Raw genomic sequence first — 60948 nt, forward strand, 5'->3', positions numbered from 1 at the left:
AGTAGTTTTAGGGGCCTGCTGTTTTTGGCCAGCAGCCCCTTGAGCCAGCGAGCGCCGTGGGAGGACAGATTGAAAAGCCGCCGACTGTTTGCGTGCCTCTTGATGCCTTTTGTATTAACCACCTCACCGAAAAGGCCAGAGGGCGCCAGTGGGGCATCCATCAGGCACACCCTGTCCTGCAATCTGACATCAGACAGGGTGAGCAGGAGGTGTCTCTCAGCTGCCACCAACGAAGCCATCGAGCGACCGATAGCCCGAGCGGTCTCTCTTGTGGCTCTGAGAGATAAATCAGCCGACATATGCTCGCGCTCGCTGAGCTCTCTCAGCAGGTCAGCCTGGTACGCCTGTAACACCGCAAGGGTGTGCAGACACGCACCAGCCTGCCCTGCTGAGGCATACCCCTTCCCCACCCTTCCCCTGAAGTGACACGCAGCGGCTTGGTGGGTAACGATGGAGCTTTCAGTGAGGATGTCTCCACAGACGACAGATGGCTCGCAAGCGCCTGTTCGACTGGGGGCATCCTCTTGTAACCCTTCTCCGTTAAGCCTGCCACATTCCCGTAATAATCAGAGGCGGGAATGTATAAACGTGCAGAGAAGGGATTTTTCCAGGACCGACACACCTCGGTGTGAAGGTCGGGAAAAAAAGGCAGGCTCCGGCGTGAAGGTGCCGCTTGTGACCGCAAAAAACGCTCATCCAGCCTGCTAGCTGGGAGATCAACCAGATTAGCTTCCGGCCAATCTAAATTGAGCCGTTCTACGGCACGAGTCACCACCTCCAAAAGCTCATCGTAGCGGGGTGATTGTGGCAATGTTTGGCTATCCACACTGACAACATCCACCTCCTCGGAGGAAGATGAATGCCGTGTGGAAGGCTGATCACGGGGGAAAGTGACCACGAGTGGTGCTTCCGTACCCGAGGCGCTCACAGATCTATATTGGGAAGGAGATAGGGGATCGCCCGTCTCCATTCCCTCCATAAGATCTAACTGATCCCCATGAGTGCAGGCGCCGGTCCGCCTCAGCGGCAGCGGGACCTGCACCACGGGGCACAGTAGCAAAAGCTCCATCAACGAAGAGAGCCCTTCTTGAGCGCAGTGTAGCCAAGGAGAGGTGCATGCAGTGTGGGCAAACCCCTTCCCTCGAGAGCGGCCACCGCATGCTCCTCTCCCAAACATGCCACACAGAGAGCGTGCGAATCCTGTGGTGTAACAAATCTGTCACACGGACTCGCACACTTTCTGAACTGAGTTAAAACAATCAAAGAAAGCAGCGACTGACACACAGAGAGCGCGCTGAAAGAATGAAGGCTAGATTGGTGTGTTGGCACATGCCTTTTATCCTGGTCTATGACATCACCCGCGGGTGGTGTCTCGTTTGGACTGATTGCACAGCAGATTCAGAGCGTGGTCACGCTGGAGGCGTTCCCAAAGCGTTTTGACGCAGTGTTGAGTTCCTGAAAAGGAACTGAATTTCAGTCAAAGTTGTGCAATGAATGAGAAATGCCGTAAGATAAATCCCACCTGTTGCAAAATGTCAGTTATAAAACAGCATTTTTTTTTGGTAAAGACTAAAAATAGTTAGATCTAAAAGTATTGTTTAGTGTTAAAGACTATCAGATAGGCTGTCAATTAATTAAATGGTAAGCCCCTTGATAGCACAGGTACATCTCAGAGACGTCTATCTGATGTCTGCATTTACATCTGCAAGACTTATTTTTTAGATTGTTTGTTCATCTGCAATACGTTTCCTATCAGATGCCATATAGACGTCTATTAGATGTCTTAAAGATGTTTATAATATAGAATGTATGTAAAACTAACATCTTACAGACGTCTGCCAAATGTTTGTACACAGCAGATGCTTTCCAGATCAAGTGATCCTTAACAGACATCTTGCAGATGTGTGTGTGTTATCTGGGCCATTTCCTCTAAAAAGCTGTTTATTCAGCATAGTACAGCCTCTCCTCCAAGACATCCATTCTAAAAAAAATGGCCACTGGTCTCCTTTCCCATGTACTGCCAGACTGGAAGCATTGGAAGCAATTTTGAGGAGTGAGGAACTGACTAGTCTCAGCCTCAGATGTACACCCACAGAACATTGGCTAAACGTCTGATGCATAAGGCACACTTGTCTGGAAACAGTTTCAAAGTTGTCATCGGATTGAATAGATTATACAGGATTTCCAGGAGACGTGCGTGTTGCATTCTTTAACGTTCTCCCTGGAAACAACAATGCCGTAGCACCAAACCCCCTCATGAAAGAAGAAAGCCATCATGTTTACAACTGTGACAACGAGCGCTTAGCAGTGTCAACTAAACCCTGGATTTTTAAAAGTATGTGAAAAATGTAAAGTTAACAGAGTCTTTAAAATATGTCAGAGAGTTTTACACACCGGTCTGTTATTGTGGCAACATTTCCATGCCCCTAAACATGACGCAGCACAAAACAAAACGTGATTGGTTGCTGTACCTGTCAGTCATATGTCCTCTTGGGCGCGCTTGGCCATTCAAAACAGCCAAAGTTCCCAGACCTTCTGCCGTCAGTCTGAAGGTCTGGCTACACGAGACTGACAAATGATTATCAGCTCGGAATATACACTAATTTGACTAGAAACACTGGAGACCGGAAATGCAAAGCATTCTTCCGGTTAACAGTCAGGCGTGACTTCCGTGTTTAGAAAAAAGTTAATACATTAAATATTACAATATTATATACACATACTTTATTTATATTTCTCTATATTGTATTTAAAAAAAAGTTCATCATCGGAAATACAGTAAAGCAGTGTCATTTCTCTAAATAGGACGGTGTGTACATTTTTTTATGGCCTGATTAAGCCGCCTCTTCAAGGTGGCGCAAATTCTGTAGCATGACAGTTTTCATAGGAGTAAAATGTTATGCATGCATGATGATTATTAATTTAACCAATAATCAACTTCTTCAAAATGCATGATGTTAATGAAATCATTGTTGAAACCTTTGCAGTTAGCCTACTATATGAATAAATAAACGATATAACAACATAAATAAACAGTGAATAACTATACAAGGCAAATTAAGGTATATGCACATACAAAGCATACATATTTATTCTGATTCCAGAATGACCACTTTGTCATTTGTATTGTATGTGTTAAGGGTCACATTTATTTGATGTTCATCATGTCCATCAGATGTTTGTTACTGTAAGTTTTTATGAATGTTAGGGGAAACTGCAGATATTAATCAAATAATTGTTTACAGGGATACAATGACAATGTCTGGTATCTGATATATTTGTTATCTGAGAGGTTCTGACTGAGGTTCTGACCCATGTCATGAATGCAAACAGTTATCCAGGCTAAATAAGAAATTACATTTTTAATAAATATATAATTTTGCCAAAGATTTCCTGGAAGTAAAATACAAAGTCTCAATTCACAGGTTCATAAAATATAATGTATAATACATTCATACAGACGTTGAATATTGTTAATATTCGGTGTAGCATCTATTACAGCTATTTGGAAGCTTTTATAATCCATAGAATTTTTTTGCGAATTTCAGGAAAATTTAAACCATAAACAAGAGGGTTCAGGATGGGTGGTACAATAAGGAACTCTAGTGAAAGAATGATAGACAGCCCTATAGGGAGCTCTAAAGTCGCAACCCGACTCAAAGTGACCTCGCAAAAAAGAGCAACTGAGAAATTTAAAAGGATCACTATGTGTGGAATACAAGTTTGATATGCTTTTCTCCTGAATTCCAGTGAGCTTCTTTTACAAATGATAAGAATCTTAACATACGAGTATAATATAAAACTTAAAGGCATGATAACAGTTGTGGTTACTATGAAAAAGCCAAACACGTTATTAACAATGGTGTTTGCACAAGAAAGCTTGACAATTTCCCAGTTGTGACAATACACCTTCCACAGTTTGTTACCACACATTGCGAGTCTGGCATTTAATATACCAGCAATACCAACACAAAGCATTGGATAAATCCAGCTTACAGCTATTAAAACAGATAAAATCCTGGGGGTCATTATGCTGTTGTATTGTAATGGTTTACTGATTGCTACATATCTGTCAAATGCCATTAGCATTAATATTGTATTTTCATTTGATGCATATGAATAAATGACAAATGCCTGTATAATACATGCTTCACGGGAGACTGAGTGTGTATTAGACAGCAAATCTGTCAGTAACCTTGGGAAAAAAGCAGCCGTTCCAAATACAGAGTTAACAGATAAACATGAAATCAGAATGTACATGGGCTGGTGCAATGTCTTTTCCAGAAAAATGGCAAGAATAATAAGGGCATTAAACAATACAATAGCACAATAAAGAATAAATCCCAAAGTGAACAAAGCATATCTTATGTAACCAATATTTTCAAACAACATCAAGTAAAAATATGTTCCATTTTCCATTTTCCATTAAGCGAAGAACAGATTCATTGACCTGAGGATGAGAACAGAAAAAGTTCATGTGATCTGTATGTATCTTACAAATAAACAGTTTTCAAAGTACTGTATGAATTATTCAGTCAGTTAAACAATATACATGCAATTGCATTACCAGAAATACCTTCAGTGATATGATCTGAAATGACCCTCACTTCATCTTCAAATAATGCACGCGTATGCAGAGAATTAGCTCTACTTGAGCTGCGGTTTAGAAGAAATAAGAGTCATCAGTACATGCTATTTTTTATAGTATAAATCATGTCTCTGGAGACCTCTCTGCGGTGGCTTCATTTGCATGAACAGCCCAGACTGTTAACAACAAACTAGTGTTGAAAACAGGTTGCTACAAAATATTATTATTAATATTTTTACACTTTTTTTTTTTCTCAATACACTCTAACATAAAAACCTGTGTTGGGTGAAAATGTGCAGTGTGGTGGGCAAACACAATTAATGAGTTTTGTGAGCTTTTAGAAAGTGTCTGAGAAGATGTGGTACTTTTGAGTAGATTTGTAGACAAGGTTGTATTTTTTTTTTTTTTTCTTTCCTCAGTTGTGTTTGTCTTTTAGATGGCAAAGGTCATGTTATGTCATGTCATGTCATGTCATAACATATCCTTCGCCAGCAGGTGGTGATATTGATCTGGGTATAATTTTGCAGTGTGTGACCCATGCACTGCCTAATATTATGGTTATGATTGAAGGTCCAGTTGAATGGGCAGACCTTCTGGTCTGACTCAACCATTGCCACATCAAGAGACATCTTCAGTGCTGCTTCAGTGCCAGTGAGCTGAATTTGACACTACATACTCTAAAAAAGATATTGTGCAAACTATGGTGCTCACTGAATTAAATCAACCACATTCCTGTAAGTCCTTTTTGGTCGGATCCACCAGACAGTCCAGCAGCTTCTTGTAAGTTGTTTGTTGAAGTGGATAGTTCAGGGTTTGACAACCTTTCAACACTTTTTTTTTTTTTTTTTTTTTTTTGGCTCTCTTTCTTGCTCTCTTTCAACAGATTTTCTGTTGCTCTCTTGCTTGAAACTGGCAACTTGATAAATTATGATAAATAATGGTAAACAAATCAGACCAGTCTTGGGACCATGGGCCACATTTAAAATTAATGAATACATAGATATATTTTAAAATGTGTATGCTTTTTTCCACACTAGATATTGTTTTGCAATGTGTAATTTAAACACTTTATAAAACACATTTTAGGTTTACCACAAAGTATTAAAATGTGTACTGTAGGCTATATGTTGTTGAGAGTGTTATAGACACCTATATTCCTTCTGAGTTTAGCTGCAACCCTCAAACATGAGCTTTTTTCTTTGGCTTAGTTAAAGGCTGAGATATTGTAAAATGTCACAGTAGGAAGTAGCACTGTTGGACACTCAACAAATTTAAGCCTTGACTGATCAAGGCCTTTTCTTCTTCTTCTTCTTCTTCTTCTTCTTCTTATGTGTGTGCTGTTTACTTTACAGTCCAAAAAACATCCTAGCTGCTAAAAGGCTTGAAGACACAATAAATTATCCATAGGTTATGAATGTGCGTTTCCCTGCCTTCATGGCTGAGATGCGACTTAGAATCCAGCAAGTGAGACCCTCCAGCTCTGCCTTGGTCTGTCATCGACCATACTGCACCTCAGGACTACACTCCTCCAGCTGCACCTCAACCCATTAACATTTCCTTGTGCATTACCCTGAGCAATGTTTCTTGTGAGTCTTGTGATGGTGATTCTCAATCCATTCCTGCAGGTGCTCCACAAAATACACATTATAACATTTATGTCATTTATGTTTTTTTTTTTTTAAATGGACAGTAAGTGTGTACAAATATATCTGTAAAAAATGAGAAAGAAAAAAATCCTTGAGTGTCGATTTGAAACTTTGATTAGCTGAATTGAGTCAGTAGGATAAGACAAACAGTCATTTGGTTTAAAAAAAAGATAATTGTATTATGTGATGCCTTTGACAATGTCTGTGTACAAGAATGTTTCTCTTTGATTTTCATTACTGGATTACATATGTAGCCCTTGCTACATAATTATACATTTTTACAGAGAAAGTACTAGTGAAATAAACTGAAATAAAAGTTAATGCACTAAAAGTGTTTGTATTGATGAAAGTAATGATGAAAATCTACAATCACACAAAATAATAAAACTGTCTGAAAACTGTAAAACAGATTCAGTTGTGGCTGAACATGAATTTAATTCAATATTGATATACTATACCACATTACATCATTTTATAAAAGCAATAGGCCAGTTAAGAGTGTGCAGTGCAGATTTTACTGTGATTAACTGGGATTTAGGCACTTCATTAAACAACAACCATTTGAAAACACAGAAAGCATTGGGTCTTTCGAATTTCTGAAATTAGTCACTTCAATATTCCTACTTTTTTCTTGAAAAACAGTCGAATAACTTGCTGCCGTACTGTTGTCAAATTTAATCCATAAATAAGCGGATTTAAAATGGGTGGTATGAGTAGGAATTCCAGAGCCATGAAATTCCGCACACCTTGTGGCACATTTTTTGAGCCATAACGACTGTACAGTACATCAAACAAAAATGCAATAGTCACATTGATCAGTGAAAGCAGATGTGGTACACACGTTTGTATGAATTTATGTCTGCCCTCTATTGACTTCAAGCAGTTTCTTATCAACTGAAAATACGAGAAATATATCAGTACGCCATGTCCAATGTAAACAAAAATAACAGTGTAGCCAAACACATTATTTACTGTTGTAGAAAAACAAGAAAGTTTTGCAACTGCCCAAATCTCACAGTATAACTTTTCGATAGTAGAGCCACATAAAGTGAGTCTAGCTGTTAATACAATTAGAACAGAGATGAAAAAAATGGGGGCCAGCCAGCAGAAAAGAATCCATTCAAAAACCCTCTGACTGGTCATTATTGAATGATACTCCAGTGGTCTACATATTGCCACATACCTGTCATATGCCATTACTGTTAATGTTGAAATTTCACACAAGGCAGATGAATAAATGACAAATATCTGAATCATGCATCCAGAATAAGAAATCACATGATCTTCAGATAATAAATCATACATGAATTTAGGGTAGAATCCAGCAGTGCCAAAAAGTGCATTTATACACAAATTGCATATAAACACATACATTGGCTCATGAAGCTTTTTATATGAGATTATAGTGAAAATTACAGTTACATTACAAAACACCATAAGAGGATAAAACAGTGCCGTGAAAGAAAAAAACACATATCTGTTTTCCATTGTTTCATTCAGACCTGAGAGTGTAAATACTAAGACACTGGTCTCATTCTCCAGTGGCGGTTGCACCTGGAATAACATTTGTGGAAATGACATATCAAAATATCTAACAAAACTCATATATTGTTTTTTTTTTTTTGGTTTGTTTTGTTTTGTTTTGTTTTTTGTTTTTTTCATCTACAAACGGTTGAAATCTTACCATGTTCTCCTTTGGTATGTTTCCTGTAGTGTTTTGTAAAGGTTCGATTTGGTTTGATTTATATGGATACTGGTCTCATGCTAATTGCCTTGATCACAAACACTGAAAACAGTTTTAACAAGCTCTCTAAAGGCTTCTTTACTCTTAAAGGAGAACTCCACTTCCAGAACAACAATTTACAAATATTTTACTCACCCCCTTGCCATCCAAGATGTTCATGTCTTTCTGTCTTCAGTCGTAAAGAAATTATGTTTTTTTTTTTGAGGAAAGCATTTCAGGATTTTTCTCCATATGATGGACTTCATTGGTGCCCTGATTTTGAACTTCCAAAATACAGTTTAAATGCAGCTTCAAAGGGCTCTAAATGATCCCAGCCAAGAAAGAAGGGTCTTATCTAGCATAACGATCGGTCATTTGCTTCAAAAAATAAAAATTTGTATACTTTTTAAGCATAAAAGCTTGTGTAGCACAGGCTTTGGGATGTGCGTCCACGATGCTACGAATTAGTAATGTGTCATTCTTGAATGATTGTTTCATTTTGAACGAATCTTCGGTGTGACTCGGGAAGAACAAGTTGTCTCGGGGAGTGATTCGTTCAGTCACGCATGCGCAACATCCTATTAGGTTCTGTACTGGAATTAGTTCACATGTTTCGAGTTTTTGGGTTTTTCGAGTCATTCGTTCATCTTATGGGGCTGTCACGTGATGAACGAATGACTCAAACCCAAAAACTTGTCAGATAAGAAGTGAGGTGAGCAAATTATAGACTAAAGACCCAGATAAACAATGAATTAATCTTTTCTGTTTCTTATAGCATTATAGTTTTGTCTTGTTCGTAGTGTGATCAACGTTCGTGTAAGCAGTAGATGTGTTAGGGAAGTAACACGTAACATTTTAATCATTTTGCTAAAATGAGCGAAATGACTCGAAAAAAGATTCATTCATTTTGCTGAACGAGACTCAAAGGTCAGAATCTGTAAAATGATCTGAACGTCCCATCACTACTACGAATCACGTGTAAGTTCATCGTCTGTGTACTGGATATGGCAAAAAACTCCATCTTATTTTCTCCTACAACTTGAGAGGAGGACATCATTGTATCTTTTGTTTGTAAACAGTGTTTACAAACTTACTCGCACTTTCTTAGTCTTTGCACGTTCGCTTTGTAAACACTGGGTCTGTAGTTCCACCTACATTCCGTGTGACCTTTTGACGTGATTCAATAGTACGTAGTGATGTGAACGCACATCCCAGAGCCTGTGCTACATGAGCTTTTGTGCTTAAAAAGTATAAAAAATTTAATTTTCTGAAAAAAAAAAATTGCAGATCGTTTAGCTAAATAACACCCTTCACCCTTCTTCCTCAGCTGGGATCGTTTAGAGCCCTTTGAAGCTGCATTTAAACTGTATTTTGGAAGTTCAAAATCGGAGCACCAATGAAGTCCATTATATGGAGAAAAATCCTAAAATGCTTTCCTCAATAACCATAATTTCTTCACGACTGAAGACAGAAAGACATGAACATCTTGGATGACACACTGTAAAAAAGTAACTTTCTTTCACTTTCACTTTGAAAGTAATCTTTTTCTAGTTGCATTCAGTCATTTCCCAAAGTCATCTTGAATGTTAAATTGTCAAAACAACTGAAAAATGTGAGAGAACATCACATAAGCTGACTTTATAAATTGATGTTAATTTTCCTAAAATATTTTTTGTTTTATCTCACCATTATAGTGGTTAGTGATCCCTTTGGTTGGGCACTTGGAACTTCAAAAAGTTTTTAATTATTTTTCTATCAATGCATTAATGCATCATGAAAACACAGTTGTTTGATTTCAAATAAAGAGAAATAGTGAATAGATAGCTTTAAAAAAGGTGATCTAACTTTTAATTAAATAGTTAGCTAGTGCACTTTTCATGTTGATTAAAGATCTTTTATGATTTTATTGCTTTTCATAAATACCTTGTGAAACTTTTAATTGGGCTGATATAATCCTGTAACATTTAATAAATCAACCACACCTGAGTCACACACAGATTTCAACATTCAGCGCACTAACCACAACAATGGTAACAATTCAGTAATTTATTTATTTAACAATAACCATTTTTTGCTCTTTTTGTTGTGCTACTACTGACATTAAACAGCAAATAAAAATAATAATAATAATAATAATAAAATAAAAAAAAAAAACAGTAAAACAATGTAATTGCATAATTTATTCATGCCCCAATGCATTCTGGGAATCAGTGATTCTGAGTTACTCTCAGTGTTCCTCAGATCACAGATTCAGTTAAGTTACCAAAACTTAAATGGCTTAAGTAAATTGAACTCAAAATAAGTAAGGAATACTTTTAATGTATTAGTAGATAAGACTTAAATTACACTTAATATAGTTAAGTAAAAATTACTTAATTGAATTAAGGCAACAAGTTTGCACAATTTAATTAAGTAAACTTAACAAATTACTTTTGTTCAGTGCAAGAGGGTGAGTACATTATATGTGAATTGTTGTTCTGGAAGTGGAGTTCTCCTTTAAGTTAAAATAACTGCCTGTCTATGCCAATCTGTGCCCCCAGGTAGAATTTTATTTATGTACAATTTAAGTTGCCATTCATTTTCCTGCTATTAGGTCCAACACTAGATAATTATGGCATCTGTAATACACAATTTAACAACATGATTGCTTTATTTTGTTCAGAAAGAATGTTTACCTGGTTTCCTGCACAAAGAAGTAATAAAATTGCATCTGATGTTTAATCTGAGTGTTGGCACGAAATATGAAATTATATTCCATCAGATTTGTTTATTTTCCTATTTACTTATGTTTTTGGTCATATTTTTTGCAGTTTCATATGTAAATTCCTGCCTGGGTAGATGATAATCAACTCCAACAAAATCTTGTTGTCATGGCCCTTGTCATAGAAACCAGAGCCAGACTCAAGTTCACAATTAGATGAACAACAAATAATTACTTTTAAAAGATAGAAAGAAAAGGTCAAACCTTTATATGTGTAGCCTTACCTAAGAGAAGTAAATAAGATATTAATACTTCTGGACTATCATTTTTATCTGTTGGGTAGACTGGACATTTGTAGTGGTTCAAGTGCTAAGCGCTGAAACCCTATTGTAATTGTTAGAATAGCCAAGGATCAACAATCTCCATGTAAAGCAGATCTTGCGGACCAAACTGTGGAGGGATGGTAGTACTCACACTGCCGACAACGTCACCAAGGCTTGCCCCAACTGGCCTGACGGGGGTGCTACAGCAATCAAAAGTACAAAATCAGTTAGATTATATTATGAGCCGGGAGTGAAATTTTCTGGTATTTTGGCTTTTTTGAAAAACCTACTTTTGCAAACTAATCCTAGGTTGTTGGCCCGATTGGAACCAAGCCAGTGCAGGAAGATTCTCTGGAGAGTGAATATCAATAATTATCAAAAAAAAAAAAAACTGTCACCAAGGGACACCAAAACATTCGAAAAGGGCAGGGCCACTTTTAGTACAATGTCTAAAACTCCTGAATGGAGTGAGATATCTTTGTTGTGTCCAGTGTAGACACGGTGCAAGAGCTCAATCTGAGGTCACAGCACAGAAATCACGGAGCTTGGTGGCGCTATAAGAGGGAAATAACATAAAAATGGCTATACTTACATAACCATTTGTCCTATAATCATGAAAATCACTGTGCACGGTCTAGGTCCAAAGTGCCACAAGGGTCTATAAGGACATTTACGTATCTTAAAAAAAACATGGCCGTCATTGGCCTATGAATTTTGCAAAAAACAATTGTGCATTCAGTGTTTTTTTTTTTTTTACTCAGGACAACTTTGCCTCTAGAACCACTGCTGTCAATCAAATTGTTCTCTCTGCAGTAGAATTACCATGACAAGTTATTTTTTACCAGATGAACCATTTATTGTTTACTAATTATTGTGAGACAAACAAAAAAAGAAAAGAAAAGAAAAGAAAAGAAAAGAAAAGAAAAGAAAAGAAAAGAAAAGAAAAGGGGAAAATAAGGGGGGAAAAATATATATTTTCTATCACATGTTTCCAGCCCTGCTACTGTAGAGTTACCATCTGAAAGATTTTAACTTCAACCCCAAACAAACACACCTGAAGCCACCTGTCAAGGCTTTCAGGGTTACTTGACAATTACAGGCAGGGTTAAAAACTGATTTCTAGAGGACGGTAGCTCCAGGAGCAGGTTGGAGATCCCTGTTTTTTCACCTAACTCTACCCCAAGGCCCTAAACACAACCCTCAAAAACTATGCAAAACACTAGATTTAAATAGAAACATGAATTGGCCAAGTAAAATGTTCTCAGTTGTTAAGTTGTTAACTTATTTATTTATTATTATTTTAGTATATAACTAGTTTCTTGTGACACTGTTTAAGTATCTTGTTCCCAAGCAGTCATTAGTAATTCGAAATGTCACTTTGGAACTAGTAACAGTGTCTTTGGGCATTGCTAAAGGAACATGCTCTGGAAACTGGAACTGGTGTCTTTGCCACCCTCTTTGCCTCCTTGTTTCAGTAGTTTATGATTACATTGTTGTATTTACAGGAAATTTATATATTCGATGACTTGACAATATGGCAGTGAATGGGAAAATGACTGTACACAAAGTATGTGAACTGAACATTATGCTATTGTAGTAATGAAATATTTTTATAAAACTGTTTATAAACACAGACTGCTATTAAAGCACACACAGATATTTTTTAGAGGAGCAAATGTGAATTATATCAGAGCTGTTTATTTGTCATTAACAAACATCGACATTGACAAGTTTGATTGTTGTCTATGAACAATATCCAAAAAGTAAATCTTCAAAAAAAAAGAGTCACGATTATTCTGAAATATATCACTCAGATATTCCCACTTGTTTCTTGAAAAACAGTGTAATAACTTGCTGGCGTACTGTTTTCAAATTTAGACCATATATAAGGGGATTTAAAATAGGTGGTACAAGTAAGAATTCCAAAGCCATGAAATTACGCACACTTTGTGGCAAATTTTTTGAGCCATAACGACTGTACAGTACATCAAATAACAATGCAGTAGTCACGTTGATGAGTGAAAGCAGATGTGGTACACACGTTTGTATGAATTTGTGCCTGCCTTCTATTGACATCCTGCACTTTTTAATCAAGTGAATGTACGAGCAAAATATCAATACTGCATGTCCAAAGTAGGCAAGAATAACAATGTACCCAAACACATTATTTACTGTTGTGGAAAAACATGAAAGTTTTGCAACCGCCCAAATCTCACAGTATAACTTTTCAATAGTAGAGCCACATAAGGTGAGTCTAGCAATTAATATAATTAGAACAGACATGCAAATAAATGGAGTCAGCCAGCAGAAAACGATACATTGAAAAACCTTCTGACTGGTCATTATTGAATGATACTCCAGTGGTCTACATATTGCCACATACCTGTCATATGCCATCACTGTTAATGTTGAAAAATCACACAAAGCAGACGAATAAATGACAAATATCATGAATCATGCATCCAACATAAGAAATCACATGATCATGTGATAATAAATCATACATGAATTTAGGGTAAAATCCAGAGGTTCCAAAAAGTCCATTTACACATAAATTACAGATAAACAAATACATTGGTTCGTGAAGCTTCTTATGTGAGATTATAGTGAAAATTACTGTTACATTACAAAAGACCATCAATGGATAAAACAGTGTGGTGAAAGAAAAAAACACAAATCTGTTTTCCATTGTTTCATTGAGACCAGAGAGTGTAAATACTAGGACACTGGACTCATTCTCCAGTGGTGGCTGCATCTGGAATGATATGTAACCATTATGTAGATTTTGTTGTTGTTGTTGTTGTTGTTGTTATTATTATTATTAGTTATTGGAAAGCTAATTAGACATGGTCTTTAACTAGGAAGTCTGTAGATGGAAAATAATAATAATAATAATAATAATAATAATAATAATAATAAAGAAAGAAAGAAAGAAAATATGAAATCCTTTAAAAGTTTTTTTTTTTTTTTTTTTTTTCAGTTACAAGACAGTTACATGAAATCTTTCCATGTTCTCTGTTGGCATGTTTCCTGTTTTGCAAAGGTTCAATTTGGTTTGCTTATTTGGTCTCATGCTAATTGTCTTGACCACAAACACTGAAAACAGTTTTAACAAGCTCTCTAAAGGCTTCTTATCACTTAAGTCAAAATAGCTGTCTGTCTATGCTGCATGTAGATTTAGAGGAATTATCTCTGTTTAAAGTTGCAATCATATTCTCTGTAATTTATGTTACAAATGACAATTATTATTATTATTATTATTATTATTATTATTATTATTAGCTGCGTTCAACTTGTTGGGTTATTTTATCTGGTTATTTTATATATACATAATTAGAAAGAGAATTAGCACTATTTTAGTAAAAAGTGATTACAGAGAATGGTTGAATACACTAACATTAAAATGCTACCTTTAAATGTTACATATTTTATATCTAAAATGCTTGTTAAACTAGCTTAAATGTATTGTGTTGTGTTCTGTTCCTTTCTGTGTAATCAGTAGTAAATCTCCAGCAGTTCAGATGGAGCACACAGAGCCATAGTTCACTGCAAAGCAACATTACATCGCGTTCATTATCGCAGACGATTTAATTGAGCGATTATGAATTTGAAAGAAATCGTTTGCGATTATGACAACTGTTTGAGTAGCTTCTCAGTGAACTACGGCTTTGTGTAGAAATGCTGCTACATCTGAAAGCATGTGAAAATACCATATTTAATAACATGTTTTTATGCCAAACTAATGTCAGTCAAGTGTTTGAAATAAATCCTTCTGTGAATGATGTGGCTTTTTAGACAGAATAAAGTACAAATAGTATTTATAGTATTCTAAGCAGTGATAAAGGCATTGCATTATTGTATACTTGTATTATAAGGAAAATCATAATAATAAGAAGGATAAACCATACATTGTCTTAATTGGGTGTTTATTAGTTACACTGAATCAAAGAAAGCAGTTAAATCTTCTTTTTATTCAGCTGCAGCGATAGGCATTTCCTGGGTGTTTTCTTTGGGCTATTGGGAGTTTCTGCACTAGAGTGTCCTCTGGCTTTCAGATGGAGATTTACTGCTGATCACAGAACCCTGCTTCACTGAAAGACACGCATGACAATCGTAGCTTTTGATTGATCGTAATTGCGATTTCATTCCGATTTATTGTGCAGCCCTTTTTATAATAAGTAGTATGTACATGTTGAACAGTAAAATAAAGTGCTAACCATTCCATTTTGCAAGTAAAATGCGCAAACTGCAAAAGGACCAGCAAAACTGCCCGCTGTGAGTCAAGAGCAGTAAGAGAAAGTAGTTAGAGAAAACATTCTCGCTTCCTGCACTGAACAATAGTGCTGCATTCAGGCACGTGCTGAGTCCATTCATCAGTGTTATTCTTTATGCAGCGAAAACACATTTTTGGAGCCATAAGTACTATAGCGTTAGAGGTTAAGGTACATATCGTTTACTCGCCAACTCTGTCTTGTAATTTCTGGTTTAATCATTACCTTGACTATGTTAATATTCAAATAACACACATAATACACAAATTATTTATGTCATGGTAAAACAATAACACAATTGCTAAAACCAGATTAAGTCAATGTCCAAAGAAGACATGAACCTTGAATTATGACAACAGCTTATTCAGCTGTTATGCCTTGTAAAAATATCCCTGTCTATCTTTTCATTTTTTTTTTTTCATTAATGTACACACAGCACCCCATATTGACAGAAAAACACAGAATTGTTGACATTTTTGCAGATTTATTAAAAACTGAAATATCACATGGTCCTAAGTATTCAGACCCTTTGCTCAGTATTTAGTAGAAGCACCCTTTTGATCTAATACAGTCATGAGTCTTTTTGGGAAAGATGCAACAAGTTTTTCACACCTGGATTTGGAGATCCTCTGCCATTCCTCCTTGCAGATCCTCTCCAGTTCTGTCAGGTTGGATGGTAAACATTGGTGGACAGCCATTTTTAGGTCTCTCCAGAGATGCTCAATTGGGTTTAAGTCAGGGCTCTGGCTGGGCCATTCAAGAACAGTCACAGAGTTGTTGTGAAGCCACTCCTTTGTTATTTTAGCTGTGTGCTTAGGGTCATTGTCTTGTTGGAAGGTAAACCTTCGGCCCAGTCTGAGGTCCTGAGCACTCTGGACAAGGTTTTCGTCCAGGATATCCCTGTACTTGGCCGCATTCATCTTTCCCTCGATTGCAACCAGTCGTTCTGTCCCTGCAGCTGAAAAACACCCCCACAGCATGATGCTGCCACCACCATGCTTCACTGTTGATGAGCAGTGCCTGGTTTTCTCCACACATACCGCTTAGAATTAAGGCCAAAAAGTTCTATCTTGGTCTCATCAGACCAGAGAATCTTATTTCTCACCATCTTGGAGTCCTTCAGGTGTTTTTTAGCAAACTCCATGCGGGCTTTCATGTGTCTTGCACTGAGGAGAGGCTTCCGTTGGGCCACTCTGCCATAAAGCCCCGACTGGTGGAGGGCTGCAGTGATGGCTGACTTTCTACAACTTTCTCCCATCTCCCGACTGCATCTCTGGAGCTCAGCCACAGTGATCTTTGGGTTCTTCTTTACCTCTCTCACCAAGGCTCTTCTCCCCCGACAGCTCAGTTTGGCCGGACGGCCAGCTCTAGGAAGGGTTCTGGTCGTCCCAAACATCTTCCATTTAAGGATTATGGAGGCCACCGTGCTCTTAGGAACCTTAAGTGCAGCAGAAATTTTTGTGTAACCTTGGCCAGATCTGTGCCTTGCCACAATTCTGTCTCTGAGCTCTTCAGGCAGTTCCTTTGACCTCATGATTCTCATTTGCTCTGACATGCACTGTGAGCTGTAAGGTCTTATATAGACAGGTGTGTGGCTTTCCTAATCAAGTCCAATCAGTATAATCAAATACAGCTGGACTCAAATGAAGGTGTAGAACCATCTCAAGGATAATCAGAAGAAATGGACAGCACCTGAGTTAAATATATGAGTGTCACAGCAAAGGGTCTGAATACTTAGGACCATGTAATATTTCAGTTTTTTTTTTTTAATAAATCTGCAAAAATGTCAACAATTCTGTGTTTTTCTGTCAATATGGGGTGCTGTGTGTACATTAATGAGGAAAAAAATGAACTTAAATGATTTTAGCAAATGGCTGCAATATAACAAAGAGTGAAAAATTTAAGGGGGTCTGAATACTTTCCGTACCCACTGTACATAAACACATGTAAAATACAGTAGTAGAAGAACTATAATACTTGTCTCAACAGAGTTGTTATTGGGAAGGATACTTGGGAGCAATGATAATAAAGAAAGTTGAACTTGAATCAAGTGAATTGTCTTTACATCTTTTTGCCCTCCAGCCATACGCTGTGATGAAGTATGGAGCTGCAGCTGGAGTCATGATCACTGCGTCTAATAACAGAAAAGAGGACAATGGATACAAGGTAAACATTTGCAAATCCTATTTTGTTTTGTTTTTTTGTTTTTTTTCCGCTGCATCATAGTAAGACAATACACTTGGGCAAATGAAAGATAAGTGTACAATAAAGAAATAACAAGCAAAAATGAAAATTCTGTGGTTCCAAACGAACACAAAAGAACATATTTTCAAGAATGACAGTAACCAAAGAGTTTTTGTAAACACTGACTGTTCAGCATTCAGCAGAGTGTTCAGCTTTGCCATCACAGGAAAATATATTATAATAGAAAACAGATATTTTTAAATTGTAATAATATTTTTGCAGTATTTTTGTTTTTACTGTAATATTGATGAACAACAACATAGAATTTTCATTACTTGTTGCAAACGTAATGTTAGTTAGTTTAGTTAATAACAAGCTTATTACTTTTTCTGTAAAAAATATTCTTTAATATCACTGATATTTTATAGTAAAAACAGTAACACAAGCACACTAGTGTAATATATTTGTTATTATTATTATTATTATTATTATTATTATTATTATTATTATTATTATTAATTATTTAATATGTATATGTCTTGTGTATACCTCAGAGCAGCGAGTGTAACATTTTCATTTTATCTGATTCTGATGAATTTTCTGTAGGTTTTTTGGCACAATTGTGCACAGATCTCCTCTCCACATGATAAGGATATCTTGTGCTGCCTTGAGGAGAGTACTGAACCCTGGCCCGAGTCCTGGAATGAGGACCTAGTTGAAAGCAGCTTGGTGTGGCGAGACCCTCTAGAGGACATCTAGTGCTGTTACATGGAAGAGCTAAACACTATCTGCTTCCACAGGTGCAGTCTCTCACCTATACTATGAGAAAATACTGTTAATCTTTTCAAACGGTTCACATAAAAAAAAAAAAAGTACCAGGAAGCAACAGTGACAGACAAACAATTCTTGTTTTCTCAAAAAACTCATAGTGAAGTATTCTTAAAAGAAGCATTTTGGTGTCATTGATAGCATTATATGACATTGAGTATGAAGAGAGATATTTTTTATAATCTAGAGAACCTTTTGTCTATTATAAAGAAGCTTTTGTGCACTGTGAATGTTCTTCATGAAACCATATACCAAAACCAACCAACCAACTAACTGTATATTGGGCTTTTTAAAATAATTCCTAATAGGGGGTGCATGTGTATATTTTTTTTTTACCTCAATATATGACATACTTATTTGTTAATATTTTAAAATATCAAAATTGTATTAAGTGATACCACCAATACCAGTGAAATTTCACATTTATATTTTATCACAATTACAATTCATAATTTTCATGACCACTGCAGATAAATAAATAAATAAATAAATAATAAATTTAAATTAAACTATTGTCAATGAACTAAACAATGCTAAACAGGGTCATTTCTAGGATTTCAAAACATCGGGGTGATGCCAAAACATCAGGGGCTAGTGGTGTTGGGTGGGAGCTCACATCATGCTCACACAAGATTCTGTTAGACACAGGTAGTTGAACCTGGATGGGGTCCGGGGGCATTAAACTGGGGGTTAAAGAGCTTGTCACACTATGAGCAATAGTAAATAGTAATCACTGCAAATCAAACATATCAAAGTATTATAACAAAATTATAACTTCACAAAAATATGTTAATTATATAAATAAAAAATTTTAAGATTTTTTTTTTTTTTTCACCTTACATTTTATTGTTACCAAATATGTTTTAGCATCTCTGTTTATTTGAATGCATAAAAACAACTTTTATTTATTTTTACAATAGCCTTATGGAATTCTGTGTTGTGTATTTTTCTGGTTATCAAATGAAGGTATAAAATATTAATTAAATTGATCTTCTAATGATATTTTTATTTTTGGTAAATAATGGGGATTTACTATTCGAATTTAAAACATGGAAGAAATATTGTGTGAGGAATTTGTATACATTTTTATTAATTAATAGTAGTAGTCGTCGTCGGAGTAGAACTAGTAGTAGGCACGTACATTATACTGAATGGTTAATAAAGTTAAACCGAACTTTTACTTCGACGGGTTGCCGTAAATACCTTTACATTTCTGTGTGTATATTTGACACTTGGTTTACTCAAATGAAACAGTGAAATGCTCATGAAGTGACTCTCAGAGCAGTTCTGGAGATGTTGTTAATGTATTTATGTCCTCATTTAGTGAAACGGCGGGCGCTGAAATCACTGCGAGCGCATGTAAAGAAACCGCGCGTCCGCCCCGTTCGTTCATAAAAAGACACGCAGAACATGCAGGATTCATATTTAAATAGTCTTTTTCAGCATAATATTTACAGATACTAGTCCATATCGCGACTTGATTTAAGTGTAATGACCAATCATAGGCCATACAAAAAAAAAAAAAAAAAAAAAAAAATTCGGGGCTGGAGTAAAAACATTCGGGGCTCCAGCCCCGAATGATTAACCCAAGCGATGCCCCTGCTGCTAAACATTCCCTAAACAATAATCTTAAATCATTTCGTGTGTGGCTGAAGAATTAGGTATTTGTGACCCTGGACCACAAAATCAGTCTTAAGTCGCTGGGGTATATTTATAGCAATAAAATCATTAATATATTAAGTACAGATCATGTTCCATTAAGATATTTTGTAAAATTCCTACTGTAAATATATCAAAACTTAATTTTTGATTAGTAATGTGCATTAATAAGTATTTCATTTGGACAACTTTTAAGGCAATTTTCTCAATATTTAGATTTTTTTTGCACCATCAGATTCCATATATTCAAATAGCTATATCTCGTCCAAATATTGAAATATCCAATCCTAACAAACCATACATCAATAGAAAGCTTATTTCTGCAGGTTTCAGATGATGTATAAATCCCAATTTTGAAAAACGGACCCTTATGACTGGTTTTGTGGTTTTGTGATTTCCTTAAGAAAATCAAACTATCGGTATCAGCCGATATCACTCTGAATATTCGGTATTGGCAGAGAAATGTATATATATATATATATATATATACACACACAACAAGTGTTGTGTTTATAAGGTAATGTAATAAAATATAAAATTATAAACACAACACCTGTTGTGTATATATATATATATATATATATATATTCTCTGCCGATACCGAATATTCAGAATGATATCGGCTGATGCAGATAGTCTGATTTTCTTAAAGGGGTCATCGGATTCTAAGTTCACTTTTTCATGTTGTTTGAACATTAATGTGTGTTGGCAGTGTATGTACAAATCTACCCTATAATGATAAAAATCCATGTAGTGGTTTTTAATTAATATGTAAAAATAATATTCCCTTTTTCAAATCGAGCCGTTCTCAGATGCCTGTCGGTGTGCCGTCACACCGACAGAGGCCGCTCCCACGATAATTGATTGACATGAGCAATTTACCTCGAATCAGCTGTCACAGTCCGCCCTCTTTGTTTCGATGCTGGAGCAGGGATGTAAGTTAGACAAGAGCAATTGCGGTGTTGTGTTGCTGGATGTAATAGTGAACACAGTGGTCGTCATTTACTCCCGACATTTGAGCCGCTGAAGATGCGGTAGATTACATTTGTTTGTGAAGGGAATGCACCTCACGATCTACATATATCGGTCTATGTTCGCGCGAATCATTCATGATCCAGCTTCACTTACAGCAAAAGTTAGTATAAGGGGTTTTTATGAATCTTTGCGAAAATCTGTCCTGTCCACAACACTGAATATACCAAAATTATAAACACAACACTTTCGTTTTGTTTATTTTAACATCCTGCGCAATTTGAAAATTGATACTTTTGAACATTGTTGTCACATATACAGCTTCATATGCATGAGTTTTCTAATGCAGTCAGTTTGCTCAGTAGCTCAAGCGATATGGCATTGCACTTAGGTGATGAAAAGCTCAGTTTCGAACCCCGTGAAACTATGTTTGACAAAACAGCTCAAATCTGCATAAGAAAGTTAAAATAGCACGATGTCATGAATCTGGTCGGTGACCTGCGGTCCGCTCACCACCAGATGCCGCTCTCGCCCTGTCCTTACACACAGACTGTTGCACTACACCCCGGACTACATCTCCCATCATCCAGCGCACTGATTGGGTCAGCACCTGTGACCAGTCAGGCGTGCTATAAAAGCCCCAGTCTTTCCCCATGCTACTCACGGAGTATTGTGATTATCGTTGTGGTTTATTGCATTGTTGTTTCCCTAGTTCCTAGTTCCCTAGATTCTTAGTTCCCGAGTTCCTAGTTCCCTGTGTTTAGCTTTCTCGCCTGGCCATCTCGTCTCGTCTGTCTCGCTGCCTGCCTTCTGGACTCTCGCTCGTTTTATGGACTAGTCCCTTGCCTTTCCCTATCGGATTACATTCGCCACGGATCGACCCACGCCTGCCTCTCAGACTATTCTTGTGTCTCGCCCCATACATACCTGTTTTCTACTGTTCTGACCCTGCCTGTCTGACCATGTCTTTGTCTCATCGTTTGAATAAAAGCTTGCATTTGGATCCGCTCGCCTCTCGCCTCACTCCCCACGTTACAGAATACTCCGTCCCAACAGGATCCAGCAGCTTCACCCACGGACGCTGTACAGGTATGGACACAACCCGGATTTTATTTAGATTAAAACAAGGTCCACGAACTCTCGAACAGCACATCTGCGAATTTCTGGCAATCGCTAATCTCCCGGACTGTATATTAATCAAAATCTTTTGTGATGGCATAAATGAGCCTTTAAAGGTGAGACTGAGATGCGAGGGTCTGCGCTCATCTCTGGCTGCTTTCATGGACTTTGCTTTATTGTCTGTGGGCTCATCTTTTACTGTGAGTGTCGCGGATGAGGAGCGCGACATCGCGGTAACGCTGGCCACCCAACCCACTCGTGAACCGGAGCGCATTCACAAAATGGCGGCCGCGTCGGAGTGCGTTCATGCTATGGCAGCGACAGCAGAGCCCGAGGACAAGATGGCGGCCGCGCCGGTGCGCGCTCACAAAATGGAGCTCTGTCACATCACAGCTGCCATACCAGAGCCATGTAAAGTTGCAGCTGTGTTTCCCAGGTCAAGTCAAGTTAAAGCTGTGTTTTCTGTGTCAAGGCAAGTCAAAGCTGCTCTTCCTAAGTCAAGTCAAGCTACAGCTGTTTCTCCCAAGTCAAGTCAAGATACAGCTGTTGTTCCTGAGTCAAGCAAAGTCACAGCAGTCGTTCCTGAGTCAAGCAAAGTCACAGCAGTCATTCCTGAGTCAAGCAAAGTCAAAGCCGTCCTTCCTGAGTCAAGCAAAGTCACAGCGGTCGTTCCTGAGTCAAGCAGAGTCACAGCCGTCATTCCTGAGTCAAGCAAAGTCAAAGCTGTCGTTCCTGAGCCAAGTCAAGTCAGAGCCGTCGTTCCTGAGCCAAGTCAAGTCTCTGCTGATCTTCACGAGTCAGGTCAAGTTGCTACTGATCTTTACAGGCCAAGTCAAGTCACCGCTGATCTCCATGAACCAAGTCAAGTCACTACAGATCTTCACAAGCCAGGTCAAGCCACAGCTGGTCTCCACGAGCCAAGTCAAGCCTCAGTTGATCTCCATGAACCAAGTCACGTCCCGTCTGACGGCCCAGAGTCAAGTCACGTCCCGTCTGACGGCCCAGAGTCAAGTTACATCCCGTCTGATGGCCCAGAATCAAGTCACGTCCCGCCTGACGGCCCAGAGTCAAGTCATGTCCCGTCTGACTGCCCAGAGCCTCGCCATGTCTCATCTGACACCCCAAGGTCATGGCCTATCATGATGGCCAGCATTCACAAGTCTGCTCCTGAGGTCATGTCTGTTCACAAGTCTGCTCATGAGGGCTCGTCTGATCACAAGTCTGCTCCAGAGATCTTGTCTGTTCTCAAGTCTGCTCCTGAGGTCTCATCTGATCACAAGTCTGCTCCAGAGGTCTCACCTGTTCACAAGTCTGCTCCAGAGGTCTCGCCTGTTCACAAGTCTGCTCCAGAGGTCTCGTCTGACCACGAGTCAGCTCCAGAGGCCTCTCCCGTCGGAGAAGCTGCGCCAATGCCTCCAGAGGTGTCAGCGTTGTCTGTAGAACCTCCTATGGAGGCGGCGTTCCCTTATGAACTCTCTGCTTCTCTTCTTATTCTGTCTGCCTCCTCTGTCCCTGCTCTCCCCAGGTCCCAGTCCATGACGCAGGTGCCTGCTCCGCCCTGGAGGGCCCCTGCACCTCCTGCTCCACCCTGGAGGGTCCCTGCGCCCCCTGCTGGTGGGCTCCTGCCCTGGTGGGCTCCTGCCCTGCCGGTCCTGCGTCAGTCACCTGGTCCTCCGCAAGGATCTGGTCCTCCAACCCTCGCCCTGTTTCGCCCCCGCCCCACTGCTCCCCTGGACTGTTGGTGGGTTGGAGCGTCTGGAAGCCGCTCTTTGGTGGGGGGCTATGTCATGAATCTGGTCGGTGACCTGCAGTCCGCTCACCACCAGATTTCACTCTCGCCCTGTCCTTACACACAGACTGTTACACTACACCCCGGACTACATCTCCCGTCATCCAGTGCACTGATTGGGTCAGCACCTGTGACCAATCAGGTGCTCTATAAAAGCCCCGGTCTTTCCCCATGCTACTCACGGAGTATTGTGATTATCGTTGTGGTTTATTGCATTGTTGTTTCCCTAGTTCCCGTGTTCCCTAGTTCCTAGTTCCTAGTTCCTAGTTCCCTAGTTCCTTAGTTCCCGAGTTCCTAGTTTCCTGTGTTTAGCTTTCTCGCCTGGCCATCTCGTCTCATCTGTCTCGCCGCCTGCCTTCTGGACTCTCGCTTGTTTTACGGACTATTCCCTTGCCTTTCCCTATCGGATTACGTTCGCCACAGATTGACCCATGCCTGCCTCTCGGACTATTCTTGTGTCTCGCCCCATACATACCTGTTTGCTACTGTTCTGACCCTGCCTGTCTGACCATGTCTTTGTCTCGTCGTTTGAATAAAAGTTTGCATTTGGATCTGCTCGCCTCTTGCCTCACTCCCCACGTTACACACGGATGCATCACCAAATATATTTTTAAATCACTTTTGCATTTGTTAACACTATTGGTTAGGTTTAGGGTTGGGTTTGGTGTAGGGGATATTTCCAATACGATAAAGCATTAACCTTTAGCAGCATGCCCTAGATATTTGAATTCTGAACAACTGCAATACGTATCTCAAGCAGCGTAATAAAAACGCAGTAATATGTGCCTGTACCAAAGTAATAAAAATGTGCCATGGTAATGTATTAAATGTGTGTTTTAGTGCCACTCTTTGGACATTCCACTTTGAAACTGCTGCGAAATGTGCAGTGAGGTACATAATTACGGTGTTGCAGAAATGTATGTAGAGGCACGTATTTCCAATGAGCCTGGGTTGACTTCGCTCTAGAACCACTGCTGTCAATCAAATTGTTTGTTAAATGATTGAAAAGATGTGAAAATCCTACTTTTGTGAGCTAGTCCTAGGTTTTTCAGACCATCCTATTTTATATGACACAATGACTGTAGATTATATTAAAATTAAAGAGAAGTGGCATGGTTCATGATGTTGCTAGAAACAGCAACAGACTTTATAGTCAAGTCACTTTTATTTATATAGCGCTTTTAACAATACAGACTTTGAAATCAGCTGTAAAGTATTAAATAGGAAATAGTGTGTCAATAATGCAAAGGACAACAGTAAACACTTATTTTTCAGTTTAAGACAATTCATCATTGATTTCAGTGATGTTATCATCCAGCTCAGTTCAGTTCAAATAGTATAGAATGTCGCTGGAAATTAAGTGTCCCCAACTAAGCATGCCAGAGTTGACAATGGCAAGGAACCAAAACTCCATCAGTGACAGAAATGGAGAAAAAAACCTTGGGAGAAACCAGGCTCAGTTGGGGGGCCAGCTCTCCTCTGGCCAGACGAACCAGCAGTTTGTTCCATTGTTATACGGTGAAGCATTTATCTGTAAGACTCCATATATCCTTTGAAATATATAAATTAGATTATTTAAATATTATTTCCCTGACGTTTGCATTTTGTATATATAAGTGCAGATCATTCTTCAGTATCCAGCAGCAGACATCTGCCACATCCCTACAGCAGGCATAGGCCAATGCACAAGCTGATGGTTCCTAAGTACAGCAGAGTTTCTTTTTTTTTCTCTGCAGTAGAAATACCATGTCAAGTTCTTTATTACTGGATGAATCGTTTATTGTTTACTAACAACTGTGAGACAAAAGAAAAGAAAAGAAAAGAAAAGAAAAAAGAAAAGAAAAGAAAAGAAAAGAAAAAATGATATTTTCTAACATAGATGTCTCCAGCCCTGCTATTGTAGAGCTACTGTCCTAAAGATTTCAAGTTCAACCCCAAACAAACACACCTGAAGCCGCTTGTCAAGGTTTTCAGGGTTACTTGACAGTTACAGGCAGGCGTGTTGGAGCAGAGTTAAAACTGATGTCTAAAGGACAGTAGATCCAAGAGCAGGTTGGAGATCCCTGTTTTGTCACCTAACAACCCTCAAAAACTATGCAAAACACTAGATTTACATAGAGACATGGCCAAGTAAATGTCTCACTAGTTTTTGAGTTGTTTATTTATTTATTTATTTATTTATTATTTTAGTATAAAACTACTTTCTTGTGACACTGTTTAAGTAGCTTGTTCCCAAGCAGTCATTAGTAATTCAAAATGTCACTTTGGAACTAGTAACAGTGTCTTTAGGCATTGCTAAAGGAACTGGAACTGGTGTCTTTGCCACCCTATTTGCCTCCTTGTTTCAGTAGTTTATGATTGTATTGTTGTATTTGCAGGAAATGTATGTATTTTGGGAAAATGACTGTACACAAAGTATGTGAACTGAGCATTATGCTATTGTAGTAATCAAATATTTCCCCAAGGATGGCAGATCTGTCACTGCTAAACACTCCAGTTAAAGCACACACAGAGATTTTCAGAAGACTAAATGTGAATTATATCAGAGCTGTTTATTTGACATTGACAAACATTGACATTGACATAAAAAAGGGTCACAATCATTCTGAAATACAAAATCATAGGGTCTTTTGACTAAATAAAATATCACCCAGACATTCCCTGTTTCTTGAAAAACAGTGTAATAACTTGCTGGCGTACTGTTTTCAGATTTAGACCATATATAAGGGGATTTAAAATGGGTGGTACAAGTAAGAATTCCATTGCCATGAAATTACGCACACTTTGTGGCAAATTTTTTGAGCCATAACGACTGTACAGTACATCAAATAACAATGCAGCAGTCACATTGATGAGTGAAAGCAGATGCGGTACACACGTTTGTATGAATTTGTGCCTGCCCTCTATTGACCTCCTGCACTTTTTAATCAGTTGAATGTACGAGCAAAATATAAATACTGAATGTCCAACGTAGCCGAGAATAACAATGTACCCAAACACATTATTTACTGTTGTGGAAAAACATGAAAGTTTTGCAACTGCCCAAATCTCACAATATAACTTTTCAATAGTAGAGCCACATAAAGTAAGTCTAGCAAGTAATATAATTAGAACAGAAATGCAAAACAATGAAATCAGCCAGCAGAAAAGGATACATCGGAAAACCCTCTGACTGGTCATTATTGAATGATACTCCAGTGGTCTACATATTGCCACATACCTGTCATATGCCATTGCTGTTAATGTTAAAAGGTCACACAAAGCAGATGAATAAATTACCAATATCTGAATCATACATCCAGCATAAGAAATCACATGATCATGTGATAATAAATCATACATGAATTTAGGGTAAAATCCAGAGGTTCCAAAAAGTCCATTTACACATAAATTACAGATAAACAGATACATTGGTTCGTGAAGCTTCTTATGTGAGATTATAGTGAAAATTACTGTTACATTACAAAAGACCATCAATGGATAAAACAGTGTGGTAAATGAAAAAAACACAAATCTGTTTTCCATTGTTTCATTGAGACCAGAGAGTGTAAATAGTAGGACACTGGACTTATTCTCAAGTGGTGGCTCCATCTGGAATGATATGCAACCATTATGTAGATTTTGTTGTTGTTATTGAGTTATTGGAGAGCTAATTAAACATGGTCTTTAACTAGGAAGTCTTTAGACAGAAAATAATAATAGTAGTAATAATAATAATAATAATAATAATAATAAATAATAATAATAAAGAAAGAAAGAAAATATGAAATCCTATAACAGTAGCATACTTTTTTAATTAATTAATTAATTATTTTTGTTTTAATTACAAGACAGTTACATGGAATCTTACCATGTTCTCTGTTGCCATGTTTCCTGTAGTGTTTTGCAAAGGTCCGATTTGGTTTGTTATATATGAACACTGGTCTCATGCTAATTGTCTTGACCACAAACCCTGAAAACAGTTTTAACAAGCTCTCTAAAGGCTTATTTTCTCTTAAGTCAAAATAGCTGTCTGTCTATGCTACATGTAGATTTTGAGGAATTATCTGCTATTTAAAGTTGTCAATCATATTCTCGCCAATACATCAGTTCCAACACAAAATGACTTTACTTTTTCTATGTTGTTATGCTGGGTTCAACTTGTTGGGTCATTTTATTATTATTATTTGTTTTTTTTTTTTGTTTGTTTTTTTTCTTTACCCATGCAATGATGTACATGTGGATTTGTGTGAATTTACCCTAAGTTCTGGGTTTATTAAAGACTTTTTTGGTATTTACGTCTCCATAATACTTTTGGGTACAGTTCATGACCATATGTAATATTATAAACTATATGCTGGGTCCCAGTTTATATTAGGTGGCCTTAACTACTATACACTTACATCAAAAAATAAGTGCAGCTTACTTATTGTGTTCATATTGTCTTTCAAAACACTTTTCCTGCTATTAAGGTAGGATATACAGTGGGTACAGAAAGTATTCAGACCTCCTTAAATTTTTCACTCTTTGTTATATTGCAGCCATTTGCTAAAATAATTTAAGTTCATTTTTTTTTTCTCATTAATGTACACACAGCACCCCACATTGACAGAAAAACACAGAATTGTTGACATTTTTGCAGATTTATTAAACAAGAAAAACTGAAATATCACATGGTCCTAAGTATTCAGACTCTTTGCTCAGTATTTAGTAGAAGCACCCTTTTGATCTAATACAGCCATGAGTCTTTTTGGGAAAGATGCAACAAGTTTTTCACACCTGGATTTGGGGATCCTCTGCCATTCCTCCTTGCAGATCCTCTCCAGTTCTGTCAGGTTGGATGGTAAACGTTGGTGGACAGCCATTTTTAGGTCTCTCCAGAGATGCTCAATTGGGTTTAAGTCAGGGCTCTGGCTGGGCCATTCAAGAACAGTCACGGAGTTGTTGTGAAGCCACTCCTTCGTTATTTTAGCTGTGTGCTTAGGGTCATTGTCTTGTTGGAAGGTAAACCTTCGGCCCAGTCTGAGGTCCTGAGCACTCTGGAGATAGTTTTTGCCCAGGATATCACTGTACTTGGCCGCATTCATCTTTCCCTCGATTGCAACCAGTCGTCCTGTCCCTGCAGCTGAAAAACACCCCCACAGCATGATGCTGCCACCACCATGCTTCACTGTTGGGACTGTATTGGACAGGTGATGAGCAGTGCCTGGTTTTCTCCACACATACTGCTTAGAATTAAGGCCAAAAAGTTCTATCTTGGTCTCATCAGACCAGAGAATCTTATTTTTCACCATCTTGGAGTCCTTCAGGTGTTTTTTTAGCAAACACCATGCGGGCTTTCATGTGTCTTGCACTGAGGAGAGGCTTCCGTCGGGCCACTCTGCCATAAAACCCCGACTGGTGGAGGGCTGCAGTGATGGTTGCAGTGATGGTTTTACAACTTTCTCCCATCTCCTGACTGTATCTCTGGAGCTCAGCCACAGTGATCTTTGGGTTCTTCTTTACCTCTCTCACCAAGGCTCTTCTCCCCCGATAGCTCAGTTTGGCTGGACAGCCAGCTCTAGGAAGGGTTCTGGTCATCCCAAACATCTTTCAATTTAAGGATTATGGAGGTCACTGTGCTCTTAGGAACCTTAAGTGCAGCAGAAATTTTTTTGTCACCTTGGCCAGATCTGTGCCTTGCCACAATCCTGTCTCTGAGCTCTTAGTTCCTTTGACCTCATGATTCTCATTTGCTCTGACATGCACTGTGAGCTGTAAGGTCTTATTATAGACAGGTGTGTGGCTTTCCTAATCAAGTCCAATCAGTATAATCAAACACAGCTGGACTCAAATGAAGGTGTAGAACCATCTCAAGGATGATCAGAAGAAATTGACAGCACCTGAGTTAAACATATGAGTGTCACAGCAAAGGGTCTGAATACTTAGGACCATATGATATTTCAGTTTTTTTTTTTTTTTAATAAATCTGCAAAAATGTCAACAATTCTGTGTTTTTCTGTCAATATGGGGTGCTGTGTGTACATTAATGAGGAAAAAAAATGAACTTAAATGATTTTAGCAAATGGCTGCAATATAACAAAGAGTGAAAAATTTAAGGGGGTCTGAATACTTTCCGTACCCACTGTATATATATTATATATACAGTGTGAAACATGCATGCACACAATAAGTGCATTGTGTCAAATGATTAATTTAGATGTAAGTACATAATAGTTAAGACCACCTAAAATTAAATTTGCAATTTGTCTTGTATTTTTTCCATGTGTTCTTGCTTAATAATAAATGTTCATCTTTTGATTATTGCTGTTGCCTCTAGTAATTATGTGTGTGTGTTTTTTTTTTTTTTTAAGTTCCAGTCCATTTTAAGCCAGCAATATAATTATTTTTAAATAATAGTTTAACCTAGCATGTGTGGTAAAAACATTTAACCCAACCAGCTGAGTAAAAATAACCCAGCATGTTTTCTGTTCAACTATTTACAAAGTGCTGGGATGCCAAATAACCCAAGTTGGGTTGTTTTTAACCCAGCATTTTTTAGAATGTAGTAAAAATTAGGACAGATAGCAGATAACATTTGCTACAATAGGCCTTAAAACATAATAAATATTTATATGCAGCTTTATTTATCTGCTTCTACATATATACTACATAAATGTAATATTTAATTGTTCTATTGTCACAACAGAAAAAAAAAAAAACTATTTAAACAAATAAAACAATTATTATATAGCAATATTACAAAAAACAAAACAAACAACAACAAAAAAAAAACTCTAAATGTTTTTCCCCCTGCTTCTAGATAAATTATACATTAATCTAATGTTTAATAGTTCTGTTGTCACAGCAACACTATTATATTGAATAACTTAATGAAGAAGAACAACATGTTAAATTGACCTTTTCCCATTGGCCCATGTAGCACATCACACGCAGGTGCCCGGAAGCTTACCAGTGATTTGGCATGTGACAAATTCTAAGAAACTTTGAAACATCAGTTTTTTTAACTAGAAAAAAAAAAAAAAAAAAAAAAAAGATCTCTTACACAAATACTAGATAGTATGTTTTCCTTACCTCCTATTTGTCCAGCCAATCCATCATTAGCAAGCCTAATCACAGACTTTAGATTTTATAACAGATTTTAGAGACACTAACACTTAGCAATGGGTTCAGTACGCCCCTGCAAACAAGCCTGTGGTTGCCCTTTACATGCCCATTTAGAGCTAGCCGTAGGGTTCTTAGCTGGCTGCCAATGCAAGGCCACTGAGACTTTGCTCATTAGCAAAATGTTGGCCCTGCATGGGCAGCCCTCACTTAGCCCCCAGGAACCCCTTTACTAGGCTCATACAGGGCCCGCATTATTAATGTACAACAATAAATATGTTTTACTATACTTACGTATTTGGGAAAAACAGTTATTGTACATCTGAAATGGATGCAGTCACCACATAACTAATGTATGCATTGTCAAAAATGTACAGTAGTCAAATGGATTTCAAATCAATAGACTATTTAAATACAAAATACACTGACCAAAATTACACTTTTGTTTTTGCCTCCATTTTTCATGAGCTGAACTCAAAGATCTCTTTCTATGTACACAAAAGGCCTATTTCTCTCAAATATTGTTCACAAATCTGTCTAAATCTGTGTTAGTGACCACTTCTCCTTTGCCGAGATAATCCATCCACCTCACAGGTGTGGCATATCAAGATGCTGATTAGACAGCATGATTACTGCATAGGTGTGCCTTAGGCTGGTCACAATAAAAGGCCACTGTAAAATGTGCAGTTTTACTGTATTGGGGGGGGGCGAAAACCAGTCAGTATCTGGTGTGACCACCATTTGCCTCACGCAGTGCAACACATCTCCTTCGCATAGAGTTGATCAGGTTGTTGATTGTGGCCTGTGGAGTGTTGATTCACTCCTCTTCAGTGGCTGTGCGAAGTTGCTGGATAATGGCAGGAACTGTAACATGCTATCGTATATGCTGATTCAGAACATCCTAAACATGCTCAGTGGGTGACATGTCCAGTGAACTGTCTTGAACCAGAATACACAGAGTTCAGGCAGAGCAAGATAAGACAAGCGTTTGAGATTAAAAAGCATTTCAATTGTATTATTTTTATGAAAATAACCAATCGTTTTGCTAGAGGTGAGTAAATTATCTGTCAATTTTTGTTCTAGAAGTGGACTTCTCCTTTAATGTCCACAGATCTTTGTCATTTTCCCGCACCTCTGGTAAGCGTAACACAGCATAAATTGTGGGCTGTTCTATGAATTGCTTCAATATACCATCTTCCTTGTGCAGACATCGTTCATCAGCATATGCTCAGGAAGTCCAAGTTTACTTTTTACTTCTAATGCAGGGCATGCCATCCAATTGTACTTTTCTTTAAAAAACAAAAACAAAAACAAAAAAAAAAAAAAAAAACGTATGATGCTCCAAAAGAATATGGGTTGTGGCAGGCATATGTTGTGGTAGGTTATATTAACATTTAAGATTTATGCTCCACATAAAAACAAAATTAGATTGGTTCACTTTATATGCAAACTGCAAACTGGTTGGGAGGCATGGCTTGATGTGATTCATGACAAGCTACTCCAAACATCTCATGGCTATACAGTCAATACTACAGGAAGGTAGTTGTTCATGGAGGCTGGATTTGGCATCTTGGGCAAGGGTATTATGGTGGCACTTTTGAAACAGATGGGTCATCCCTAAAAAAAACTAAATGAAAATAAAATAAAATAAAAAAGCAAATACTGGTTAAGCATGTTTTGAAGCATGGTAGCTGGTTATAAGCTGGTCCTGAGTTGGTCTTGAGCTGGAGCTAGTTGCTCAGGACCATCTTATAACCAGCTTAAACCAGTTGATAACCAGCTGAGGACCAACATAAATCAACCAGCTCCAAATAGCTACCATGTTTCAAAACATATTTAACCAGCATTTTTTTTTTTATTTTTTTATTTAATAATTTTTCGAATGGGACTATGCGGGCATTTTGAGGAAAAAAAGCATCAACAGCGTTGGATGCTTTTAAAATGGTAGGTGTGTGCTCCTACCCTTTGCTACCGGGGCTTCCTGATCTGGATGGTGTTTTGATAGTTATATTTTTGAAACATAGTGTATTTCTTAGGTAGTTGTTCATAATTTACTTGAAGTGATATTAAGACATTTGGTAACACTTTAGAATACAGTTCCGTCACTAGTGAATAACTACACAGGAACAAATGACTAATGCACTATTAACATTTTAGTAACTACTATTGACTAACAAGAAATTCTGATTAACGAATCAGTAAATAATATTGCTCAGTTGAAAGTGGTAGTTCACTATTAGCTAATCAGTAACTACTATTTCTTCATAACTCCCAACAAACTACTAAGTCTCAGGTAATACCAAATACTTCAGAAGGAATTACAATTTTTTTTTTTTTTTTTGGAACCATATTCTAAAGTGAAGATCATGATAACTCTCTAGTAATGACTGAAAACATTGTAAGCTATTGAGGTATATGTAAGGTTTTGGATAGTAATGACTCAAGTGTTACTACATCCTTCTAAAGGAATGAATAATTATTTGGATCCTTATTCTAAAGTGAAGATCATGGTAACCCACTAGTAACGCCTTAAGTGTTAGCAAAGCCATCGAAAGTATGACTTTCCAGAAACTTGCAAAAACCTCAATAGTTTTTAATGACATTAGTCATTACTAAGGAGTTATCATGATCTTCACTGTAGAATACAGATCTAAATAATCAGTAATTCCTTCTGAAGTACTTGGTAATACCTGAGTCATTACTAGTGGGTTACCATGATATTCACTTTAAAATTAATTATACATTTTCCATTATTTACATTAATTATGAGCATGTATATAGTAGTTTTTAGTAGTTATCTGGGAGATATTAAAAAATAGTAGTTACTGATTAGCTAATAGTGAAGTACCACATTCAACTGAATGCTATGAATTACTGATTCGTTAATTGTTTATTGTTAGTTATTAGTAGTTACTAGAATGTTAATAGTGCATTGGTCATTTGTTCCTGTGTAGTTATTCATTAATGACGGAATTGTATTCTGAAGTGTTACCAGATATTTTGTTAACAAATTAATCAGTGTACATATTCATTTACATCCTTTTATATAAGTCTAACTACCCAACCTGTTTAGTGTTACTCATCCCAGTACATCACACATTTCCCCCCTCTGTACTTTTTCTAAAAAATGTTTATGTAGACATTAGTAATTATTACTTCTTTTTGGTTAATATTTACAGACTAGGGTGTTTTGTTAAAATGTATCGCAAATGCATGTGCCATTTTAAAACAAACACATATTTTGAATTGTACTTTATTAAAACATGAGTTGTATCATAGTTAATTAATTTTAATTGGGTACTCCACAGCCTTGTGTTGTTAAGGCTGTGGAGTACTGAAATTTTATTGTGGCTAAGTCTCTCTACTTCATACCTAAAAAAAGGTAAAATCATTGTAATCACAGTCTTCTGTGGCTCATTGTCTTAATGTATTATCAGTAAAAAAAAATTAAATAAATCTTTTTTTTATAGATTTTTTTAGTTTCACAATCATTGTGAGAGACAAAAAGCCTCAGATCTTTTGACATGAGAAGATATTCATTTAGATATGCCCACTTGTTTCTTGAACAACAGTCTAATAATTTGATGGCGTACTGTTGTCAAATTTAGACCATAAATAAGAGGATTTAAAATCGGTGGTATAAGTAAGAACTCTAGAGCCATGAAGTTACGCAGACTTTGAGGCACATTCCTTGAACCATAACGACTGTACAGAACATCAAACAAAAATGCTGTTGTCACAGTGATCAGTGCAAGCAGATGTGGTACACATGTTTGTATGAATTTGTGCCTGCCCTCTATTGACTTCCTACACTTTCTGATTAAGTAAATGTATGAGCAAAATATCAATAATGCATGCCCAAAGTATGTAAGAATAACAATGTACCCAAACACATTATTCACAGTTGTAGAAAAGCAAGAAAGTTTTGCAACTGCCCAAATCTCACAATATAGCTTTTCAATACTAAAGCCACATAAGGTGAGTCTAGATATTAACACAATTAGAAAAGACATGCAAAAAAATGGAGTCAGCCAGCAGAAAAGGATACATTTAACAATTTTCTGATTTGTCATTTTTGAATGATACTCCAGTGGTCTACATATTGCCACATACCTGTCATATGCCATCACTGTTAATGTTGAAAAGTCACACAGAATAGAAGAATAAATGACAAATATCTGAATCATACATCCAACATAGGAAATCACATGATCATGGGCTAATAAATCATACATGAACTTAGGGTAGAATCCAGAAGTGCCAAAAAGTCCATTTACACACAGATTACATATAAACAGATACATTGGTTCGTGAAGCTTCTTATGTAAGAGTATAGTTATAATTACAGTTATATTACAAAATATCATCAGGGGATAAAACAGTGCAGTGACAGATAACAAAACATATCTGTTCTTCATTGTTTCATTCAGACCAGAGAGTGTAAATACTAAGACACTGGAATCATTCTTCACTGGTGGTTGCATTTTAAATGATATGCAGTTATTATGTGGATTTTGTTACTGGAAAAGTAATTAGGTATAGAAAGCTGTATTAACTTGAATTGCCACAGTAGAAAATCTGTAGATGATAAAACACCAACGAAGCAAACATTAAATCCTCTAATATAAATTTAAATAATCAGTTACAAAACAGTTGAAATCTTACCATGTTCTCTGTCTGCATGTTTCCTACAGTGTTTTGCAAAGCTTCAATTTGGTTTGCTATATATGGACACTGGTCTCATGCTAATTGCCTTGATAACATATGCTGAAAACAAATTTTAACAAGCTCTCTAAAGACTACTTTCTTTTAAGTTAAAATAACTGCCTGTCTATGCCAATCTATGCCCCCAGTCAGAATTGCATATGCTATTTTTCCAACATATTGTCCAGCATGTCTGTCATATTCCTGACAAAATATTATTTGATATATAACAAAATATTTTTTCATTGTCTTTGCACTATAGAGTTTGATCTTAATTATTTGAAAACTTCTATGCAATAGTATTATTTCTTACAGTTGAATATTTAAGCTTGACTCAGAACATAAGAGATTTGACTACATCAGAGACTCATGCATCCAAACTACAGATACTGTTACGAGATGAGTGAAGGACCCAGAGGCGAAGGCCGGGAAAAGCAAACAGAAGTCTTTATTCGTTCTTGGCAACGACAGTAATAATATAAACTCAAGCTGTCTGCCGTCCACTTCCACTTCAGTAGCACAGAATAGGAAAATACAGGAACGGAAAAGTCTCAGAATCAGCAGGAGCGCGCAAACTCCAGCAGCGCAGCAAGGGGGGATTCCTCAACAGGTACAAGTGAGCCAGCGGTGGGCGTCCCGGGGAGGGTGAGTCGCCGAAGGCACAAAACAGGATGACTGGGCAGACAAAGAAGACTCTAGACAGTTACTTGCAATATGACGGGACAATAAACACGACAGGACTAGACTTGACACGACTAAACTTATCTTGCAACAGGTTTAGAGGATCTCAGAGAGATGGCGTTCAGACATAGAGAGTAATAATCTGGCAGTAAAGCCCAGAAACAAACAGGTAGAAATAGAGAGGGTAATCAGGGCATAGTGGGGATCAGGTGCCGTAGCAATCAGCGCGAACCCAGATTGCGATAGCAGACAGCTGGGGGAGAGAGAGAGAGAGAGATGACATAGAAAGAAGAGGCTAGATGACGAGAATCAAACCCGACTCGTAACAGTACCCCTCCCCCGAGGAGCGCCTCCAGGCGAAGCGAAGGAAATCATCGATGAGCGAGCGGTCCAGGATGTCCCGGGCCAGAATCCAGCTTCTCTCCTCCAGACTGTATCCCTCCCAATCGACCAAATACTGAAAGCCCCTTCCCCGAGGGCGGACAGCCAATAACTTCTTGACCTTAAAGACAGAGGGGTTCTCGACAATGACAGGGGGGGAGGGAGGGGAAGGACGGGAGGGAGGGCGGATGACAGGTTTGATACAAGAGACGTGGAAAACCGGGTGAACTCGACGTAAATAATTGGGAAGTCTTAGACGTACCGCTACCGGATTGAGGACCTTGACAATAGAAAAATGGACCGATAAACTTGGGTGCAAGTTCGCGCGACAGCGGCAGAAGAGGCAAATTATGAGTGGACAACCAGACTCTCTGTCCACAGACATAACGAGGGGCTCGGGAACGGTGGCGGTTGGCGGCACGGCGAGTGCGCCTTCTAGTTTGACATAAAGCCTGCCGCACCTTCCTCCAAGTACGCCGACAACGACTGATTAGGGCTTGGACGGAGGGTAGAGGCGGGGTTATGGGCTGCAGGGGTACGGAGCAGGCGCCCAAGAATTTGATTGACGCGTTCGGCTTGACCATTAGTTTGTGGGTGAAAGCCTGACGACAGACTGACCGTAGCCCCAATCTGTCGGCAGAATTCCCTCCAAAACTGGGAGATAAATTGTGGACCTCTGTCAGAGACGATATTGGAGGGTAAACCGTGAATTTTAAAGACGTGGTCAAAAACTGTAAGTGCGGTCTCTTTAGCAGACGGAAGTTTAGGTAGAGGAATAAAATGGGCTGCTTTCGAAAAGCGGTCAATAACGGTAAGAATTACCATGTTGCCTGCAGAGGACGGCAGCCCTGGGTAGACGGGACGGAATGGGTAGGGGGCGGAGCAGACCGGCAGGTGGAGAATTACTAGACTTAGACTGAGCACAGACTGGACACGAGGCAACGTAGCGGCGTACATCACGGACGATTGCAGGCCACCAAAACCGTTGGTGGACTGAGGTCAGGGTACCCCTAACTCCGGGGTGAACGGCTAACCGAGAAGCGTGACTCCAACGAAGTACCGCAGAACGCACAGACTCGGGAACGAATAACTTGCCCTCCGGGCAACCGCGAGGGATAGTGACGTGAGAGAGAGCTCTTTTGACCTGTTGCTCGATTCCCCAGACCACTGCCCCAACCACACGGCCCTTAGGCAGGATAGACTCTAAGGGTGGGGGGTCATCTGGCGATTCGAACTGACGGGAGAGCGCGTCGGGTTTAGTGTTCTTGGAACCGGGTCTATAAGAAATGGTCAAATTGAACCGGTCAAAAAATAAGGCCCAGCGTGCCTGTCTGGCGTTTAATCTCTTCGCCGAGCGGATATTGGCGAGGTTGCGATGATCTGTCCAGACTAAGAATGGGAGAGCCGCACCTTCAAGCCAGTGTCGCCATTCACCGAGTGCTAAACGGATGGCCAGGAGTTCGCGGTTGCCAACATCATAATTGCGCTCGGCTGGCGAGAGACGATGGGAGAAAAATGCGCACGGATGAACCCGGTTGTCCAGCGGAGAACGTTGGGACAACACGGCGCCCACACCGACATTCGACGCGTCGACTTCGACAATAAACTGACATGTGGTGTCGGGGGTAATCAAGATAGGTGCGGAGGAGAATAATTTCTTAAGCTTATCGAAAGCCTCCTGGGCCGACTCGGACCAGACAAAATGAGTCTGAGTAGAGGTGAGGGCGGTCAGGGGTGCGGCTACTTGACTGAAGTTTCGTATAAAGTGCCGGTAAAAATTTGCAAATCTCTGGAGGGCAGTACGGGAATCAGGAATGGGCCAATCGATCACGGCACGCACCTTCGCTAAATCCATACTAATGCCATCGGCAGACACGACATGACCCAAAAAGGTTACCGACTTGACATGAAAGACACATTTCTCAGCCTTTACAAAGAGGCGATTCTCCAGCAGACGTTGTAATACACGACGCACATGCTGGACATGATCAGAGACGGAAGGCGAGAAAATCAGTATGTCGTCCAAATAGACAAAGACGAAAATATTAAGCATATCCCAAAGGACATCATTTACGAGCGCTTGAAAGACAGAGGGTGCGTTAGCCAAACCGAAGGGAAGAACCCGGTATTCAAAGTGACCGAGTTGGGTATTGAAAGCCGTTTTCCATTCGTCTCCCTCCTTTATGCGTACTAGATGGTAAGCGTTACGGAGGTCTAGCTTAGTAAAGATCTTTGCTCCCTGCAAAATCTCAAAGGCTGACGACATAAGTGGCAAAGGGTAACGGTTCTTGATAGTTATGTCGTTCAAGCCCCGATAATCAATGCAGGGACGCAAAGAGCCATCTTTCTTGGCCACAAAAAAGAACCCTGTGCCGGCGGGAGACGAAGAGGGAACGATAGTACCAGCGGCTAGCGATTCGGAGAGATATTTCTTTAGCGCTTCACGTTCGGGGTTGGACAGGGAATACAGTTTACCTCGTGGAGGCGTGCTACCAGGAATGAGATCAATACTGCAATCGTATGGTCGGTGAGGAGGGAGAGAAGCGGCCCAGGACCGGCTGAACACTGCTCGCAGATCGTGATACTCCCTCGGGACACCAGAAAGGTCATCAAGCTCCTCCTGAAATACAGAAACAGAAGACACAGCAGGTACAGCCGAGACTAGACACTTGACATGACACGACAAATCCCAAGACAGAATGGTTCTCTTAACCCAGTCTATCTGAGGATTATGCTGAGTTAACCATGGGTGGCCTAAAACAACAGGGGTAAGAGGGGAGCGAAAAACTAAAAAAGTAATAGTCTCTTGATGGTTGCCAGAAATGGTAAGACTAACCGGGATGGTGACACGGAGGATCTTAGACAAGACGCTCCCATCCAGAGCGAAAACAGGGAGAGGATCTACCAGTTCTTGAAGGGGGACGCCGTGCTGGAGAGCCCAATCCTCATCAATGAAATTGCCCTCGGCCCCCGAGTCAATGAGGGCAGAGCAGGAACGGGTAGATCCTTCGAATAACAACAAAGCTGGAAAGGTGGTGCGAGGAGAATTAGCTGGGGATAAGGTAGTCACACTCGCCCGTACTCCCCGATCTACGGACGAGCTCTGTCTTTTACTGGACATTGGATAGCGAAGTGTCCCTCAGCGCCACAGTAGAGACACAGCCTGTGATGGATTCTGCGTTGGCGCTCGGCCCCAGAGATGCAAAGGCTGCCCAGTTGCATTGGCTCAGGATCGGTCCTCGGCGCGGCTGAGGAAGAAGAGTTTGAGATGGGCTGGAGAGTCGGGACAGGTACACGATCGCGGCGGCGCCCCTCAAAACGCTTGTCAAGGCGGATAGCCAACTCCACCATTTGATCCAGACTAGACGGCACATCGCGAGAGAGAATCTCCTCCCTGACCTCCTCCGTCAAACCCTCCAGGAAACGCGCCCGAGAGCCGGCTCATTCCACTCGCAAGTGGCGGCAAGGGTGCGAAATTCAATCGCGTAGTCAGCCGCGGACCGCTTTCCCTGGCGAAGAGATGAGAGCAGACGAGAAGCCTCTTGGCCAAAGACAGAGCGGTCGAACACCTTTATCATCTCCTCCTTAAAAAGAGAAAAATGTTCACAGAAAACAGCCTCCATCTCCCACACTGCCGCTCCCCAGTCACGAGCACGTCCAGAAAGGAGAGAAATGACGAAAGCAACCTTAGCGCGATCCGCCGCATAGGTGGCAGGCTGTAGAGAAAAAACCACTTCACATTGGGTAAGAAAAGCACGGCATTGTGTGGGCTGACCTGAATAGCAGGGAGGATTGTTAATCCGAGGCTCTGAATGAAATCGGGATGGTCTGACGGTTGGTTCTGCGCGCAGGGACTGCAGCTGGTTGGTCAGTTCAGTTACTTGGGCTGACAACCCCTCCACAGCATACCTAGCGGTGGAGAGCTTCTCCTGGTGTCGTCCCAGCATGGCACCCTGAAGTTCGACAGCGGAGCGAATGGGGGTCTCCTTCGCTGGATCCATGGTATGGCCAGATTATTCTGTTACGAGATGAGTGAAGGACCCAGAGGCGAAGGCCGGGAAAAGCAAACAGAAGTCTTTATTCGTTCTTGGCAACGACAGTAATAATATAAACTCAAGCTGTCTGCCGTCCACTTCCACTTCAGTAGCGCAGAACAGGAAAATACAGGAACGAAAAAGTCTCAGAATCAGCAGGAGCGCGCAGACTCCAGCAGCGCAGCAAGGGGGGATTCTTCAACAGGTACGAGTGAGCCAGCGGTGGGTGTCCCGGGGAGGGTGAGTCGCCGAAGGCGCAAAACAGGATGACTGGGCAGACAAAGAAGACTCTAGACAGTTACTTGCAATACGACGGGACAATAAACACGACAGTACTAGACTTGACACGACTAAACTTATCTTGCAACAGGTTTAGAGGATCTCAGAGAGATGGCGTTCAGACATAGAGAGTAATAATCTGGCAGTAAAGCCCAGAAACAAACAGGTAGAAATAGAGAGGGTAATCAGGGCATAGTGGGGATCAGGTGCCGTAGCAATCAGCGCGAACCCAGATTGCGATAGCAGACAGCTGGGGGAGAGAGAGGGAGAGAGAGAGAGAGAGATGACATAGAAAGAAGAGGCTAGATGACGAGAGTCAAACCCGACTCGTAACAGATACTTCCTATTTGTAGGTTTAAAAGCCATGTGCTTCCATATGCCAAAGTACTGCCAATTCAGCTGTGTTACTGAGTGTTTCTCCACTGTATGTTTGTCTTGACTCATGTGATGATCTTCTGCCTGTTTATTGGATTTACATTTCTGGATTATTTCTGTCTTGATTGCCTTTTGGACTGTTTGCCACTGCCTGTTCTACTGGCCACATTTGTGCCTACCCTTTTGGATTTGTTCACTAGACTCTTCTTTAAAAGAGCAATTTTGAGCAGTTCTGAGCTGTTTTGAGATATTGAGCTTCAAAGTTTTTGCATTCCATGTAGCAAAAATTATATGGGGAACATGACAGAGACCCTAAATGTATTCTAAAAGTACAATATCAAAGTCCTCTCAAATTTGTAAAAGATTTTGGGAACAGGTCAGATAGAACCTTCTAATTCTAAAAAGTCATTTTCGGTAACACTTTCTATGAAGCCCATATTTATAATACATTATATCCTTAAGGCATTATAATGAATGCATAATGCATTATAAAAAACCTTATAGTATGTTGCATCATCTCATGAGTATTCATAAGAACAGTTTTAATGTATTATAATTTTTTACTTATTGGTTATAGCTTTTAAGAGTATGATTACCTCCTCATAGTTATAATGTCTTATAAATCTCATATCTTGACATGTTACACATGTCACTTTACTTAAAGCATACAAAGACCACTTATAAGTAATAATAGTAATAATAATACTAATAATAATAATATTTCTCAAAGAGCCATAAGATCAGGTATCAAATCAGATGAATGTGTAATATGACATTTGTACTATCAGTTTTGTTATTTTGATGATACTGCATGTCAGCTAGCAGTAGTTAGTATGCTAAATATATGCTAACAAGTATTTTGACGGTTCCCCAGAAGACAAATTGATTATAAGTAACTTTGCACGTATGCTTTGCTACCTAGCCCAACCTTAACCTAAGTCTACTTATACTCTAAGGCAGTGGTTCCCAACCATGTTCCTGGAGGCCCCCCAACACTGCACATTTTGCTTCTCCTTTGTCTGACACACCCATTTCAGGTCTTGGAGTCTGTACTAATGAGCAAATTATCTGAATCAGGTGTGTTTGATTAAGGAGACATGGAAAACATGCAGTGTTGGGGGGCCTCCAGAAATTAGGTTGGGAACCACTGCTCTAAGGAAGTTTAATTGACATGTAGTTGGAAAATTGCTTATTGTCAATAGACTAGGGGGACCATCAAAATAAACCGTAATATAATGTAAAAAATAAATGTAATATGATGTAGTCCATTATAAATTGAGTAGATTTTATATGCTATCCATTGTGTGTTATAAATAATGATAATCTTAAAAGTTATAACCTCAAATACTCAAGTATTATAATGTATTACAATTGTTGTTATGATTATTCATGAGATGATATAACATATTATAAGTGTTTTTTTTTTTTGTTTGTTTTTTTCATCATAATGCCTTAAAAATACTATTATAATGTATTATAAATAGGAGCTTCATAGAAAGTGTTACCTCATTTTCTGCTTGGAATTATAAAGTTCTATCTTGCAAAACATTAATTTAAGCAACAGTTTTCAAGAAACACAAACAGTTTGCTTATAATTTGTTTTAAAACATAAACCTAGTGTTGTATCAATGTGTCAACGTATGAAAAAGGTAAATTTAATGCTTCCTATGACATTTATTTCATATTTTAGGACAAATAATTTGTTCTTGTTCAAATTAAGCATAAAAGGCTGTGCTAATATTTTGTCCAGTGCAGATGTTAATTTTAGGTAGGAATATGGTGAGTAATTAAACACATTATTGCATGAACTGTTTAAGTAGTTACTGTAATACATCTGACCAGGACTTTATTCCACAGAAAACGAGACAGGTAAAATTGTTTATCTCTTGAGATCAGTCTGAGATAACCTGCTAATTTTTATTGTTGTAATTAAGACCCCATAAATTACATTGTTGACAATTTGGCTTTAAGTCTTAACATTGTAAAATTTAAGACATTTTAAGACTTTAAACTGCAAGAAAACAGACAATGCATGAATGTTTTGTCAATCATAACATATTCAGGTCTTTAGCGACACGGGCCAAGGCTAACACGGATGGATCTCTATCTGCTGCAATAGCGTAAAATTCTTCTGGTATTTTAACCCTCTGGGATCTGAGGTGATTTTTGGTTTGTGCTTATTTCAGCTACTTATAACATACTACGGGCCAACTTGCTACAATAATATGTGAGCAAGATGGATGTACATGTTTGCATTTTTTAGAAAAAAAAAAACATTATGCGTGGTTAGTAAGTTTTGGGAAAATAAATGTAGCTGAAATAAGGCCATAAAACTCATACTGAATAGTCCTGAACAAGGCTTTTGAGTAATCACTCTTGTAGGCTAGAATATTTACTTTCAATGATGTGAAAATGATCATGCTTACTCTTTCACAGAAAACAATATATTGATGTAAATTTTCTAAGACGTGTTTTGTGATAGAAAGCCATATGCGAGGGAGGGATAACGGCCATGAATATTTATATTCCCGTGGCCATAGTGGTCGGGCCAGAGGCTAAAGGCCACGGAGGCAGTCCAGCCATCCTGAACTACCTGCTCCGCCATGGCTTCCTGGACTGCCTGATCAGTCATGGCTTTTTGAACTGTCTGCTCCACCATGGCTGCCCGAGCTCCCCCGACCTGCCATGGTCTCCCGAACTGTCTGCTCTGCCTATGGTTCCCCGAGCTCCCTGATCTGCCATGGCTCCCCAAGCTCCCTGATCTGTTCTGGAGGCCTTCCTTGTCTCCGCTCTGTGTCTGCCCTGCACCAGCCTCAAGGGCACCTGCCCCCGGGAGGGGGGAGTAATGTCATGTCTTCTTTGTGTTTTGGTTCCGTTCTCCTGCTTCCTGTTTCTCTTCCTCATTTGTTTCTATGATTTTTGGTTAATTACCCTGCACCTGTCATTGATTTGCTCCTATTTGTCTAAGTATTTAAACCCCATTCTGTTCAGTCTTTGGTTGTCCTTTCTCAGTTGTTATTAGTTGTGTGCACTCCCTGTCTGCCTGTTTTTCCATCAGAAAGTTGATCCTGATTAGTTATCTTGTGTGCATTCAAAGTGCTGACTGGCTCACAGATAGAGCTTTATAGAGCCAAGTTATAGTTCGATTTTGTAGATAGAATCTTTTTGTTTGCTAAATAAAAAGTGTGCACACAAAAAAAATCACATAATGTAAATAAGTTATCACAGAATAAGAACATGTGAATAACTCAATTTTGACATTATAATTCTAAGAAGACAAAGTAAGCTGGGTAACATTATAATAACTAACATAGCAGACATAGAAAAAATCTAAATTTTTTACTCATGACTAATTTATTAATGACTCGACATCATCTGTGTTAAAGCAAAAAGAATCACATCCAATGTTTAAAGTAAATAAAATAGCCTTGACAACCCTCACATGGACAGCCCTCTGATTTCTGCCAATGAACTCATTGTAGCTTCTGGTCACAATGGCTCCATGTTGCAAGGCAAGGCATTATGTCCTGGACATTTAAGAAATTATTTGTGTTCTTACATTAATGATGTTTATGTCTCTGTGCATTGCCTCATTCATGATAGTTTGATAGTATGATAGTTTGAAACTCTTGGAAATCAAATAACTCTTGGAAATCAATCAGTTCAGTAAACTTTGTGGAACATAATTTTATTGTTTGTTGCCATACTTTCACATTTTCCAAGCAACTTTCAGATAGAATACTCTCTGATTTCTGCATATTAGCAAATCCTAGCTTCTAGTCACGAAGGCGCCAGCATCCTGGGCATTTAAAAAAAATGTTGTGTTTTTATGTAAAAAAAAGTTTATGTTAATATTGTTTATGTTCACGTTGCCTCAATCATGCTGATATGATCATTTGACACTTGGTCATTTGGAAATCAACATTTCAGTGAACATTGTGGAACATAATTTTATTTTTGGTTGCCATACTTTCACCTTTTCCAAGCACCTGTTGTCCATACCGCTGCAGATATGTCATCTGCACTGTTCTTATTCTAAAAAGAAGTGCCACAAAAGATGAAGAAACTGTGGTGGATGGTTGACGAAGAACGTGAGGAATGCACATGCACACCAGGCTAAATATGACTTGCTTCATCAGATGTGGCTCTTGCTGGTGTACCCTGATCAGCCTGTGTCTCCGGCCTTCATTGTTAAAAACTTGTTAAAGGGGTCATCGGATGCCCATTTTCCACAAGTTGATATGATTCAGGGGTTTATGATTTATATGATTTAGGGTCTTAATGAAAGTCTGTAATATACTTTGGTTAAAAATTCTCAATGGTTGTGTAAAACAACACCCTTTTTACCTTGCCAAAATCAGCTCTACAAAAATCATCCCATTCTGGTCGAGGCTGCTTTAAATGCAAATGAGCTCTGCTCGCCCCGCCCCTCTCTTCTCTCTGTGGAGAGAGAGTCTGTTTACTTTAGCCACATTTAGCCATGTTTAGCCGCTAAACTTGCTAACTAGCACATTATTAGGAATGGCAATCATAAAAAAAACATTATACTCACTTCTGCTGTAAGTGAAGCTTGATCATGAATGATTCGCGTGAACATAGACGGATATATGTAGATCGGGAGCCACATTCCCTTCACAAACAAACGTAATCTACTGCATTATCAGCGGCTCAGATGTCAGGAGTAAATGATGACTATGACTATGTTATTACATCCAGCAACACAACACCTCAATCTCTCAATCAGAGATATTCTTGTCTAACTTACATCCCTGCTCCGGCATCGAAATAAAGAGGGCGGACTGTTAGAGCTGATTTGAGGTAAAAAGCTCATGTCAATCAACTGTAACCATGGTTAGATACGTAACCTGAGATGTTCTGTGGTGACTATGGTGGGGATTGTGACTAATAATAATAATAATAATAATAATAATAATAAATAAATAATGAAACTGAAACAAAACTTTTTTTGAACACTAAGCTAAGATCTTTAGCTAAGATATTTACACTTTGCACCAGCATATGTATCTACTGGGCACCACACAATAGAGTGGTTTTTGACTTTAAGATTACCTTCATTCATTCCTATATATTGTGGCTGTTTAGTTTATATTTCACATAAAAAATAACAATTTTGTTATAATTTACAAAACGCTCATGTTTTTTTTTTTTTTTTCCAAATCTGTGTTACTATTATACCTCTGTGAAATCTCCTCAGAATACTTTTACATAACACTTTTTTAACATTAAATCCTGTAAAAGATGACGGTATATAAACTTACTCTTAAAAACATTGTCATGAGCAATGTATCAACCATGTTTTTAATTCAGTTCAATTCAATTCAAATTTATTTGTATAGTGCTTTTCACAATACATATTATTGCAAAGCAACTTTACACCAAATTAACGTTTTTACAATATATTTAGTAGTAGCTTACTAGTGGTGACTATGTCAAGTTGATGTACATATGGCAGAGATGTATGGTAAAGATCAATTGATGACGTAATCAGACAAAAAAACACCATAAATTAGTAGCATAAATCAGTAGTGCTGTATGTTGTTTCAGGGTTGGCATGTTTTTAAAGTTGTTAACTTATGTTTTATGTACACTATCTAATAACTAAAAGAGTCTGCAATTATTATTATTGTTGTCTCATTGTGTAATGTGGTGAAAACTGATTACTACAAATTAATATTTACAGACTAGTGCTTTGTTGTATGTACTGCAAATGTATGTGTGTGAGTTTGATGCTGCAGTGCCTATGTATATCAACACACAAACACACAAACTTTTCGAATAGCATTTTATTAAAATATAAATTATATTAGTGAGATATTTTATTTTACATGGGAAAAAAAAAAAAAAAAAAAAAAACTGAGCACATCTTCATGCAAGAAAAGTTCACTAAACAATAAACTTTCTGAACATTTGTGTCCTTACAAACACTCCTGTGTTATTAAAGCTGTGCAGTAAATATTCTATTGTTGCTAAGCTCCTTTACTTCATTTCATACCTATCACAGTAACAACTTCTTGTGGCTTATTGTCTTCTTATATTCTTAATAACAAAATAACAATTTACATAAAATAAATATTCTAAACATCTCAAAAAGATTATCCCCTCCTGGGGGCTTTAGGCTTGAGAAAATGTTCACTTAAATATTCCCACTTTTTTTCTTAAAGAACAGTCTTGTAAGTTGTTGGCGTACTGTTGTCAGATTTAGTCCATAAATAAGTGGATTTAAAATGGGTGGTATGAGTATGAATTCAAGGGCCATGAAATTACGCAGACTCTGTGGCACATCCCTTGAACCATAACGAGTGAACATTACATCGAACAAAAAGGCAGTTGTCACATTGATCAGTGCAAGGAGATGTGGTACACATGTTTGTATGAATTTGTGCCTGCCCTCTATTGACTTTCTGCACTTTCTAATTAGGTAAATATATGAGCAAAATACCAATACTGCATGTCCAAAATATATCATAATGATTACAAACCCAATAACATTATTAACTGTTGTAGAAAAACAGGAAAGTTTAACAATTGACCAATTTTCACAATATAGCTTTTCAATACTAGAGCCACATAAGGTTAGTCTTGATGTTAATGTTATCAGAAGAGACATGCAAAAAAATGGAGAAAGCCAGCAGAAAAGGATACATTCAAGAACCCTCTGACTAGTCATTACTGAATGATACTCCAGTGGTCTACATAATGCCACATATCTATCATATGCCATCACTGTTAATGTTGAAAAGTCACACAAAAGAGATGAATAAATGACAAATATCTGAACCAAACATCCAGCATAAGAAATAACATGATCATGGGCTAATAAATCATACATGAATTTAGGGTAGAATCCAGAAGTGCCATAAAGTCCATTTACACAAAGACTACATATAAACACATACATTGGCTCATGAAGCTTCTTATGTGAGATTATAGTGAAAATTACAGTTATATTACAAAAGACTATCAGAGGATAATACAGTGCAGTTAAAGACAACAAGACATATCTGTTTTCCATTGTTTCATTCAGACCAGAGAGTGTAAATACTAAGACCCTGGATTCATTCTTCAACGGTGGCTGCATCTTGAATATACAGTATGTAATTATTTTGAGGATTTTGTTATAGAGAAGTTACTGGACAACATAAAGTTACATTTGTCACAGTGTGTAGGAAGTATACATGAAAAAATTCAAACAGTACCGTACATAGTTTTTTTTTTTTTTTTTTAATTATAAAACAACTGAAATCTTACCATGTTCTTTGTCTGAATGCTTCCTGTAATGCTTTGCAAAAGTTTGATTTGGTTTGCTATATATGGACACTGGTCCATATGTTAATACCCTTGATAACAAAAACTGAAAACAGTTTTAACAAGCTCTCTAAAGGTTACCTACTTTTAACTTTTAACTCTTACCGTCATATTGTACATCACATCTATTGACAATTATATTTCTGCCAAAATATTAGGTCCCAAACTATATAGCATAATTACGAACACAATTGTTATTATTATTCTTAGTAGTAGTAGTAGTAGTAGTAAAGTATTGGTTTTTTTTTTTTTTTTTTGTTTTTTTTGCCAAAGCCTTTTACAATTACAAAAGCCTTGCACAAATTAAGTTGCTAGCAAATATGAGGGCAGACAGAAGAGAATATGTAGGACTTGCTATGATAGGCCTAATAGTTATGGTGCTTACCACTAAAGACAAAACACAACTCAAACTTAATGCATATTACAACATGACATACAGCTGCAGCAAAATAATTGTGAACTCAATGGTATTCCATTTTTGGAGTGGGTTTAATGTAATGTCAGACAAAACACTGACACTGACAGATTTACGGGTTTTGAGGACACCTTGGCCGGAGACTCAGACTTGGTGCCCATCTTGGCTGGGGCCTCAGGCGACAAACTCCCGGCATATCAGACTGACAGCAGGCCTGAGAGTGCAGCAACCAGCGAGCTTGTGAGTGCAAACGGCTGGTACGCTGGACTTCTGGGTGGCTGGCATGCTTGGCTTGGGTGCGGCCAGCGGGCTTGACTTGGGTGCAGCCAGTGGGCTTGAGTGAGCTGCAGCCGACGGGCTTGAGAGAGCAGCAGTTGGAGGGCTTGACTCCGAAACAGCCGGCAGGCTTGATTTTACAGCGGCCAGCGAACTTGACTTGGATGTGGCCAGCGGGCTTGACTTAGGAGCGGTCCATGAGCTTGACTTGAGAGTGACCCGGGAGCTTGACAGCAAAATACACCTTCAAAGTGGAGGGGGACAACTTCCGTTCCAACTTTTCTTGCAGGAAGGAAAACACCACACTGACCAAGCATTTCTGAAGGTCTTCTTGGCGAGAGTAACACCATTCAATGAACAGACCCCACTTCAGAGCATAGGCCTGCTTCGTAGAGGGAGCCCTAGCTTGAGTGATAGTTTCTTCCATGGCCTGGAGAAGGCCAGAGAGGTCTACCATATCCTGTCCAGAAGCCAGACATGTAGGTTCTATAGATTGGGCCGCGGGTGACAGATGGTGCCCTTCCTCTGAGAAAGAATGTCCCTCCTCAGTGGAATCCTCCAGGGAGAGGCTGTCGCGAGGAGCATGAGGTCAGCAAACCAGGTACGGGTGGGCCAAAATGGTGCAAACAGCAGGACCTGCTCCTCGTCCTCCCTGATCTTGCACAGGGTCTGTGCAACGAGGCTCACTGGGGGGAAAGCCCAGTGACAACAACGCCCTGGTGGTTGATGTACGCCACTGTCGCTATCTTGTCTGTATGGACTAGAACATGCTTGCCCTGCAGCAACGGTTGAAACCGGTGTAGCGTCTGGACCAATCAGACATACATTAATTGTTACATTTAACAAATAGTCTTTAAGCACAATAAGCCAGCTACATGCTGGAGCATGCTGGAGCATGCTGGAGCTCCCCCCCCCATCCCCACCCCCCCAAAAAGCAACTAACACCCCAAAAGGGGCTCAGTCGCCAGGACAACGATCTGATAAGAGGTTTTATTGCCCAGAGGAATGCACATCTGCCCATGCTACTTTTGCCATAGGAAAGACGCAATGCCTATAGAAATAGACTCTTTCCTATTCATTCACAGACAAACCTTTCTTTGACCTTCCTATCACACATAGCCCAGGTCATTGTGTACAGTATTACTGCATTGTATTTTAATTTTGTCTGTTGTATTTGTATTTGTCTTACTACTGTTTTATGCATGCATTATGATAGATGACTAGTTGTATAAACCACCTATGTCATGTTTGGTTTCTTTGAATTCGTATTTTGATGATCTAAAGGATGGTGTAAATTAGATGTTGATACCTATGCAACATATTAGTGTTTTAAGAAACCTTAGTAGTTTTGCATCAACACCCAATCGAATTACATATGCAAAAAACCATGCTCACAGACAAAGAGTCGTAAACTTTCCCTCCGAAGGTGAAAGTTACCATTGGTTCGTGGACCTCCTGGAGGCACAGCCTCCAGAGAGTTTAAAGGCCTCAAACGATTGATCGCCGCCCTCCTTCTCTCGTCATTCTCTTCTTCTTCCGATTGCTGCCCATGTGGAGGAACCCACGGGGAGCCTGAGCCGGCACAGGGCGTGCCTGGCGGGCCCGACAGGCCCAACTTACAGAGCTGTGGCTCTTGACCACAAAGAGCCAGACAGTTCCACTCAACCCTGGAATTCATCTTCATGACTCACCTCAGTCAGTCAGTGGCTCTTTGAGAACCTAAGAAGATGAGCTAGAACTCTTCAGGACTTCCCTAAGCGTGCGCCAGGCCTTGCGGCCTTGTCTTTCCATTCCCCAAGGATCACAGGACTTCAGCTGGGTCTCCCTCTCTCTCTCAGCTCTTGGTTCTTCTTCAATTTCCACATGGGAAGAAACTCCAGTCTCCATTGAGTCAGAATGTCTTTGGAGTTCATCACTCTTCAGACCCAGAAGAACATGATCGCGATTCCAAAACCACCACTGCTCCAAACCATCAAGACTTTCATCGAGAAAGTCACATTCGGACGCTTGTTCAACGACCAAGGCAATGCAAGTATCGTACATTTAACTAAACAAAACAGAGGTTCCCCTTTAGGAACTCGAGTTGCGTCCGAAACGCTATGGAAACGCCTTTGGCGAGACCACGCTCTGAACACGTGTAATCTGGCCAATCGAAGGGCGAAACGTCACAGGCGGATGACGTAAGCGACCAGGAAGCATAAAAGCATGTGCGGTGGTGTCAGCTTCTGTCAGTCAGCGAAGCGCTCTATGTGTGTCTTGTCATCCTATTTTTTTGTGAAAGTTTTAGCACAACTTTTATTTGAGGGTGATGTCTGCCAAATATAACAGCAAGGGCAATAAGAGTGGTGAGAGCGGATCACGTTACAAGCTGTGTGTTCCTCCCTGCAAACGCTACATCACTAGCGGAGATACACACAGTATGTGCGTGGTCTGCTTAGGAGCTGAGCACGCTGCGTCGGCTGTTGAGGGAGCCGACTGTCTGCATTGTGAGCTGCTCCCTTTGCGGACGCTCCACTCCCAGAAGGCTCTCTTTGAGGAGGGAGCCTTCACCAGCATTCCCCAGGGTGCAGGCCCAGCTGCCACTGAGGCGGAGCGGCTGCTGCATTCTTGGGGTTCGCAATTGGATCTGTTGGAGGGAATGGAGACGGATGACTCCCTATCTCCTTCCTCATCCGGCAGATCCACTGCCCCTTCTGTGGGATCGGAAGCCCGCTCTGCAGTTACTTCCCCTCATGGAACGGGCATTACCTCCACCTATCGTCCTCAGAGGAGGGCGATATGGAGAGCACGATTGAGGAGCCACTCCCTTAATCGGTGCAGTACCAGGAGCTGTTGGAGGTGGTTACTCGTGCGGTGTCTAAGCTAAACATCGATTGGCCTGCCGAGGTAAAGGCTGCTCCGCAGAGAAGCAAGTCAGACAAGCGCTTTCTGCGGAGTAAGCCCCCATCTCCACGAAGGAGCCTTCCTTTCTTCCCCGACCTCCACTCTGAGATCTCGAGGTCTTTTCAGCTTGTTTGTTCGTCCCTGCCTCAGATTATTATGGCAACATGGCGGGGCTGGATGAGCGAGCTTATAAGACAATGCCCCGGGTGGAACAGACGTTGGCTAGCTATCTGTCCCCCGGTGCGGCATTGTCTTTGAAGGCTCCTTCCTTACCCTCCAAGCTGCTTCGCACTACATCAGCGCTGGTGGGTAAGGGGTATACAGTGGCAGGTCAGGCTGGGGCATGTCTTCACACCATGTCTGTGCTCCAGGCTTCCAAGCCAACCTGCTTAAAGAGTTAGATGGGGGCAGAAAGTTGATCTATCAGATCATCTCGTTGCCATAGTGTTTTGGATGCAGCTCGAGTTCCTGAAGGGGAACGTCCCAGGTTACATATGTTACCCTGGTTCCCTGAGGGAACGAGACGCTGCGTCTTGAGCCATCCTTCCAGCATCCCTCCAAGCGCTCGCTTCATTCTCCGAAGCTGACACCGGCTCTGCCACACGTGCTTTTATGCTTCCTGATCGCTTACGCCATCTGCCCGTGAAGTTTCGTCTTTCGATTGGCCAGATTACACGTGTTCAAAGCGTGGTCTCGCCAAAGGTGTTCCCATAGCATTTCGGACACAGCTTCTCATTCCCTCTGGGAACTAGGGTTACATACGTAACCTGGGACATTTAGTATAATCTGTAGACGGCACTCATGGTTTCACTCAGGTGGTTAACTGACTCTTTTCATACCTTTTCTATAATTGCTAATTGCTTCTCATTTGCCCTTCTCCCATGCATGAGTGATTGCATGTTTGTTTGTTTAGATTAGTTATGTGCTAGTCCTTAGTTAATAAAACTCTTGTGCACAAATTACATGAGTTTTGATTCTGATTCTGCCTTGTAAAATTAATGTCCCTTTACGATTCTGATTCAGGCTATATGCTCTAATGCAACAGTACTTTAAGATGTTTGCTGGATGAACAGATTAGTTGATGGAAATTTAATTCTGCTACTGGCAGCTGATATAAATAATTGTAATTGATTGTAATTGTTTATATACATTTCCCCTTTGAGCTAATTCGCTACACCGCTGTTCGTCATCCTCCTCCCAGGTGTTTGTCCTCCACCTGAACCTCTACCAGCATTGTCTGCCTGCCTGCCTTCCTGCCAGTCCTTTGCTGTCCCCTGTCACCATCCCACATCCATTCCTTTGTCTTCCTCTTAAGTGACTATCCGTCCCGCTCTTTGCCATTCCTTCAGTGTGAGGTTGTCACACTGAAGGACCTTGTTGTTTGTTTGTATTCATCCCACGTGTTCCCTGATCTAGTTTCTGTGTCTCTTTGATTAGTTAATTCACCTGTGTCTTGCTAATCATCCTCACGTGTCTGTCCCTCTTTAGCACCCCTACTTCAGTTTGAGTCTGTTCAGTGTGTCATTGCCCGGTACTGACTTTATCCTTACATGTCTCCTGCCTGCCTGTTTATGGATTTAACCTCTTGTGTTTTCCACTCTTTGTTATATTGCAGCCATTTGCTAAAATCATTTAAGTTCATTTTTTCCTCATTAATGTACACACAGCACCCCATATTGACAGAAAAACACAGAATTGTTGACAATTTTGCAGATTTATTAAAAATGAAAAACTGAAATATCATATGGTCCTAAGTATTCAGACCCTTTGCTCAGTATTTAGTGGAAGCACCCTTTTGATCTAATACAGCCATGAGTCTTTTTGGGAAAGATGCAACAAGTTTTTCACACCTGGATTTGGGGATCCTCTGCCATTCCTCCTTGCAGATCCTATCCAGTTCTGTCAGGTTGGATGGTAAACGTTGGTGGACAGCCATTTTTAGGTCTCTCCAGAGATGCTCAGTTGGGTTTAAGTCAGGGCTCTGGCTGGGCTCTGGCTGGGCCATCTTCCCCTCGATTGCAACCAGTCGTCCTGTTCCTGCAGCTGAAAAACACCCCCACAGCATGATGCTGCCACCACCATGCTTCACTGTTGGGACTGTATTGGACAGGTGATGAGCAGTGCCTGGTTTTATCCACACATACCACTTAGAATTAAGGCCAAAAAGTTCTATCTTGGTCTCATCAGACCAGAGAATCTTATTTCTCACCATCTTGGAGTCCTTCAGGTGTTTTTTAGCAAACTCCATGCGGGCTTTCATGTGTCTTGCACTGAGGAAAGGCTTCCGTCGGGCCACTCTGCCATAAAGCCCTGACTGGTGGAGGGCTGCAGTGATGGTTGCAGTGATGGTTTTACAACTTTCTCCCATCTCCCGACTGCATCTCTGGAGCTCAGCCACAGTGATCTTTGGGTTCTTCTTTACCTCTCTCACCAAGGCTCTTCTCCCCCGATAGCTCAGTTTGGCCAGACGGCCAGCTCTAGGAAGGGTTCTGGTCGTCCCAAACGTCTTCCATTTAAGGATTATGGAGGCCACTGTGCTCTTAGGAACCTTAAGTGCAGCAGGAACTTTTTTGTAACCTTGGCCAGATCTGTGCCTTGCTCTTCAGGCAGTTACTTTGACCTCATGATTCTCATTTGCTCTGACATGCACTGTGAGCTGTAAGGTCTTATATAGACAGGTGTGTGGCTTTCCTAATCAAGTCCAATCAGTATAATCAAACACAGCTGGACTCAAATGATGGTGTAGAACCATCTCAAGGATGATCAGAAGAAATGGACAGCACCTGAGTTAAATATATGAGTGTCACAGCAAAGGGTCTGAATACTTAGGACCATGTGATATTTTAGTTTTTCTTTTTTAATAAATCAGCAAAAATGTCAACAATTCTGTGTTTTTCTGTCAATATGGGGTGCTGTGTGTATATAAATGAGGAAAAAAAAGAACTTTATATATATATATATATATATATATATATATATATATATATATATATATATAAATATTGCCCCCATATCTTTAATTATGTGATCATTCTAAATGCATTTTCATAGACTGAATCATGCAGTGAAATAACTCACTCTAAACGCCTACACACACTAGTTTAACCTAACTTACTAGACTTACACTCTGTGGGTGTGTTTTGTTTGCTTTTCGCAATATACTTGATAATATCAAATTGCACATCTTTAAAACAACAATTACAATGTTACCACAAACAATGTATACTTTTTTTTTTGCACTCTGGTATCACTGAGTAGTTTATAAAAATGAATAAAACTGGTCACCACAATTTACACATTTTAAAACAACAGCCTTTTCAGCCTTAAAATCAGAATTTTAGTATTTACTTGAATACATTGTAGAATATCTGAACATATTGTGAATTCAATGCAAAGTTGGTACAAACCATAACAATAAAAATGTTAACACTTTATTTTAAGGACCAATTCTCACTATTAACTAGTTGCTTATTAGCATACATATTACTAGCATATTGGCTGTTTATTAGTATTTACATATCACATAATAAAGTTTAATTCTGCATAACTGTATTTTAGATTCCTTTTTAACCTCATACCTAAACTTAACAACTACCATACTCTTAATAAGCTGCAAATTGAGTTTATTAAGGCAAAAGTCATAGTCAATAATAGGTATTTAATGATAAGAAGTGGTCCCCAAACTAAAGTGTGACCATAAAAATATTACTTGGCAGAAGAATTGTTTTTAATATTAATATAGCCATTTACTCTAAATCTAGTAAGATAATAATGATATCACCATTTTATAAATAACAGTAAGTCAATCAAAGCTGTACAGATTTTATTGTGGCTTAGACATTCCACTTCATCTTATACCTAAGACTGAACACCCATTAAACATAGTAAAGCTCTTACACACAACCTCTTGTGGTTTATTACTTTATATTTAACAACAACAGTTTAGTAATCATCAACAACAATGAAATATTTTTAAAAGCTAAAATAATAATAATAATAAAGGTCAGAGACATGGACAGAATAGTCTTTTGACTGAATATTCACTCTGATATCCCCACTTGTTTCTTAAAAAACAGTCTAATAACTTGCTGGCGTATTGTTGACAGATTTAGTCCATAAATAAGAGGGTTTAAAATAGGTGTTATGAGTAGGAATTCCAAAGCCATGAAATTACGCACACCTTGTGGCACATTTCTTGAGCCATAACGACTGTACAGTACGTCAAATAACAATGCAATAGTCACATTGAACAGTGACAGCAGATGTGGCATACATGTTTGCATGAATTTGTGCCTGACCTCTATTGACTTCATGCACATTCTAATCAATTGAATATATGAACAATATATCAATACTGCATGTCCAAAGTATGCTATAATAACAATGTACCCAAACACATTATTTACTGTTGTAGAAAAACACGAAAGTTTTGCAACTGCCCAAATCTCACAATACAACTTTTCAATAGTAGAGCCACATAAAGTGAGTCTAGCTGTTAATACAATTAGAACAGACATGCAAAAAATGGAGTCAGCCAGCAGAAAAGGATCCATTCAAGAACTCTTTGATTGGTCATTATTGAATGATACTCCAGTGGTCTGCATATTGCCACATACCTGTCATATGCCATCACTGCTAATGTTGAAAGGTCACATAAAATAGATGAATAAATGACAAATATCTGAGTCATACATCCAATATAAGAAATCACATGGTCTTCAGCTAATAAATCATACATGAATTTAGGGTAGAATCCAGCTGTGCCATAAATTGCATTTATACACAAATTGCATATAAAAATATACATTGGCTCATGAAGTGTGTTTTGTGAGACTATCGTGAAAATTACAATCAGATTACACAATATCATTAGCGGATAAAACAGTGTTGTTAAAGAAAAAAACACATATCTATTTTCCATTGTATCATTCAGGCCGGAGAGTGTAAATACAAAGACACTGGACTCATTCTCCAGCACTGTCTGCATCTGGAATGATATGTAATTATTATGCAGAAGTTATTATTGTTATTATTGAGTTAAAAAAAAAAAAAAAAATCTTGCTTAGCTGCACAAAAGAAAAAAATATCCTCCATCAGCAGTATACGTTTTTATTTATTTATTTATTTATATTTTTTGCAAGACAGTTTAAATCTTACCATGTTCTCTGTTTGCACATTTCCCATTGTGTTTCATAAAGGTTTGATTTGGTTTGCTATATACAGTATGGACTCCGGTCTCAGGGTAATTACCTTGGTCACAATTTTTGAAAACAGTTTTAACAAGCTCTCTAAAGGCTACTTTTTTTTCTGAAGTTAAAATGGCTGCATGTCTATGACAATCTATACCCACAGGTAGAATTGTATGCATTATGTCCATTTAAAGTCAGGCGCACATTTACTTACTAATATACGATATGAATCCTACGACATTACAAAGTTATGTAAAATGACTAGTATTACTTTTGAACCTGTTAGATTTTGCTGTATTTGGTTGACCAGTGGTTTGGATGGCTCGCCATATGTATTAGATTTCTCTAATACATAAAATAAGTAAGCTTGAACAAAGTTCAGGGGAAAAGAGTTTATTGAAGAAAGTCGTGTAGCATAGCCGTCTTCTAGATCTTAACCCGTGTAAGGGTTCGAAGCTTCTTCCTAGTTCCTTCCAAAGTTCTTCATAGCTTCTCCTTAGCTTCTCTCTAGCTTCTGCATAGCTTCTACATAGCTTCTCCCACAGTTCTGTCTGTAAGACAGAACTTTATACCTAAAGACAAATGGCTAGAAACAATAGATACTATCAGGACCTCCCGCTGGAGATCCTGCAATCTACAAGAAGTTCCTGAGAAATGCTGTTCCTTTGTTATTCTAAATGTATGGACCATTTGGTTCACACCTTTACAGAGACAGTTCCTGTTGATTGCATCTGGGTCACAGTCACAATGTAAATGCATCTGTCTAAAATTACACATAATCTTTCAAACCCTTAGCAAGCACTTCATTATCAAAGTGTCTACAGTGCACAAATTAACTTCCTAGCAAATACATTGGGCAGTCAGCAACTAACCTGTTGTGATACGACAGGCTTTAATAGGCATGTGCCTTTCAACTGTTGATAAAACTAAACTGCAGTAAAAGAAAACGACACATAAATAACAACATGCCATACGGCTGTTAGTCGACTAGAAGAAGCTTAGTTGAATAAAGTTTTATTAGTTGCCAGAAAAAACACTGTCTTTATCTGTGATGAACAGATCATTAACATCTGGTCTTTGAGGTAATTACAATATATCAGGCAGAAAATCTAAATGTTCAGATGTCATTCATCATCCTCAAATATGGCTTATCATTTGAAATCGAAACATGTAAGTAGTAGCAACTTTACACAGCCCATTGCTATAAGGTTACCCTAGATAAATGTCTGTCCTCAGACACATATCCAAGTATTCTGTGGAATGTGGAAGCTAATAGCATGCTTGTTGCATGACATGAGCATGACATATCTGTGCATGACATATGTGTCAGGCATTCACCACAGCCACCTCCATCTGCCACACCTCCGGTAGCACCACCCACTCGCTCATCATCACCCGAGTTCTAATCTGTTGCACCTGGACCTCATTGAGCCACGCCCTATTTAAGAGACACTCACGCACACACTCATTGTCTGGTCTACCGTTCACATGCTATTTCCTTGTCTCTATGCTGGTTCCACGTGGACTACTACATTGTGCTCTGGAGATTCGCGTGGCTCAATACTTGGCCTCTGTTTCATCTCAACGCTACAAAACCATTCAGTTAAGAACTCTTTATTCTGCTATTTACCCTGCTGTTCATCACTCAAACGTTTTAATAAAACATTGGATTGGATTGCCACTCACCTCTCGTCTCCTCCATCTCAGTGTGTGTGTGTTTGTGACAATATGTGTCTACAGAAAGCTTGAACTGTCTACTTTAAAATGAATTAAATCAAATCAAAATGCTCTCTGATTATGTAATCTGTATGATAGATATATTTCTCTCTAATGGTGTGTCCACTATACTCTGGAAAAGGTGAGTCATCATCCTCTTTATTTTTGCAGCTGACACACTGACTGACTGATAAACACTAGTTTATTAATAAATAATTCAAATATTACTTTTACTGTACTTTTTACTCATTACTTTTACTGTATTTTGTGGCAAACTTCATGCGTGTGCTTGAGCATGAAATATGATATATAGTTCCTCACCACCCAGTATATTAATTAAATTAATATAATTGTGCGATTTGTCAACTAATTGCACATTTAGTCAACTAGAGAACTTTTGTCCCCCTGCTCTGCACATTTTGCATGTCTCCCTTATTTAACACACCTGATTTAGATCATCAGGGTCTCATGTACAAAGACTTGCGTTGAATTCATACTAAAACATAGCTATGGACAAAGCTGTAATTCTGCACAAAAAAAAATCTGACGTATGAAACTCTGTGTCCGCAGGATCCCACACATATTGTCTTTGTACATCCCAATTAACGTGAAATTGTGCACACATGCATCCGGAATCTGGAGCACAAAACCCCAACCGGTCTCCTCCCCCAAATCAATAAATTTTAATATGGTAATGAGTCCACTTTGCCAAAAGCAAGCAGCAAGAAGCGAAACTTTAAACTTTAAATTGTCACAAAGCTGCCAACCTCCATCACACTGTCCGTCACTTGATCAGGTCTCTCCACAAACTACATTTCCCAGAATCCCTCCAGGCTCACACCTGTCTCACCAGCCACAGTCACTCGTTCCCAGTCACCCGCCTTCAAATTGGACACACCTGATATCACTTACCTGCACCAGATATAAGCACATGCACTCCACTCAGTCGGCGGCTGGTCTTGAGATCTTAACGTTGGGATTTACCTACCTTTCTCTACTTACCTTCCTGGATGGATCGATGCAAGGATATCTGGAATTATTTAGAGAAAAGACTTTGAACCTTATACTGCTATATACTTCCACCTTTTGGATATTCATCACCCTTCTTATGTTTGTGTTGGAAGTCTTTGAGTTCACGTCAAATAAACATTGTGATCGAAACTAAACACGTCTTTGCCTTTCTCAACTGTGACAGATGACCAGCCCTAACAAAAGAGGTTTTACTTCCATGGATTAGAGTTCATAATGACCGGAATCATTACTAAGCGGCAGTGGGCTGAGGATCGGCTGTGTGATCTACCTCCTGGAGAAGTACTTGGAGGAATTCATCGAGCTATCCCATCAGGTTGGCTGGCCCAATGCCTCGTTATGTGCAGTTTTTCAGATGGGACTGGATGAGAACACTATTCGCTGCAGTTTTCCCATGTGTGATTTCTCTTTAACTGAATTATTCAATCTCATTCTATATTTAAACGGCTCTTACTTTGAAGTCGAAGAGAGAAAAAAGAATGAGTGCCAGTCTTATTCTGTCCCTTCTAAATCTCACCTTGCCAGCTCACCCTATGCCGAGATAGCCTAGTCCTATCCTTCCAAGATTTTCTGTGGTCACAAATGGGGGCCCAACAGCGCTAACTTGGGGGCAAAGCTGGCGGACCCAGCAATCACATCCGTCCGATTAGCACTGAAATCCGCTGCCCATCCTCTGAAACCAGTCTCTCTAACATCAGGCCCGCAGGTCATCAAGCACCCTACCACGCTGAACACTGAGCACCCCAGTATGCTGGTCACCGAACCACCAGACAT

The 60948-nt window shown here is 39.2% G+C and overlaps 5 protein-coding genes and 2 pseudogenes across 5 annotated transcripts; all 7 read right to left on the reverse strand.

Annotated features, from left to right (window-relative positions):
• Positions 1 to 3501: 3501 nt before the first annotated feature.
• LOC127176760 (putative gustatory receptor clone PTE03) lies at positions 3502 to 4419 on the reverse strand. Its single transcript, XM_051128539.1, has one exon. The coding sequence runs from the start codon at positions 4417 to 4419 to the stop codon at positions 3502 to 3504; it is 918 nt and encodes a 305-aa protein (XP_050984496.1).
• A 2421-nt stretch (positions 4420 to 6840) lies between these two features.
• Positions 6841 to 7800, reverse strand: LOC127177490 (olfactory receptor 1D2-like). Its single transcript, XM_051129788.1, has one exon. It carries the CDS (start codon positions 7798 to 7800, stop codon positions 6841 to 6843), a length of 960 nt encoding a protein of 319 aa, XP_050985745.1.
• Positions 7801 to 12787: 4987 nt separating this feature from the next.
• Positions 12788 to 13736, reverse strand: LOC127176754 (olfactory receptor 52Z1P-like; annotated as a pseudogene).
• Positions 13737 to 26449: 12713 nt separating this feature from the next.
• LOC127177491 (olfactory receptor 1D2-like) lies at positions 26450 to 27671 on the reverse strand. Its single transcript, XM_051129790.1, has 2 exons — positions 27654 to 27671; positions 26450 to 27394 (listed from the first exon to the last, which is right to left on the reverse strand). Exons 1-2 carry the CDS (start codon positions 27669 to 27671, stop codon positions 26450 to 26452), a joined length of 963 nt encoding a protein of 320 aa, XP_050985747.1.
• Positions 27672 to 34422: 6751 nt separating this feature from the next.
• Positions 34423 to 35569, reverse strand: LOC127177492 (olfactory receptor 52D1-like). Its single transcript, XM_051129791.1, has 2 exons — positions 35533 to 35569; positions 34423 to 35357 (listed from the first exon to the last, which is right to left on the reverse strand). Exons 1-2 carry the CDS (start codon positions 35567 to 35569, stop codon positions 34423 to 34425), a joined length of 972 nt encoding a protein of 323 aa, XP_050985748.1.
• Positions 35570 to 47494: 11925 nt separating this feature from the next.
• On the reverse strand, positions 47495 to 48439 carry LOC127176757 (olfactory receptor 1D2-like). Its single transcript, XM_051128536.1, has one exon. The coding sequence runs from the start codon at positions 48437 to 48439 to the stop codon at positions 47495 to 47497; it is 945 nt and encodes a 314-aa protein (XP_050984493.1).
• A 7841-nt stretch (positions 48440 to 56280) lies between these two features.
• Positions 56281 to 57227, reverse strand: LOC127176756 (olfactory receptor 1468-like; annotated as a pseudogene).
• Positions 57228 to 60948: the final 3721 nt, after the last annotated feature.

Source organism: Labeo rohita, chromosome 15, assembly GCF_022985175.1.
Source record: "Labeo rohita strain BAU-BD-2019 chromosome 15, IGBB_LRoh.1.0, whole genome shotgun sequence".
Classification (NCBI taxonomy): Eukaryota; Metazoa; Chordata; class Actinopteri; order Cypriniformes; family Cyprinidae; genus Labeo; species Labeo rohita.

What these genes read in the sequence shown, in the direction of transcription:
- LOC127176760 (XM_051128539.1), bottom strand. Translation starts at nt 4,419, where the DNA reads ATGGAAAATGGAACATATTTTTACTTGATGTTGTTTGAAAATATTGGT.
- LOC127177490 (XM_051129788.1), bottom strand. Translation starts at nt 7,800, where the DNA reads ATGTTATTCCAGGTGCAACCGCCACTGGAGAATGAGACCAGTGTCTTA.
- LOC127177492 (XM_051129791.1), bottom strand. Translation starts at nt 35,569, where the DNA reads ATGCAGACAGAGAACATGGTAAGATTTCAACTGTTTT. An exon ending in GGTAAGATTTCAACTGTTTT is followed by an intron (nt 35,358 to 35,532) that starts GTAACTGATTAT and finishes TGCAACCACCAG; the next exon opens with TGAAGAATGATTCCAGTGTC.
- LOC127176757 (XM_051128536.1), bottom strand. Translation starts at nt 48,439, where the DNA reads ATGCAGCCACCGTTGAAGAATGAATCCAGGGTCTTAGTATTTACACTC.